We start from the raw sequence: 72,089 nt of genomic DNA, 5'->3' as shown, positions 1-72,089 counted from the left end.
GAGGTGGGTGGGTGTGCGAGAGTCCCCCAGCTGCCCAGTACACACAGCTCAGACTCTTAAATAATGAAGTGAGTGCCCGGCAAGCCCAGGTTCAGAGTGAGCTCTGTTTGAAAGGGAAGCAGCTGTGTAATCATTTATCTAGTCTGGGTAGGAAATGGCTTATTTTACAAGGTTTTTTTTCCAAAAGAAAATTTGAAGTTCTGGTTGTAATCTGACACCCTCTCCATCCATAAAGTGGAGTGAGGAAAGGAAAATTTAATATAGGAGTCAGCTTTCCTCCTCCTGCCTAACAGTATGCTGAAATTTGGGAAGAGCTAAAGTCACCCTTTGTGGGTCTTTTCATTTTGCAGTTGGCTGTGAGTGCTTAACTGGATTACCTGAAATCCTCCACTTTAAGGAAGGTAAGAACTTGTGCTAACTGCAGAATAAACCCACCAACCATTGGAGCTACCAACTGGCTGCTTACAGTGAAATAGGCCCGCGATGATTAATTTTTTTGACCCTTGATTTTTATAACCTCCCAAATCCCCACTTTGCTCAATTATAAATTTTAAAGCAATTTCAAAATTGGAAGGACTACAATCAATTCATGAATTTAATAAGAGAATCATTTCTGTATATGCTTACTCTGCGTTCCTAACCTTCCAGAAAGGAAACTCTGGTGCATCTGAAGACATCCAGAGAGTGATGCAAACATATGTAATGCATCTCCGATTTCTCTTCGGCATCTCCGCCATTTATTCAGAAGCTGCACACAAACAGGATTCGTCCTGTCCCGTGCAGCCCTTGCATCACACTAGGAATACATCACTGCGCTTCTGTTTAACATGCAGGCTTAGTGGAGGCACAAATCTGATACAGTTACACTTTCATAGCCTCCAGTTTGCAGTCAAGCACTGTGCCTTTTTAGTGCTGCCGAGGGAATCAGATTGGATGAAGCTGGGAAGACAGGCTCACATTGTGCAGAATCCTGGCTCTGCAACTGAGGAAAATCAATGAGGGGAAGCATTGATCTCCTTGCAGAGTGCAAATGCAGTTAGCTCAGAAACACTCTGCCCGGGATTTTGTTATTCAAGTCATTGCGTTGCACATGTTTTCAAACCAAGCTCTTATCACACAGCGGCTCTCTGGATTCAGTTTCACTCTAGTTACACATTCATAAAAACCATGTCTTCCAGAAGGAAAAAGAAGTCTGCATATGCACAGTTCAGCTTCCATGTTTGCTCAAGGCTAAACGAAATAGCCTTCACTTCAGTGACATTTCACTGTGTCACTATGTCACTGGGTAGAGAAAACTCCTGCAGGAAGGTGAAACTATGAATCACCAGGAAAATAGTAGCTTTAGCTATGATGAATTTGATGTTCGTCTGGGCTGCTTGGCCAATTTGTTTTCTTTTCTTTTTTTCTTTTTTTTTTGAAAGAAGTAAGTGTGACCAAGAAATTACTTTGTGAGCCCACTGTAGACATGCATGTGTGTGTAGATATATACAAAATTGAAACGTATTACATAGCCACATGCAGTACGTATAAAAATATACATTGCAATATTTCATACTTGTTAGTGAAAATATTTTTACAACATAGAGCCTCCCAAGTGCATGAAATAAATCAAGCCTTTTAAAAGCGATTGCAGATGATTCATTTAGTGCTGTCATAATATAGTGTTTTCCTTAATGAAAATTTATATCGTTTTTCCTGGACTCAGTGGGATAAATTTATACTGAAAGATGGAGGGGGCTGATATATCCTGTATTAAACACACCCAATACTTGGCAATAAACAGGAGCGTGGCCAAGTGAGGCACAGACTGATATCATTTGAACACACCTTCCTGATCTAAGATTTTCCATGTTAACATGACCGGATAAATATAGCAGAAACTGGTGGCATCTGGCAGTGAGACATAGCACTTCCAGTTCAACTTTGTGCTGATATCACAGTAAACTACTGGCAGACTGATTCAGAATCAGATAATGGACTTGTGCTTAAAGCAACTTGCAACGGTGAACATCTACAGTAAGAGAGAAATCAAGCTAGCAGCTCTAGCTTCTTGGAGCATTAAAAAATGCAGAGATATAAGAAATATTGCTAGAAAAGGATGACCAATATAAAATCATCCAGCAAGGAGAGCAACTGACAGATTCATTCATATATATCCTATATAATAAAAGGCTAATATGAAAATTGACCAAACAGTGGAACAACCAGTCACTATGATGTGCACTGACCACCAGGGGGCAGATGCTCAATGCAGGAGCTGCCCACTGGTGGTCAGTGTGCTCCCACATGGGGAATGCCGCTCAGCCAGAAGCCCTGAGCCGGGTTCACGGCTGGCAAGCACAGCGGTGGTGGCGGGAGCAGACCTAAGCCATCAGCCAGACATCCCCCGAGGGCTCCTGGACTGCGAGAGGGCTCAGGCCGGGCTGAGGGACCCCCCGAGTGCACAAATTTCATGCACTGGGCCTCTAGTATACATATATGTACACATATCAATACAATCTGTATGTATTGATATGTGTACATATGGATATGAGCAATGTATATAAATTATATAATGTTATAGTCCTGGAATATAGTCCTAGAAACAAGAACTCCTGATAAACAAAGCATAGGTGACACAAATGAGGAGTGAAGAGAGAGAAAATAATCATTTCTGGTCTAGTCAAGATAATCACTGGACTAACAGTTCAGGAGACAACAATCTTTTAAAATTTTAGATTCTTCTAGCTGGCATTGGGGATGGGGCAGTCTGAAGTGGGGTGAGTAGGTAGAGAAGAAGTGGGATAAACCATCAGGACTAGGTTCTCACCTCAGGGTTTTGGAGCATCAACTTCATACACACTGTGAACTGAGGTCCACTGTGAACTGTCCAGCATGTGCCACAGAGCACAAGAAGAAGCCAGCCACAGAACCATGCCCTGGACTAATATTCTCCAGGATCACACACATGAAGGGAGGGTAACTTTTTTTTTTTTTTTGCTCTTTAAGTAAAAAGTAATATTATAATATGGTTCTCTTATAATAATCTAACTTGGAACATCAAAGAAAACCTTAAGTACTATATCAGTCAGGGTCTAATCAGGAGAGAGAAATCACATAGTAAACAGGGAAAGTTTACTATAAAAATATTAATTTAAAAGGGGATTGGAGTAACAAAGTATTAGCTTTTAAAAATAAAGAGACCTCTAAAGAAGGTAGGAAGAGCAGATATAATAGCATGATAATATAATCTATAATAATCCTATCTAATAAAAGATAAACATGGTAATTAGCCATACCTCTGCTACCCTTCCCATTGGCTAATCAGGGCAATATGCAAATTAACTGCCAGCCAAGATGGCAGCCAGCAGCCAGGCAGATTGAAGCGAACATGAGGCTTGCTTGCTTCAGTGACAGAGGACTCCAACGTTCCCCTCCTGCCACTGCCGGCCTCTGAGCTTGCAGTTTGAAACATTCTTACAAATATAGAAGCTAAACAAAACCCCAGAAACCTGCTTTCAGCCAGCTGGGATCTCAGAGCTGGAGTTGAAACAGTGTTTCGATTTAGAACCCAAACAAACCAGATACCTGCTTTCAGCAGCCGAGGCCTAAGAGCTGGAGCCAAGCCTCAGAGCTAAAGCTGGCCCAGAATAAAAAAAAGAAAAAAGAAAAAAAAGGAGCGGTTGGGAGCTTCAGTCACCCGCCAGCCTGAAAACAGCCCTCAGCCCCTCACCCAGACTGGCCAGGCACCTCAGTGGGGACCCCCACCCTGAAGGGTGTGTGACCAGCTGCAAACAGCCATCATCCCCTCATCCAGGCTGGCCAGGCACCCCAGTGGGGACCCCCACCCTGATCCAGGACACCCTTCAGGGCAAACCAGCTGGCCCCCACCCATGCACCAGGCCTCTACCCTATATAGTAAAAGGGTAATATGCCTCCCAGCACCAGGATCAGTGGAGCCGCGAGGCCTCCCGGCACCGGGATCAGTGTGACAGGGGGCAGTGCCCCAACCCCCTGATCGGCCCTGCTCTGTGGGTGATAGAGGGCGGCTCTGTGTGACAGGGTATGGAGCCCCAACCCCCCTGATGGTCCCTGCTCTGTGAGTGACAGGGGGCAGTGCCCCAACCCCCTGATTGGCCCTGCTCTGTGCGTGACAGGGGGTGGCGCCGCAACCTCCCCATCTACCCTGCCTTGAGTGTGACAGGGGGCGGTGCCCCAACCCCCCAATCAGCCCTACCCTGAGCGTGACTGAGAGTGGCATCACAACCTCCCGATCCGCCCTGCTCTGTGCATGACAGGGGGAGGCACCCCAACTCCCCAATCGGCCCTGCTCTGAGCCAGACCAGGGGCTGCACCTAGGGATTGGGCCTGCCCTCTGCCACCCGGGAGCAGGCCTAAGCCAGCAGGTCGTTATCTCCCGAGGGGTCCCAGACTGCGAGAGGGCACAGGCTGGGCTGAAGGAACCCCCCGCCCCGAGTGCACAAATTTTTGTGCACCGGGCCTCTAGTAAAAGTATTTTATGCAAATTGACCAGACAACAAAACAGCAGAATGACCATCCAGACGGCCTTCCAGACGGCCTTCCGGACGGCCTTCCGGATATCCACACTGTGACACCCACTGGTGGCAGACCAGCCAAGGTGGGTGTGATGCAATTTGTCAGGGGCCTGGCCATCACCCCATGATCGCCCTACAGAGGGAGGCCCAGGTCACCAGCTGGCAGGGCGATTGATCAATCGGGGGCCTCCACGATCGTCCCAAAGAGGGAGGCCCAGCCACTGACTGTCGAGCTGTGGTGGATGGGTGGGGCCTCCCTCTTTGGGGCAATTGATAGCAGGGTTCCCCAACTGTGAGAGGGCACAGGCCAGGCTGAGAAACACTGCCCTCCCCCTGCCCTGTACATGAATTTCATGCACTGGGCCTCTAGAATAATTAATAATATAATATAATATAATACAATATAATGTAATACTAATAAAGGTTAATATGCTAATTGGACTGGGAGACCTTCTGGACAAAGCCATGGTGGTGGGGCCGAGGCAGAGGTGGTTAGGGGCGATCAGGCCAGGAGGGGAGGGCAGTTGGGGGCAATCAGGCTGGCAGGTGGGGAGGGCAGTTGGGGGCAAGCAGGCTGGCAGGCAGAGTGTTTAGGGGTGATCAGGCAGGCAGTCAGGTGAGTGGTTAGGAGCCAGCGGTCCCAGATTGCAAGAGGAATGTCCGACTGATGGTTTAGCAGGCCTAAACCAGCAGTTGGACATCTCCTGGTGAGTCTCAGATTGGAGAGGGTGAAGGCCAGGATGAGGGACACCACCCCCCCATACACAAATTTCATGCACCGGGCCACTAATATAACATAATATAATATAATATAATATAATATAATATAATATAATATAATATAATATAATAAATATAATATAATAATATCACTACCCCTACAGCTGAAATAGAAAAACCAAGGAAGATCCCCCAAGACTGGATCTGGATCTTGTTGGAAAGGGCATGGCCATGGCTTACTAAAGGACATTGCTAGTGGAATTTGCTGGAAATCCTCCTAGGGTGCCAAGGAAAGCTGTTTATGGGAAGGTGTATCACTGGAAGTACATTGGTGCAAACCACCTGAAGTGGGCGCCAGGAGAGGTTGCAAGGGCAGTACATTGGAGAATTGGTGAGCATGCCAGGAGTCAGGTGCTAGCAAAACTGCCTGAGGGAGCAGTGTGCACTGCAGGAGCTGGGCCTGGAGAAGCCACTCACGCTGCTTGGCCAGTTGCTGGAGGAAGCACGTGGAGAAAACGCCCATGCTCAGGAGCTTGAGGAGCAAAGGTTTCCGAACAGGGACGCAACCCCCTCCTTCCTGCAATGCTTACAAACTTACCATGCCCATCAGCAGAGAAAATATTTAACGGGCCCAGATCTATTTTTAAAGAGCAGGCAAAAGGGTTCAATTTGGAGTGGGGAAGCAATAAATCAATAAGTGGCACAGCATACATTAAGAGTTATCATAATCATTTGAGTTGAAAATTGGATAGGATTTTCTAAGAAAAAGTCACCTTGGTTGAATGTTTCTCACTCATTAAACTTTGCAGAAGTGATTCATAGAGTTAATAATTAAAAAAGAAAAGAAAAGAAAGTTTGAACATATTGAGAGGCTTTATATAGTGAGATGGTTCTGATACTATGAGTTGGTTTTTGTTCTCTGTTGTATTTTCATGAGAGGATGACTCAGAGGAACAGTACAGACGTAGCTCTGTGGTGGGACAAATCCCCTGACTTACAAAAATCTAAACCATCCTCTTGCATCAGTTACATCATGTTCTAACCACAGACAAGGAAGAAATAGAGTATTAGCAAGGCTTCCTTTTAAAATTATATATGGCAAAGTTAAATACACTGAGTTAAATGATGGGGGCTCAAACCAAATTTGTTTTTCTTTTCTAAAATTGCTGTCAAACAAATGTTCTTCATGTCTTCATCTGTTAGCCTAGGAAGATGGTCTGTTAGTTTGCTAGGGTTACCCTAACAAAGTGCCACCGATTTCTGTCCTCACGGTTCTCAAGTCTAGAAGCCAAGATCCAGGTGTCAGCAGGACTAGCTTCTTCTGAGGCCTCTCTCCTTGGCTTGGGATGACTGTCACCTCCCCGTGTCTTCACATGCTCTTTCCTTTGTGTGTTTCTTTGTCCACATTCCTCTTCTTGTAAGGACACCGGTCATATGGGGTTAGGGCCCTCTCTAATGTTCTCGTTTTAACTTAATCACATCTTTAAAGAACCTACCTCCCAATACAGTCAGTCACATTCTGAAGTACTGGGGGTTCGTGTGTCAACATAGGAATTTTGGTTGAAACACAATTCCATCCATCACAGGTGGTTGTCCGTGGAGCAGTTAACTTCAATGCTCAGATGGAGCAATTTTATACATCAGCTGTGTAATATTGGGCAAGTTACTATCACCTTCCACTTCAGTTTCCACGTTATTTTGCAAGGCTGTTGTGAGAATGAAATAAGGTAATAGAGGCAAAGCATTTAGTTGCTGAAGCATACGAAGAATTATAGATGTTAATAATGATGCTATTAGTTTGATCATCGTTTATTTATTTATTTTTAAATACAACATGGCTACTTCCCTGGTGACATGACCTCTTTGGTCATCATATATTAGGAAGGACACACAGTCAATCATCACAAAGGGTGCTTTTCTCAGGACCTTTGCACTTGCTATTCTCTATGCCTGGGCCTCTTCATTGCTGGCTTCTTTCAGGCTCTGCCCAGATGGCACCATAAATGCTCACTCTTGTTCTGTCTGTCCTCCCTTTTTTTCATAGTTTTGAGCACAATCTGAAATTATCCTTTATTTTCCAATGTGTTCTCTGTCTCTTCTGCTGCAATGTAAACTATCTTACTCATTGTGACACCTCAGGTTCCATGTTCTGTTGCCACATCTCAAGTCGTATTCGTGTTTAAATGAAAAGATGCAAAGAAACTACGCAACCTGCTATGTTGAGGCTGAATAAAAATAGACAGCCATATACTCGAGAACAAATATAGATGATGTCAAAAAGGAGAAAGGGATGCAGTAAACGATTTTGGAATACTTATATTTTTATAATTCAGTTATATGATATTAATTGTTTGTGTCCCAGGAAAACCTTTTTTTTTTCCTTCCCAGGACTCTGGCACCCAAGTTACTACAAAAATAAGTTGATGTCTTAAAATGCTAACTTTTAAATCTATGAATGGAGAGCTAGAACTACTTTCAACAATCATTACAACCCACTGAAAATGGTATAAAAATGTGAGCACTTAATGAGCTCTCTTTTCCTTTCCTGCCCAACCCACTCCAGTGCATCTGATCTGATCAGAGGGTTACCACAGACTTCAAAGGGAGTTAGGGTCAACTCGGCAGGACCCAGAGAAAGGAGAAGAAAAGACCCAGTAAACACAAAGGCCATCAAGTCTGAATACACATTTCTCTGACTCAGTCCACAATGCATGAGTATTGCGACAATGATTAGTTTTGGCTTAGGATTGTTATTTCAGGCCCATGTGGTCAGGCAGGCCGCTTTAAATGGTCCTATTTTACTCTGCTGGCACCAAACACCTATTTATGAACAAGGGAAATACATTTTGTAGATGCACAAATGAGCACCTGTATGCCTTTTGTGCATGAACATTTGAATGCTATTCTTGCTTAAAATTCTAGCTAACTGATCAGATGATTTGGATTAGGGAATGTTAAATTTATGCAACTTTGTCTGCCATCAGCCTCTTGTCTATTGTGGCTTTATTGTCCCTATTTTAATCCAATGGACATTCAAGCCTGTCCAAATTTGAGACCACATTTTGCAGTACTTTTGAAATAGAAACAGATTATCTGAGGAAAGTTAATATAGTCTGTGGTTCTTAAAAAGTAACTTTAAATTGAAGAAAGAAAATGAGAGTTCTCTGCAATCAGCATGCCAATCCTGATACAATAGAGTCCACACTGAGCACGGATCCATGTGGGGCAGGGGTCAGAATGGGACCCAGAAGGATTAGTGGGCAACTAACAAACAGGATTATTTTCCCCTTAAACAATAGTTGACTGAGGGTTTCACCATTTCACAAGTGAAATACTGAACCTAACACTAAAACTACATAGTGTGGATTAAGATGAAAGTTGAGTCAACTATGTTCAATTTATTTCACCTTATGGATTTAATTCTATTTTAATTATTATTTTTTTAAAAATTAACCTTTACTGCTGAAAGTGTTACAGCGCCCCCCCCCCCCCCTTATTGGCTCCATCCACACCCCTCCCATCATGGATTAATTCTTTTCAACTTTTCAGTTTTGCTGCCCTTTAAAAGATGTTTAAAGGAACCACTTTAAAAGTGTGTTAAGGGGATTTTCCTTGAGTGACTTGGACTCAGATGATTACTGCAATCGTGATTTTGGCATCTAGAAAAAATAAGTTCAATTCATTAGTTGCTGAATAATGAGCTTGGTACAAAGTAGTCTGTGGTTACTCAGAAAGAGCAGAGATTATGAATGTGGGTAGGGGATAGCAAAGCTGGAACAGGCCAGTTTGCTGTGCTGTCTTACAGAATGCCTGTGAGGTGCCTATACAAGCATTTCTGCTGCCATGCAATACATGAGCTCCTGAGAAACCGCCTGTGCGGCACCACTGTGCGCTGAAAGGAGTATGGCCCGTGGACTAAATAGAGCTGGGTCAGATCATTCAAACAAATGCAACATTATCACCAGAACATTGCGAACATAATAATTAATAAGATACTAACACAGTTTAAGGACATTCTAAATTCTGAATAAATAAATATCTCAGTAAATGCAGGGTTTTATCTTTTTTTTTTTAAGTGAAGGGTGCAGGATGGAAGAACAGAAGGAAGAGCAAAGGCTGCTAAGTTACAGAGATAAGGACAAAACACACAAGATTGGGGAAGAACCAAGCCCCAAACACCAACATGGTCAGACTACACGGAGCCAAGAGGAAGAGGGAGCAGGCCTCATGTGGGGCGCTCTGTTCTCAGAGGTTCACTGCATTCAGCTCCTGCTTCTTGATGACTAAACCATTAATGTAAGGGATGGTTAGTCTTATGTGTCCACTTGACGGGGCTAAAGGAAGAATGCCCAGATAGCTGGTAAAACATTATTTCTGGGTGTTTCCGGAAGAGTACTATTTCAGGGCACGTTGATTAGATGCGCAAGTTCACTAGGGTAAAGTGATTCAAAAGGCCCACGGGTGTTCATTTTGGCTCCTTCTCACAGGCAATGTAACTCTAAACAAGTCAACTTCTTTACAGTAACCAGAGTGTGAGACCAGTCATAGATTACACAAATTCTCATACTGGGAAAATAAAACTTAACCGGTGGAGCAAAATACAAATGTACTTTTTTTCTATTCTACAGTCTAATTCTATTTATAGTATGAGAGAATGATTGCCCCCATCTGCTACCCCTACTAAATCACACCAACACACACACACACACTCACTCGCTACTTTGACTAAATACCCAAAGTGGTTTCAAGCAACTCACAATGTGTGGATTCGGTAAACAGTAATTAAGAGCAACAAATTTATTTCTTTTATGTCTTCCTTTTAGGACAGCCCAGACTCTGTTTTTGACCTTTCATTATTGCTCACTTAATGAAGAAAAATGACCCCACATTTTCCTTGTATAATACACCATTCCTCAGCACATGTAAGGGGGACTTGGCATAAAGGCTATTGTTTTTCTTCTCACTGCTCTTTCTTTCCAGAATCATGCAACATGTACGCCAATTATTTTATCCACTGAGAAAAAGGAAGTTTATGCAAAGGGCTACATGAGGCTTTTAGATCGTTACGTGAAACTAAATGCATTACTTAAATAACTGAGCTGACAAATATTGGCAGAATTTTACTATCATTTCTGTTAGCATCTGCAGTTTTTAAAAAATAATACCAGGGCTTCTGGTGAAGGGTAGGTGACCCTTCATAGGCCTGAGTCAGTGTCAAGTATCTAGTTTTTTCTGGAACTCCCTGTGTGGTCAACTGTAATCGCTATTCCGAGGCCCACAGGGCAGCCTTCCAGGTCCAGAATGCACACATGCCACAGTGTGACCCTTCAAGGTTCTATATAAACATAAATACATTTCTTTGGAGAAAGCTCTCTGCTTCAGCATGATCCCTTGAAACCATCCAATTTGATCTGTGATTCCTGCTGAGATATGCATTACCTCATGGTCTATTTTCAGCTTTTTACATTAATCAAAACCTATCCCATTTATTAAACAGCTTCCTGCAGCTCAGGCATTTGAAATGCAGAGTGCCAGCCAGCAGCTGCCAAACACCATGAAGAAAGAGGTGGGCTGGATTGGAGTAATGTACAAATTGAATTTCAAGTGACTGAGCAGCCCCTTTATCTCTTGGTGACACAACCAGGGACTGTGGCAGGGCTCTTAAGGAACTAAGCCCAGAGCCATGGTTCAGTCATGGGGTGGTTACCATGGCCCTGCCCAGCAGTCTTTCCGGAACTGCTGATGAGTGTGACCTTTGCAAAAATGCACAAAGCCTTGATTTCTGCACGGTTAACCTTTACAAGCCGGAACCCCTCTGTGAAACCTACCCACAACAGAGGGCAGCTGCGGAATCAAAACAGGCACATATGCATTTTATGAAAGAGCAACAACACACACGCATATGCATGTACATATTCCATATTCTCAGAGGATGAAGACATTGGACCCATTTTCAATTATTCTCTCGGCCTTGTGTTTTCAAGCATTTACATCCCTCTCCCTCTGGAGCAGTAAAGAAGCAGTGCTCAGTCAACCCCGAACTTAAATTGACTCACTCCACTTCAGAGCTGCCTTGACCAAAATTGGTGGTGAGAATGGCTTATTAGGTTCAGAAGGGGGACATGACTTGCTCAGAGTCACATAGCTAAGTTAGTGTGTCACCTGTGTACTTTCTTTCTTCTCATAGCTATTGGGTACTTTCCCTCGAAGTGAGACCCAGACTCTGGTTGGAACAAGAATTCCTGTCCTATGCTCTTCTGAGATATAGCACCCTAGGGAATTAAAATAGGGAATTAAAATGTTCAGCTGTTGCCATTGTCTGGTGTAAATCTCTCTATATTCACCTATTTCCCTTGGGAGAGAGTGACTCACTGGACCATGGCTGAAAACCCCACATAGTCCAAACCTTGGTGATCTGTTTGGTTTATTCTCTCAACGGACCTCTTCTCTGTAGCCACACACACCCTCTGTCCATTCCTTGTACTGTTTATTATAGTACTTCCCATCACAGGGTCTGTGCATTTATGTATTTCCCACATTCAATCATCCTAGCCCACCCTACCAGCCACCACTGTTCACTCACCTAATCCTCTCCCATTCTTTAGGTCTTACTTTAAATGTCCCGAAGGCAACCACCACCAACCATCGACTTCTCAGACTATCAGAAATATAGCTACCTATACCATTTATTCATCACACTGATCACATTTGTGATTATTTAATTGAGAGTCTCTCCCACTTCTCCATAAATGTCATGAAAATGGGAACAGAGCTAGTCATTGTCTTCATCGCCATAGAAGTAGTCATGTGTTGATGAACTAGCCAATGTGGCCTTCAGGCTCTGAGGTGGAGGAGAAAAAGCAGGTGCTTTCATTATGAAGGACAATGGGACTGGCAGGAACTTGTTTGTTCACTCTCCTTTGTGATGGGCCTTTCAAAAGGCTTGTTTAATCCCACAGGGTCCCACAGGACCCCACAGGACCCCATTAAGCTCCTGGATTTTGTAGCTGGCATCAAAGAAAGCAGGTCTCTAATACCCTCACTTCACTTACAAGCTAATCTTCAAAACCTTTCTCCTTAGGCCTCCTCATGTTCCAGAACAGCTTCTCACCTCTGAGAGTCTCCTTCTCTGATTTCATTTCTCCTGCATATAACACTGCCTCCAAATAGTTTTGCCTTTCTCCATCCCCAAACCATGGTGGGAGCTCCATCCTTCTTAGCTGAAGATGTGCCTTGTCCATGTTCTGGTTCCCCCCAAATGCAGCGCTATGGATACTCCAGCCTGATTCATAGCCTTTCAGTTTCTCAAGTCCTTTGCTCCCTCAACCCCCAGAGTTCTGCATATGCTTTTTCACTGCCAGGAGAATTCTTCTCCCTACTCTGCGCATTTGGTTAACTCAGACTCATACTTAAGACAACAACGCAAATAAGAACCCTTCCCTGACTCTTAGCTTCTGTTAACACCATAAACAGGGCATTTATAAAAAAATATTTGGAGCAGTTTATAAGGTTGTATTTGTGACATTATTAATGTCTATCTGTTCTAGACTTTAAACTCCAGAAAGGCTGTCCTTTGGTTTTGTTTTTGGTCATTAGTACAACCTCCATGCCGGGCATGGAGTGTGTGCTTAAAATATTGGTTGAATGAATAAGGGTAGAAATTCTTCAAATCGGATACGTCCACCTTTAGCCTCTGCCCTTTTCTACTCTAAGAAAATGCATTGAAGAGCATGGACAGTCTCTTATATAACCTTCTCTAAATGTCTCCTACAGTAGGGAGGGCAGATACAAATGCCCTCTATTACTAACAGTGAGAGATGAACAAGTACTCACTTGCTCTGCTCCTCAGTCTCTCAGTCTCTACCTTTCCAAATGATTCCTAGAATAACTGTCTCAAAGGGTATGTTTATTTATTCATCCAGCCATCCATTCATTCATTTATTCAGTAAATGGCATTTCTTAAGGTGAGGTCCTAGGACCAACTGTATGGAAACCACCTGGCTACTTATTAATGATGTAGCTTCCTAGCTCCTATGAGAAGATTATAAAACTAAAATCTCTTTACACTATGATGTAGGTACTTTTATATTTAATTACAACAGATTGCTGGATCATTAGAACTGATTTAGATACTGTGGACATCACCATGAACTACACAAGCTACTTTTTAATCCATGAAATTACATTCTGGCAAGAGAGAGAGACAACAGAGAATAAATAAATAAAATAAAAATACAAGGCTATGAACAGATCTCTGAAGATCACTAAAATGTGTGATAAAGATAGACCATGTTGCTTTAGATCAGGTTATTGTGGAAGGTGTCTCTGATGTGCCATTCAGGGCAAAATCTGAATGACTAGAGACAACCATGTGAAAATCAGGACATTCCAGTCAGAGGTCACGGATAGGACAAAGGTCTTAAGTTGAGTATAAGCATGGTGGGTTCAAAGAATGGGAAAAAAAAGCCAGTGTGGAGAATGAGAGGAGACAAGGCTGAAGGTATTAGTAGGAGCTGAGTCATGATATAATAAGCCAAGGTCAGGAATTTTTATTCCATTCCAAGTTCAATGCTAGATCATTAGAGGGTTGTAAGCAAGGTAGTGCTATAATTTGATTTATATTTTACAGAATCAATCTTGCTGCTCTTCAGTGAATAGATATAAGAAGCAAGAATGGAAGTAAGAAAATGAATTAGGAAGCTCCGCAGCTGTCCAGAGGATGAAAAGACTCAGCTGGGATATGATGATAGTGAAGATGGAGGGATGGAGATGAAATTGGAATATGTTTTGGAGCTGGGATTTTTAGAGCTTGTTCATGGGTTGACTATGAGCTATGAGAGAGGAGAATCAAGAATTGCTCTTCGGAATTTGACTAAGGAATTATCACCCCATTTTATACATGAAAAGACAGAGACAGACTATCTATGAGAGAGATGCACACTTTGCCAAAGGTTATAAAATGAACTTATAATGTATTTATTTATTCTTTCAACCAATATGTGTGAGATACAACAGAATTCACAGTTGTAGAGGAGAAAGAGTATATAAATAATCACACACACATGTACAGACACACAGAGAATATTTTACTTCCTTATTAAAGTGCTTAAAAGAATCTGAAATTTAAACTCAGTCTTTACAACCCAAAGCTCATACTATACCTCATGTTACAGTTGAGTGAATTTACTAGGGTTTGAAAGAAGAAACCCAGGAGTCAGGACTGTGTAGACCCTCCTTGCCACCCCACTTAGCCCACCCTGTTCTGTGCTTGGGTTCTTGTCATCAGATGCAAGTAACTCAATATTTTTCTTTTAATCTTTCTCCTCACATGCTCCATTGGTGATTATTGAAAGCATCTTGGCAGGAGACACCAAGATGGCAGCATAGGTAAACACTGGAGTTTGCTGCCTCACACAACCACTTCAAAAATACAACTGAAAGACAGAAAGGACATCATCCAGAACCACAGGAAGGCTGGCTGAGTGGAAATTCTACAACTAGAAGGAAAGAGAAAAGCATACCGAGACTCAGAGGAGGTGCGGTGTGGAAGTAAAATACTAAGGTATAGAGGTGCACGCAGAGTGGGCTGGCGGCTGAGGGCGAAGTTGTCTTTTTCAATCGGGAGGGAGTCTCAGGCTCTGAGCTCCAGTTCTGGGCGAGTCTCTGGGGACCCAGACTCATACAGGAGAAGCGGGACTGTCTGGCATCGGTCGGAACTAAAGGGCAGCTTTCTCTTGGAGGTGCTTGCAGCAATTGCCTGGACACTGAGAAAGTGGAGCCTCTGAGGGCAGCCATAACTGCTAGCCCCGCCCTGTTGATCCCATGGGACCCGTCCCGCCCTGCCCAAGCCCTGCATGGAGGCTTTTGCTGGATAGCCTCAGGCAGAGGCTAGATTAGCACCTCCTTAGAGATCCAGGAGCCATTGTGCCCAGTGGTCAGAGTGGGACCATCCAGTTTGCAGCTCCTCAGATCCATAAAGGACACACTCAGGGGGCAGACTCAGTGAGCACCAAAGCCCCATTGAAGCAAGTCTTGCCCCAGAGGGGTGTCTCCAGCACAGAAGTTCTCCCACTGCAGACACAGCTGATTCTCACAGCCAATTGGCCTGGAGGTCAATCCCTCCCAGTGAGAGCTACAACAATCAAGGCTTAACTACAACAAGACTGTGCACAAAGACCACAAGGGGGTGCACCAAAAGTGTCCTCCTCAGGTAATTGGGGAGGCTGGACCACTGGGCCCTAGAGGACACTTAGTACAGAAAACCACTTTATCAACACAGGAAAGCATAAAAAATGCAGAGACAAAGAAACAGGACACAAATGACAGAAATGGAGGAAAGCAAACTACTGGATATAGAGTTCAAAACCACACTTTTAAGGTTTTTCAAGAACTTTCTAGAAGCCGCTGATAAATTTAGTAACACCCTCCAAAAGACTGGTGAGACTGCCGATAAATGTAGTGAGATCCTCAAGAAATCTAGTCAGACCCTCGAGGTTATGATAAAGGACCAACTGGAAATTAAGCATACACTGACTGAAATGGAGAATATTATACAGACTCCCAACAGCAGACTAGAGGATCACAAGAATCAAGTCAAAGATTTGAAATACGAAGAAGCAAAAAACACCCAACCGGAAAAGCAAAATGAAAAAAGAATCCAAAAATACGAAGATAGTGTAAGGAGCCTCTGGGACAGCTTCACGCATACCAACATCCGAATTATAGGGGTGCCAGAAGAAGAGAGAGAGCAAGATATTGAAAACCTATTTGAAGAAATAATGACAGGAAACTTCCCCTACCTGCTGAAAGAAATAGACTTACAAGTCCAGGAAGCACAGAGAACCCCCAAAAAAAGGAATCCAAAGAGGACCACACCAAGACACATCATAATTAAAATGCCAAGAGCAAAAGACAAAGAGAGAATCTTAAAAGCAGCAAGAGAAAGAAACCCAGTTACCTACAAGGGAATACCCATACGTCTGTCAGCTGATTTCTCAACAGAAACTTTGCAGGCCAGAAGGGAGTGGCAAGAAATATTCAAAGTGATGAATGCCAAGAACCTACAACCAAGATTACTTTATCCAGCAAAGCTATCATTCAGAATTGAAGGTCAGATAAAGAGCTTCACAGATAAGAAAAAGCTAAAGGATTTCATCACCACCAAACCAGTATTATATGAAATGCTGAAAGGTAACCTTTAAGAAGAGGAAGAAGAAGAAAAAGGTAAAGATACAAATTATGAACAACAAATACACATCTATCAACAAGTGAATCTAAAAATCAAGTGAATAAATAATCTGATGAACAGAATGAACTGGTGATTATAATAGAATCAGGGGCATAGAAAGGGAATGGACTGACTATTCTTGAGGGGGAAAGGGGTGTGGGGGATGCAGGAAGAGACTGGACAAAAATCGTACACCTGTGGATGAGGACAGTGGGTGGGGAGTGAGGGCGGAGGGTGGGGTGGGAAGTGGGTGGAGGGTAGTTATGGGGTGAAAAAAGAGGAACAAATGTAATAATCTGAACAATAAAGATTTAATTTAAAATAAATAAATAAATGAAAGAAAGCATCTTGGCAAACACTTACTGAATACCTACTAAGTGTCAGGCACTGGGATGGTCACTAGAAAATAAAAAAATGAGTAAGAGCCCGGCCAATGTTGATCAGTGGTTGAACGTTGACCTATGAACCAGGAGGTCATGGTTCAATTCCAGTCAAGGGCACATGCCCGGGTTGTGGGCTTGATCCCCAGTAGGGGGTTTACAGGAGGCAGCCAATCAATGATTCTCTCTCATCATTGATGTTTCTATCTCTCTCTTCCTCTCCCTCCCTCTCTGAAACCAATAAAACTATAATTAAAAAAATAAGTTCTGAGTTATAGAACTTAAAATTATAAATTTAATGGCTAATAGTAAAATTCTCTATGATAAATGGTGACTTTTTTTTTTTTTTTCCCGAGAGCAAATGGTGACTTTTTAGAACAGGGCTTCCATTATTCTTTACAACAAAATCTTTCATTTCCCTAGATCCCTAAGTATGAACATTAGAAGGGCACTCTCCACCTGTTGGAGGGTTTATGAAAGTCTTTACATAGATGTAGGACTTGATGAATTTCTTGGATCTTTATTTTTCTTAGCTATAAAATGGAGAAAGGAATAGAACCTACTTTAGAACTTTATGAGGACTAAAGGACATTATACACTATATAAACCCCTTAGCAGATGCCCAGGACATAGTCAGCACTCAATCTGAGTCACATTGTTTTATTATTATTACTCTTATTAATCATCATCATTATTATTTACTGTGAAAAACTTCCAGCTATTCCATTCAGGAAATGGATCAGTGGTTTTGGGAATGAAAGGCGATTTCAGTTTGAGCCTAACAAGGAGTCTGTAGCTTAAGAAAAGAGAGTCTAGTTCAGACTTCAGTTATAAGACTGGACTTTATATCTACAGCATCAGGACAATTAGGTTGAGATGGAAAGATCAGAGTGGGGAAAATACAGACTTCACTGGGGTTGCAAAGTGGTGAATTTTGGACTAATCTTGGACTAAGCTTAGCAGCCATCCGTGAGAAAGTCATGGTGAGATAGACCAATGCAGAAATGATGAAATCTACCTAGTGCAATTCTAGAACTTTGAGTTCCTGTAATAGATCAGGGTGTGTGTGTATGTGTGTGTGTGTTTGATGGTGGTAGGGGGGGGGGACTTTAGTAACATCTTTCTAAAAACGAATAGAATAACAATAATAATAATATAGCTACCAATTTTTAAACCCCCACTAAGTGCCAGGCAGTACACTCAGCTAGAAAGTTTCCCGTATTCCTCACAATTACTCTATATCTATAAAGGGAATAATAGAGTTCATAGAATTATGCCCACTTTACAGCTAAGGTAACTAAGGCACATAAAATTTGAGTGATGATTGCCGAAACTGGTTTGGCTCAGTGGATAGAGCGTTGGCCTGCGGACTGAAAGGTCCCAGGTTCGATCCCTGTCAAGGGCATGTACCTGCGTTGCGGGCACATCCCCAGTAGGAGATGTACAGGAGGCGGCTGATTGATGTTTCTCTCTCATCCATGTTTCTAACTCTCTCTCCCTTCCTCTCTGTAAAAAATCAATAAAATATGTTTTTTAAAAAATTGAGTGATCTATCTGCTGTGCAATTCTCACAACACACATGGAGGGGGTGAGGAGAAAGAATGTAACCTTGAATCTGGGAAAGCCTGGACTTTTCTATTAATTAGCATTCCCTTAGGGCAGTGGTCGGCAAACTGTGACTCTCGAGCCACATGCGGCTCTTTGGCCCCTTGAGTGTGGCTCTTCCACAAAATACCACGTGTGGGCGCGCATGTACAGTATGATTGAAACATCGTGGCCCATGCGCAGAAGTTGGTATTTTGCGGAAGAGCCACACTCAAGGGGCCAAAGAGCCACATGTGGCTCGTGAGCCGCAGTTTGCTGACCACTGCCTTAGGGCATAAGGTAAGTAGGAAAACTAAAAACATAAAAAGAACAACTCTGCCAACTAAATACTGAAGTAATTAGATGGAAGTCAATATTAACCAGCTTCTGTGATTGCAGGGACCCAAAGGCAAGGATTCAGAAAACTCTGCCACTTAGCAATTTTGTAGACTTGTGGCCTAGAGGCAAGGATGTGACATAGGAATTAATTCTTTGCCAGCTGACTAGTTGCTCGATATTTCTCCAACAGCTAAATGTCCCATCCCAGCCAAAACCACGTGGATGTTGCAGACAATCACTAGTTAAATGCTCAGTCTTCCGAGGAAGCTCATTCTTTCAGGAAACAGAGCCCCCTGCCCTGCACACATACACAATCAGTAAAGGGTGTTTTTCCTACTTTTGACCTTGGCTACCCAATGCACCAAGCCAAGAACTGATCACCACTCCCAATGTAGCTGTGACATTAAATTCTCTCATTTCTGCAACTGGATAGAGTAATGGAGCTCAAGGGCAGTTCTTCAGGGAGTAGGTGGAGCCCTCCAGCCAGAACAGGCCCATGAATCTTCCTTAGACTCTTCTTCCTGTTCCACAACCTTAAGCAGTCCCTCACCCAGTAATGTTGGCTCTACCTCTGTGCCCCAACCCTTGCCCACCCACCAGTGTTCATTTCCATCTTCAACTTCCTGAGCTGCAACAGCTTCGTAACTGCTCACCCAGCTTCATGCCCCCTTTTCCCCAATGTGTGCACCCATTACACCAAAGCCACAGTGAACTCTCCGAGGTGCAGTTTTGATTGTGTCATCATCCTGATTAGAAGGGCCAATACAATAGGGTGAAACGTGACATAATATCCTCTGAAATCTAGACCTTACCTATCTCTTCAGCTCATCTCTCACCCCTACTTCCTCCAGACCCCCATTGTATTGAGTGATTTTCAGTTCTCCAAACTTCTTTACCTTTATGCATGTTATTTCTTTCTTCCTTCTCCAACCTTATTAGGATTAAACAAGTGGTGGTTCAAACCTATGTGCACAAATTCTTCAACACATCTTCCCTTCAAAATGTGGAGACTAAATCCCTACCCTTTGAATGCAGACCAAATTTAGTGAATTGCTTCTAATAAATACCATGTGGCAGAATCGATGGTGTGTGACTTCTGAAGCTAGGTCATAAAAGTCATTACTGTATCCATCCCTTGCTCCTTCTTAGATCACCCATTCTGGAGGAGGCCAGCCGCCATGTTGTGAGGACACGCAAGCAGCCTGTGTAGAGGCCCCATTCCATCCAGCAACAGCAACATGTGAGTGGGCCACCTTAGAAGTGGGTTTTCCAATGCCAGCCACACCTACAGATGATTGCAACCCCAGCCAACATCTTGACTATATATTCATCGGAGACCCCGAGGTAAGCCACTCCTGAATTCCTGACTCAGAAATTGCAAGCTTAATACATTGTGGTTTTACGTCACTAACTTTTGGGGTCATTTGTCAGGCAGCAATAGATAACTGACAACACATCTGGAGCCAGATTGTGTCATTATAAATACAGCCAACCTAGAGCAGATCATACCAAACATAAGAAGACAGTGTATGCCCAGTTAAGGAGGGTTGATGGACCTCACTACCTCAGGCCTTGTCAGTATTAGACCTATTAGGCCTCATGGGCTTCCCTTGTCCTTAGACACCTTCCTGATAAGCTCTGCCACATTCTTTAATGTATCCAACGTGTATGTGTGCGGGGGGGGGGGGGGGGGGGCAATGGTCGGCAAACCATGGCTCTCGAGCCACATGTGGCTCTTTGGCCCCTTGAGTGTGGCTCTTCCATAAAATGCCACGTGCGGGCGCGCACATACAGTGCGATTGAAACTTCGTGGCCCATGCGCAGAAGTCGGTTTTCGGCCTGGGCGAGTCTATTTTGAAGAAGTGGCGTTAGAAGAAGTGGGGGGGTATGTTCGCTGAGGTCGACCCCTCAGATTGAGGATGTTTTTAGCAAAGGCCAGCTTAGGAGTACCCTAATTAAGTTAATAACAATGTACCTACCTATATAGTTTAAGTTTAAAAAATTTGTCTCGCAAAAGAAATTTCCATAGTTGTAGTGTTGATATTTGGCTCTGTTGACTAATGAGCTTGCCGACCACTGGGGTAGGGAATGGAGATGACCTGGAAGTCTAGGGTGTGTCTGTGAATAAGTTAAAGACAGGATTTACCTTATGTTAAAATTAAAAAAATAAAAAGAGGGGAAAGGGTGTATGTAAATGTGAAGGCGGGTCCTGCTTGAATGAGAGGTGGTTGTCCTAGGGGCATAGTATGCTTTGCCCCTAGGACAAATTTTATTTTAAGTTGTCAACTCTGGCCTATGTCTTCAGAGCCCCACCTAAGGCCTCAGTGTATTAACCTCTGACTGTTGACTCCAAAAGATTCCTTCTTAAAGCCTGACCCATTTGCTTTGGCTGTGCTGCTTTAAATTTGGGTCTCTGAAAAAACCAGTCTGGGCAACTTCCTTTGAGCCTTCTAAGTACAACCAAAGGCTTGGTCCTCAGCGGGGAAAGCGACTGTAATGAATTCTGGAAGACCTTTCCAGTGAAAGCAAAACATGCCCCAGGCTTTTTAGAAAGGTTAGGTTGTACCTTCTCCCTCCTAGGAGGCGGGTGTCAGTGCTTCTCACACAAGTTTCTGCCTCCTGCATTCTTCTGGATGAATGCTTTCTTTAATAATAAAGGAAAAACAAAATAAAACGAACAAGCAAGCAAAAAAGCCCTGTTTGTAGCTAGTTAACGTCATGATTCCAGCAAGAACTAAACCGGAGCATAGAAATCTTCCATCACAATAAAATATGACTAAAGCCCTCATCAATACTCATTTAGCAAACGCTTCGCACTGGACCATCTTTTCCTAACACTTAGGAATTCCATTATTTCTGGTTTCAGTGAACATGTTAGAAAAAAAAAAAATTAAGTGAAATGGGATTAGGTTTGCCATTTGTCATTTACTCTGAGTAGAATTCGGGGCTGACGTGTGGGCACTCATACCCAGCGCTTAATGCTTTTAGTAATTATAAGGATCATGTAGAGTATGTTGATTGGTGAGGGGAAAAAATCTTTATTAACTGCTCAGAAATAGTTAATTCTTCATTAGTCAGAGCACCGCACTAGAGGCTGCTGCCTGTGAACCATGGATTAGAGTTTATGATAGTAATAACCTCCCTGAAAAAACATTTGTTGCTATACTTAATGACCAGATTTTAGTGCATTAACCTTCCTGGGGAGGTCAACTAACAAAATGGATGTTAACTGCTTGTAACAACCAATTCCTCTGAAATTAATATTTAGATGCCTTTGGTGTCAAAAAACCTTCCTTCCATATCAGGGCATTAAAAACACTTTTGAATTATTAATAGCAGGCAGAATTCAATGCCTGAAAGATTTCCATTCCAATTCTCTTTATCTCAGCCTCTTCCTATGTCCTCAAACAGAGTTCTCTTCTGCAGGAACAAGGAAGGCATTCAGGGAAATGAGGTCTCAGAAATGCATGTGGGTCAACAATGCACTGCAGCTTTGAAAAGGTCACTCTGCAAGTTCAACAGAAATAAACATGATGGGAGTGTGAAAGGCAAGGCTGAGAGCGCACTGGGAACCTGACAGGGACAGACTCCCCGCCAGGCTTCAGCCAGGAGCCACCGTCCTCTCACCACCTGTCAGGAACTCCTTCAGGACACTTTTGCATCCCTTTTGCAACTGACCTCCTGGCTCTCTCTCTGCCCCCCGCCCCCACCTTCAAATTGGAAACAAACCACACTTCTGTCAAAAGAACTTCTGAACGATTTCCTTCCTGAGCAATCCCAGAATATAAAACAGGTTCTGAAAAGCTGCACCAGTCCCTGGAGAAATTTTTTAATTTGGTTACTGCAGCGTGTGCTGCTCCTTGGCTGGGGTAGCCTTGAGTCCCTGCCAAACAATGAGGCTACGCTATTATTAGCCTTCTCATTCAATGGTGACAAAACAGTCTATGTTTCTATTTTCAGACGCTGCTCTTCTGGAGCAATAGATATGCAGAAATTTAAACCTCAGGGCCAACACTGCACCAGGAGGGCAAAGGAGGCACTGGCTGCCAGAACACGCACAGTGGCCTGCACATAAAAACGTTCTAATGGTGCTTATTTGTAGGCAGAGGTAAAACACAGATAGATAGCCAAAGCCCTGCCTGCCAAAACCTCTCCTGGTTTCAATAGAGGCTCAGCTATTGCAGTTGAGAAAGCGCCTCTGGGATCTCAATGATGAAGCTGCCATGTTTAATAATTTTTCCCAAACTACAAGGATGCAGTAACATTCATGATTCAGTTATTTACATTAGCCCAGGCGCAGGCACAAAATGAGAAACCAGTATTGCACAGAGTTGTGACTTGGATGATGAGGGTGATAAGGTAAAACGCATGTACAGGCTTACCGACTTTTCTTATACTTCGCTTTATTGTGCTTTGCAGACATTGTGTTTTTTACAAACTGAAGATTTGTGAGGACCCTGCTTTGAGCCAGTCTATAGGTGTCATTTTCCCAATAGCATTTGCTCTTTTCGTGTCTCTGTGTCACATGCTGATAATTCGATCAATATTTCGAACATATTTATTGTTATTCTGTTACAATGATTTGGGATCAGTGATATATTTTAAAATTAATTAATTTGTTTTTTATAACTCTTTATTGTTGAAAGCATTACATAGGTCCTTTTCCAGCCCGCTACTGTCGCCTACCAGGACCCTCCTGCCAGGCCCTCACCACCCCATTGTCTGTGTCCTGGGTTATGCATATATGCATACAAGTTCACTGGTTGATCTCTTCCCACTCACCCTTTCCTACCTTCCCTCTGAGGTTCAACAGTCTGTTCATACTTCTATGACTCAGGGTCTATTTTTGATCATTAGTTTATTTGGTTCATTAGATTCCACAAATGAGTGAGAGGTGATCAGTGATCTTTGATGTTACTATTGCAATTGTTTTGGGATGCCACAAATGGCGCCCATGTAAGAGAGTGAAATTAATTGATAAAGGGTGTGTGTGTTCTGACTGTTCCATCAACCAGTCATTCCCCCATCTCTTTCCAATTCCTTGGGCCTCAATGCCTTGAGACACAACAATATTGAAATTAGGCCAATTAATGACCCCTACAATGGCCTCTAAGTGTTGAAGCAAAAGGAAGACTCACATGTGTCTCATCTGAAATAAAAAAAAAAAACTATAAATGAGTAAGCTTAGTGAGGAAGGCATGTCAAAGCTGAAATAGGTTGAAAGCTAGGCCTCTTGCACCAAACAGTTGTGAATACAAAGGAAAAGTTCTTGAAGGAATGAAAAGTGCTATTCCTGTGAACACATGAATGATAAGAAAGCAAAACAACCTTATTGCTGATGTGGCATTCCCTTAAGCCAAACCTTAATCCAGAGTAAGACCCTGACTCCCTTCAATTCTATGTAGGCTGAGAGAGGCGACGAAGCTGCAGAAGATAAATTTGAAGCTAGCAGAGATTGGTTCATAAGGTTTAAGAAAAGCAGCTGTCTCCGTAACATAAAAGTGGAAAGTGTAGCAGCCAGTGCTGATGCAGAATTTGCAGCAAGTTATCCAGAAGATCTAGCTAAGATAGTAAAGGTTGCTACAATGAACAACAGATTTTAATGCAGATGAAACAGCTTATATTGAAAGAAGATGCCACCTAGGACTTTCATACCTAGAGAGGAGAAGTCAATGATTGTCTTCAAAGCTTCAAAGGACAGGTCAGCTCTCTTATTAGGGGCTAATGCAGCTGGTGACTTTAAGTTGAAGCCAATGCTCACTTATTCTGAAAATCCTAGGGCCCTTAAGAATCATGCCAACTCTACTCTGCCTAATGAAACAACAAATCCTGGATGACATATGTCTGTTTTCAACATGGTTTACTAAATATTTTATGCTAACTGTTGAAAACCACTGCTCAGAAAAGAATTCCTTTCAAAAACCTACTGCTCATTAATAATGTACCTGGTTACTTGAAAGGTGTAATGCAGTTGTAAAATGAGATTAATATTTTTGTTCCTGCTAACACAACATCCATTGTGCAGCCCACGGGTCAAAGATTTTAACTTGCAAATTGTATTGTGGAAAAAATACATTCCATGAAGCTATAGCTGCCATTGATAGTGATTCTTCAGATGGATCTGGGCAAAGTAAATAGAAAGCTTTTTGGAAAGAATTCATCATTCTAGATGCCTTTAAGGATATTTGTGATTCATGGGAAAAGGTCTATCAAACTGGCATGAGTTTGGAAGAAGTTAATTGCAACCCTTCTGGTTGACTTTGAGGGGTTCAACACTTCACTGGAGGAAGAACAGTGGGGCCTTGACTTACGAGTGTCCCGAATAACGAGTTTTTCGAGATATGAGCCATCTCTCGGCCGATTTTTTGCTTTGAGCTGCGAGCTAAAATTCGGGTTATGAGCCAGCTTCAGATAACCCACCGCTAGTTGGCGCAGCGAACGTCACAGTGAACGCCACAACATCAGCCCAGCATCACGTGTCTCACTCGTTCACTTTAAGATTTGACATACGAGTAATTTGAGTTATGAGCTCTGTCACGGAACGAATTAAACTCATAAGTCAAGGCCCCACTGTAACTACAGATGCAGTGGAAATAGCAAGATAACCCAAATTAGAAATGGAGCCTGAAGATTTGATTGAATTGCTGAAATTTCATGATAAATCTTTAATGGGTAAGGAGTTGCTTCTTAAGGATGAGCAAAGAAAGTGCTTTCTGGAAATGGAATCTACTCTTGGTAAAGATGCTGGGGAGATTGTTGAAGTAACAACAAAGGATTTAGAATATTATATAAACATAGGGTGCATATAACTTTTTAAGTTAGTGTTTTTATTGTCTTCAAATAAATACCCAACAGAGCAATTGCTGGATCATATGGTAGTTCTATTTTTAGTTTCATGTAGAAACTCCATACTGTTTTCCAGAGTGGCTACACCAATTTACATTCTCCCAGTGCACGAGGGTTCCCTTTTCTCCACATCCTTGCTGACACTTGTTATTTCTTATTTTCTTGATAATAGCCAGTCTAGCAGGTGTGAGGTGATATTTTATTGTGGTTTTGATTTATATTTCCCTGATGATTAGTGACACTAAGCATCTTTACGCATACCACTTGGCCATCTGTATGTCTTTTTTGGAAAAATATCTACTCAGGCCCTCTGCCCATTTTAAGAATTGTTTGTTTGTTAATTAATTGTATGAGTTCTTTATATACATTGGATCTTAGTCTCTGATCAGGTATATGATTTGCAAATATTTTCTCCCATTAAGTAGTTTGCCTTTTCATTTTGTTGATGGTTTCCCTTTGCTGTGCAGAAGCTTTTTAGTTGGACGTAGTCCCACTGTTTAATTTTACTTTTGTTGCCTTTGCTTTTGGTGTCAAATCCAAAAAATCATTGCCACGACTGATGTCAAGAAACTTACCACCTATGTTTTCTTCTAGGAGTTTTATGGTTTCAGGTCTTATATTCAAGTCTTTAATCCATTTTTGAGTTAATTTTTGTGTGCGGTGTAAGATGGTTGTTCTTTTGCATATAGTGGTTGTTTTCCCAAGATCATTTATTGAAGAGACTTTCCTGACAGTATATTCTTTGCTTTTTTTTTTTGTCCTAAATTAAATAACCATATATATGTGGGTTTATTTTTGGGCTTTCTATTATATTTCATTGCTTGATATGTCTATTTTTATGCCCATATCATACTGTCTTGATTATTATAGCCTTGTAATATATAGGGTGGCCTCCCAAAATGTATATACACATTTTGAATAATTATAAAAGCAGCTGTTAAAGTGTGTTTATGTTTTTTGGGGACACCCTGTATATTTTCAAATCAGGAAGTGTGATGCATTCAGCTTTGTTCTTCTTTCTCAAGATTGTTTTAGCTATTTAGGGTCTTTGTGGTTCCATACAAATTTAAGATATTTTTTCTATTTTTGTGAAAAATGCCATTAGAAATTTGATTGGGATTTCATTGAATCTATAGATTGCTTTGGGTAGTATAAACTGGGCATTCTTTATTATTATTATTACTAGAGGCCCGATGCATGAAAATTCGTGCAAGAGTAGACCTTCTTTCTCCGGCTGCAGGCCCCAGCTTCCCTCCAGCACCCGGGACCTGGCTTCCCTCAAGCCACCCACAGGCACCCAGGGCCTGGGCTGGCTTCCCTCTGGCCCCGGCTTCATCAGGAAGGACATCCGGAATGACATCCGGCCTAATTAGCATATTACCCTTTTATTATTATACATTTTAGCCTCGCCCAAAGATATGTTTATATTGACTTTTTTTTTTTTTTTGAGAGAGAGAGAAACATTGATGTGAGAGAGAAACATCAATAGGTTGTCTCCAGGATGTGCCCCAATGGGGATTGAACCCATAACCTTTTGGTGTATGGGACAGTGCTTCACCTGAGACACCTGGCCAGGGCCAAATGAACTGGGCATTCCTGACAATTTCTTTCTGATGGATATTGTTTAATATTGGCAGTTTAGTATAGACAGGGGTCCATGAACATTTTAGCTTGTTTCCATTTGTAAATAGATTTGTTATCTGACCATTCAGCTAGGAAATGTCATGTATAAGAACAATTTTAATTTGCTAGCCAGATTCTTCATTGTTTCGGGAATAATTGCTAATTGAAAGGTTGCTATGCCATTGTGTATGTATTATTCCTCTTTCCTACTGTAGCTGCTTTTTACTTTGTTTATATTATCTTAGGAAAGACATATTCATAAACAGGAAATAAGCACTTTTTTTCTTTTAAACTGGGACAGATTTTGCAGAATTAATTTGTAAAATTTCAGATGACAGTATCTTTGTTAAGGTTTGGTGTTTTATCTTTGCATTAAAAATAAAACAATTAGGTTTCGTTCATAAATTCAAGGAAAAAGACAGGATGATGCCTTGGTTTTTCAAATCTCTTTTGTTACAATTTTTTTTTTAATGGAAGCAATTAGAAAAAGATCTCTTTCCAAATATAAAACTGAAATATGAACTGTTGACATTTTCCCCACCCCGCACCCCCATTTTCCATGGAAATATCAATTATAGGCTGCTGGGAGACGGCCTTTAGACCCAGTGTTTCAATAATAGAAATGATTAAAATACAGTTATTGCCTTGGTCTGCTCTATCTCTAAACTGATAAGATTGCCTGAAAGCTATTTAATTGTCACATGAATCATTAACTTCATTATGTTTACAGAGAATATGTTATCTCCCCTGCTTCTTGGGAACCGGGCATCCTTCACCAGTGACCTGGAATGGTTGCTGAGTACGATGCAGGTAATGTACCTGTGCAATTTATTAGTACCAGGTCGTTTTAAATCAGCATGTTGATCATGGAGTTGTTCATTTAATGAACTTCTATGCACTGCTTCCTGAAAACCCTTTTACGGTTTCTGTTGGCTCCATATGGCATTCTGATGAGCTTACACTTCTCCTTAAGTGCTTCTATATCAGAAAACAAGAGCAAAGCTACAACAAAGTGAGTCATCTGGTTTTGTCTTTGCTTTCACTGCATGAGATAATGTGGAGGTGTTAATTACAAGACTTCACTGAGTCTTGACTAATAACAGTGTGCAAACAAATGTATGTCAGGCTCAGCCACAGAAAAGCTTCTACTAATAAAGGTAAAACTAGCAATTAGAGCTGACAATGAAGTAATACTTTCCCTTGAATATTCATTAATGCAGTTCTTGTTTGGGAGAAGGGAGGCTTCTGATTGTCCAGAGGGAAACCTAGAATAAGAACCCTGGTCATTCCTTTTAAATGAATCAACCAGCCTTGGTGGGCCAGCACACTGGATTAATTGTCTTTTGTACTAATGCACTGACCCTTAGCTTCAAAGGCACAGCCTTGATGGCCACTCAGATTCCTCAATCCGTGACCTTGGCATAACAGGGACAAACTGAATTCCCAGAAGGAGAAGAATGATAGTGACCACGGAACCTCATGGGCAGCACAGGCAGCAGTTTTATTTAAATTCTTCACTATAGCTCCCAAGGTTTCAGGGAGAAAGAGGGTGATTACCTCACCTAACTCAGTTGTGTCACTTAGTCAGATGTTTTCCTTTCATTTTCCCCTCTCTTTCTCTTCCTTTTCTTATTTCTCTTTTCAGAAAGTTCTGACATATTTCTTTAAGCACATGAGATCCTGCTTCATGCCAAAAGGAAGCCTTCCAGAAAAGAGAGCATTGAGCAGAGATGGCTGTTTCACGCATTACACTGTTGTTTCTGAAACATGATCACAAGGCATACTACCTGGGTAATAAGTTCTCAGCATTTCTTGATAAAGATGCCTGAATGATGGACTCGATGAAAGCATTTCATTTAAGTGACCTTTAAAAACTCAACATCTACTTAGAGAAATACAAAAGGAATGAATTCTTGTTTGGATTGGGAGAATACAAAAACTCCCATTGGAATAAACTGCCAAAATATAAACATTTTAGAATGGGTCATGACCTATTTAAAATAAAACAATCTTGTGTTTTTTACTTTTTTGGCAGCCAAAATCCTGATTTGGAGAAAGTGGCTCTGTGACCAGATGAAAAAGCCACAGTCCTAGCCTTCTCTGCAATTAGAGATGGCTTCATAACACACATGTAGCCCATGGTATAGAAGAGGAAGTTCCTTAAAGCTATTTAAAATAGGATGAAAGCAGCATCAAGGCACACCCTTGGCTCTTGTGTGTTCTCCTGTCATAGCTGGAACCAACTAGCCATCTTGCAGTAAACCACGGGGACAGTGAAGAGACCAGCAGGGGTGGTCCTCTGACCTCTCTGTGAGGCACGCCTCCCTGTTGCCACATTTAACTTTAAGCCACTCTTTCCAGCTCTTTGATTTGCACAGCTAAATGTATTCCTAACTGCAATGGAATCAGGCCGCAGAACTGGTGAGGGACATGGGGAGGAAGCTGCAAGCAGTAGAACCTAAAATGTCTAATTTGCTTAATGGAAGAGGTGGGATAGGGAGGGCAGTATCGCAGGTGGGTAAAGCTAGTTGATCCATATTAAATGGGGCAAATATATATTTTTTTCAGACTCTAGGAAAGCAGTCTGATGACTCCTTAGTAAAAGGTGGGCATGTGCTGGACACTTCTTGTTGCTTTTAGCAAAGCCCCAAGGGAGAGATGAACTAATTCAGGAGACACACAGTCTACAAGCAGATGCAGAAAGAAATACATAGTACAGAGGGAGGTGCTTTTTGCCTAAGATCTGCAATCTAAGTTGTTTGAGAAGTCCAACATTTGGAGCCTTTTATTCATTAGGATGCATGTTGGACTGCTGGAACAGAAACCCCAAATACAGTGTAAGAGAGAAACAGAAGCTTAGTTCTCTCTGCTGCGATAGTCTGAGGTGAGCAGGACAAGCCATAAGAGACGTGGCTCCATGCTGTCTTTCTGTTTCTGAATCTCCAAGGTATTGTCTTTGTCACAGTGATCCTGGAGGACTCTCAACCACGTCTGTATTTTAGCTTTTATTTATAGAAGCCCCCCATTAAGTACATGGCATAAGGAATTATTAAAGACATGTCTAAACTGAATCCTACTTCCCTTTGCTTTAAATGGAGTAAGAGCCTACTGGCAGGAAGGGGGAAAGAGAAAGGAGAGGGCACTCTCTTCCTTTGAAAGGCATAATCTTGATGTTTGTTCCACACGTGATTTCTGCACATGATTGACTAGAATTCAGTTGTACGCCACCTCTAACAACAAAGTCTTTCATCTGGGCTGCCATGTGCTCAGCTAAAAGCCCCAGGTTCTATTACTCCCCTGTAGGGTTGCACATCCAGCTGCTCCTTTACCCAGTGAAAACATGACACGCCGCGGAGCGAACTTTGCTTTCCTCTCGTTCTCCTTCTGAAAACCCAGCCTTGGCAAGCTCTATGCACCAATCACAAATTCCTCATGGTGTTTCAGTTAAAAAAAAAGTTCTTTTAAAAAGATGGCAATACATTGTACTTGTATTTTGCTTTTTCAGGGCAAAGGGTAATGGTGTTGGAATGTTCTTTAGCAACTTTAATCAGGAAAAACAAGCCTGAAACAAATCTTTTGAAGACATCTAGGAGGTGGGAATGATTCAAGGTTTAGTTCTAATTAGCATCTGGAATTCTGTTCTTGGAGACCCTATCGCATGGACTAAGTAGTCCCATCCTGGGACATTTCATTCCGCCTGAGTGAGGTACATTGCTAATTCTCTAACCAATGAGTGAACACAGCATTTATCAAACAGCATAACAGCCATTAAATGAATATAAGTCATAGCTGATTGTTAAAAAAGGAATAATTTACTGTGATTTGAGTAGATTTTAATTGTACTTTCTATTTATAGAAGCCCCCCATTAAATAGTGCAAAAATCTTTTAAAAGTCATTTTGGAGAATATATAGCAATATCTGTTTTAAAAATCTCACACTGTATGAGTCAATTGACTCAAAAATTATGTGATGTTCATTAAAGCATTATTAACAATGTCAAAAATTTGTAAGCAACATATTCATCAACAGGTGAATAGTTAAATAAAATATAGTATATCTATGCTAAAAACAAAGAAAACCTATGCAACACAGGAAACATCCTATCTAATAAAAGAGAAACATGGTAATTGGCGTACGACCGCTACCCTTCCCATTGGCTAATCAGGGTGATATGCAAATTGGCTTCCAGCCAAGATGGCAGCCGGCAGCCAGGCAGCTGGAAGCAAACATGAGGCTTGCTTGCTTCAGTGACGGAGGACTCCAATGTTCCCCGCCTGCGCTGCCGCCCTCTGAGCCTGCAGTTTAAGAAACATTGTAACAAATATAGAAGCTAAACAAAACCCCAGAAACCTGCTTTCAGCTAGCCTGGATCTCAGAGCTGGAGTTATACATTGTTTCAATTATAGAACCAAAACAAACCAGATACCTCCTTTCAGGAGCGGAGGCCTAAGAGCTGGAGCCTCAGAGCTAAAGCTGGCCCAGAAAAAAAAGAAAAAAAGGAGCGGTTGGGAGCTTCTGTCACCCGCCAGCCTGAAAACAGCCCTCAGCCCCTCACCCAGACTGGCCAGGCACCCCAGTGGGGACCCCCACCCTGAAGGGTGTGTGACCAGCTGCAAACAGCCATCATCCCCTCATCCAGGCTGGCCAGGCACCCCAGTGGGGCCCCCCACCCTGATCCAGGACACCCTTCAGGGCAAACCAGCCAGCCCCACCCATGCACCCGGTCCTCTATCCTATATAGTAAAAGGGTAATATGCCTCCAAGCACCGGAATCAGCGGAGCCGTGAGGCCTCCCGGCACTGGGATCAGTGTGACAGGGGGCAGCACACAAACCCCCTGATCGCCATGCGGCTCTGTGTGTGACAGGCTGTGGCGCCCCAACCCCCTGATCGGCCCTGCTCTGTGTGTGACAGGGTAGAACCATAACCTCCCCATCGGCCCTGCCCTGAGTGTGAGAGTGGTGGCACCCCAACCCCCTGATCAGCCCTGCTCTGTGGGTGATAGAGGGCGGTGCCCCAACCCCCCCCGCCCCCACGGGCCCTGCTCTGTGTGTGATGGGGTAGAGCCATAACCTCCCCATCGGCCCTGCCCTGAGTGTGACAGTGGCGGCGCCCCAACCCCCTGATAGGCCCTGCTCTGTGGGTGATAGAGGGCGGCGCCCCAACTCCCAATCGGCCCTGCTCTGAGCCGGACCAGGGGCTGCACCTAGGGATTAGGCCTGCCCTCTGCCACCCGGGAGCAGGCCTAAGCCAGCAGGGTGTTATCTCCCGAGGGGTCCCAGACTGCGAGAGGGCACAGGCTGGGCTGAGGGACCCCTCCTTCCCCCCCGAGTGCACAAATTTTTGTGCACCGGGCCTCTAGTATACATATAATATATATGCATGAACATTTCTGGAAGCATATAAAAGCAGCTAATAACAATGCTTACAATTAGATAGTAGGTTGGTTGTACTGGTGTAAGACATGAAGGACTCTTACCTTTTACTTTAAGTCCAATTGGACTTTTTTTAAAAACCTTAATTTGCATTAGTTTTAAGTAGGAAAAAAGTTACTAAATCCTATAAAAATAACTATTCCAATGTATAGTATCTTTGAACATTACATGAAGTACATGGCATAAGGAATTATTAAAGACATGTCTAAACTGAATCCTACTTCCCTTTGCTTTAAATAGAGTAAGAGCCCATTGCAGGATAATACACCATATTTGCTTAGATAATATAAAACTTTATACTGATTTGTTTAATTTATACTCTTGTCCTGGAAGCTCCATTTCAAAGGAGCCATAAGATCGCTTAGTAATATATTGAATACCCTACAAATTATTCCCATTTTTCCTAAATTTTACTTTCAGAAAGGGTTTCTGAACCTAACAGTTAAGTTTCTCCTACTCAGCAATTTCGGAATACACTGGAGGAAAAGAGAAGCGCTTTTGCCCTCACACTAAGTGTCATACTATTCCTCACAATGGTGCAGCCTTGGCCACAACTTGCCAGGGGAAAAAATCATCAGCCATGCCCTACATTACCTGCATGGTAAAGAAGAGAATAGGGACTTGATGCTTGTTTGGCAACCCCGAAATTTATTTTTAAAAAAAACCCAAAACTCTCCATTTCATCAAATAAAATGCTCAACCAACTGGACTTCAAATTTAAAATGAGGGTGTGGTCATTACAAGTTCTGCTGATTTTAAGAAAGAAAGAGTATATTCCTCTTACAGGAACATGTGGCTGCAGTCAGAGCAGCATGCATTTGATTTTGACTGCTGTATCACATCAAGAAGAGGGCCAGCTTCTCTACCCACATGTCAGAGGTCTCAACAGAGAACTGTCCATTTTTAGCAGCTTACATAATAACCACACTTATTTTGGTAAAAAACAAACAAACCCCAAACCCACAACAATAATTATACTGAGCATCTACTATGTCCTAGTCCCTTTTCCAGGAAAGGAAGACAACATAAACTTTGTCCTGAGATTTTATAGTCTAGTTAGGGGAGACAGCACTTTTGCTATGGAAACCATTTGTAATGAAATTGTTTTATGTCTATGAGATACCCCAATCCCCATTTTTGTTCTTTAGAAACTGAGAGCTATGTTATACGAAGACCCTTGCATGTCAATGTGATACAATGATTTTAAAACCTAACTTGCAAACAGAGAAGGGCAAGAATTACTGAATAGCAAGAGCACTTATCACTGATTAGGTATCTACTATGGACTCTATGCTTTACTATTCTCTCTAAACTTCATATGGATCCTGCAAAAATGGGCACTATCCATTTTATTTTTCGGAGGAAGAAACTGAGGCTATACACAAATTAATGAGGGTGTCAGGAATCAAACTCCAAGAACCGTTTCTTTGAGTCTCTGAGCTTTGAAATGGAGATGGGAGAGGACAGGGGAAATGTTTAAATTTTTCTTCATTTTTTTTGTTCTCTCTTGCAACACTTTATAAAGAGAGACAGGACAAAAGAAGAATGCACATTCTATACGCACAATTCTTTGCAGTCCTCTGACGAACTCCTGCAAAAGCTAAACTCCCATCAATCCTGGAGAGATAGGATCTGTGGAGCATAGTGGTGGAATGAGGATTAAAAGAACAGCAGCAACTAAAGAACTTCCTGTGCACAGAAGCTCCAAATCTGGGGCAAAGCCCTCCTGCTCATTTTATCTCACTAAAGGTAGGTAGTGCTGTCTGTTGGGGTAATGCATGGCTACACTATTTGGAAAAACTACAGTTCTAATTAGAAAAGCAAATAAATGTTCATTTCAATTTATTAATATAGCTGTAGGCCTTGTTACAATTTATCTCTTGGTTCTGAGATCAATCCATCTCGAGCTGGGAATCATTGTGGTGAAGTACCAGGTTTTAATAATGGATACAGGCGGTGAATTATTCAGGCAGAAGGGAGCCAGCCTTGATGCCTTCACTCAATTCTTTAATTAACTGTGAGATGCTGAGGAGCCCAGGCTGTCTCCAGGCTTTCTAAGTTTGTCTTTGTCGGAACTGCAAATTTTTCCTGAGCCACGGATATGTTGTATGCAGGCCCATCCTTATCCAGGAGAAAAAGTACCACCAGCTCTCCCAGTAGCATTTTATCTTCTTACAGTCTGGGTTCTATGTCTGTTTAAATATTATTTTCATGCAACTTCTTGAGCAAGGAGCATCTTGCTTGATAAAATCCACTCCTTTGTTCTACTGCACCTCCGGATAAGATTAACACAAGAAAATCTAAACTATTTCAATCCTTATTCAAGTTTGGGAACTCCCTAATCAACAAAACAAAATCCAGTTCTGGTCACTTCAGCCCATTTTGCTTAGTTTAAAGCCATTGATTTTTGGTAGCTTAGCAATAAATGAACTGTTAGAAAAAATTTTAGAGTCTCCAGTGGACGCAGCATCAAACAAACAAAACTAACTCTTACCAAATGCAGGTTGCATTATGTGTGTGGAATGCAGTATGTTATTTACGGAGCTTTGCAATGTGTCTGAATGGTTCCTGTAAATAAAACTTCTCAGGGTGTGGCACTAAGCCAATGATGGAACATGGCAGTAAAGGGGGGTGGGGAGGGGAGGTTCCCCTTTGCCTAACAGGTTTTCTGAGTGGGAAATGTGTCTATCGTGGAGACTTTGCCCCAGTGCAAATCAATGATTTTTCTGTGAACATATTAATAACATGCTTCCATAATTGATTGCCCTTATTTGGATAACCTATTTTTACCTATTATTACCTATTACTATGAACATTTAAAAAACTGCGCATAAACTGTTACACAGCAATTGATGTATGCTGTGACAAGAGAGTTCCTCTTTCAATTTTGTCACATCAGAGAGAAAGTAAGACTGGGGGAGGTGCGAGCTTACTACTTCTTAGTAGAAACTGAACCATGCTTTCTATAAACCAAAAGTCATGTTTAAAAAAACTCAGTGAAGTAGACAATGATGTATATGAATTAGCAGCACCACTGTAGTCAATACAAATCAAAGTGGCTTTATGAAGGTATTGACGTTTTCAGCTCTTCTAAGGTTGAATACATTTAAGCGTGTATCCCCCAAGGCACTGTTGATCTAAACGAAGCTATTCACTGTGAAACCAGACCATGGTTGTGGCTAGAGACACAGCTACACACACTGACCCAAGTGTGGTTCTTTCCCAAACCAGTGACCCCAGCTGTGTGTGGCTGGATGCTCACAGTCAACGGAAATGAAATGAATGACACCCAGAGCAAAGACACATACAAAAAGGGGCTACCTTTGTCTTTGGTTTCCTTATGTGTTCATTTTTTTCAAAGTCTGGAGTCTCTGGGAATATAATGTATATGTATGTTCTAAGGATTTGGCCTTAGAAATCCTTACTGTATCATGATTTCACTTAAACTATGCTTTTAAATGACTGCTTCTGCAGCTGCTGGTTGCATCAATACACCCTGTTACTGGATATTGACCAATTCAATAGGTACCGTAGGCATATCTTGCTTGTCTGAAGGACATTTTGCTATAAAAAGCTTATTTTTATAGCCAAATGCCATATTCAAAAAAGTCCGATAATGCAGGTATCCTGTTAGAATTTACCAGATTATCTAAAGAAGACAAAATATCAGATTGCAATTAGATGACAACAGAGGAGAAAAAACAGGATGTAATTTTCACAAAATATCTGACATCCTTCAACATAAAGTCTAGGTAAGTCCTCTCTTTTGGCCTCTCTGTTGTTCAGAAAAGGGTTCTTTGCACAATGAATGCACATTGAGATTCCTCTTGCTTTTCTCCGAATATTAGAGAATCTAATGGTCTCCAAAAGGACCAGCCTCAAATGGTCTGGCTGAGGGCACTTACACAGAGACAGCACTGAGAAATGAAATGAACTGATAAGTGGGTGGAAGTCATTCATCCTTTAAAGCCCATAAAAAGAGAGAATTGTAAATGGAAATATCTACAATAGGTTCCACACCTCTCTCTCAGCCCCTCCCCTCCCTTTGTCCTGGAACAGCTTTCAAGTGTGGGAATGTTTCCCTTAAACATGTGTAAATCACACATTTAGTCATGCTGTACCTTACTAAGGGGGCCAGGGGGAGGGAGGCAAAGGATAGGAAATACTGGTCCAGCGGTTTGTTAATGAAACATTTACACAAGCAGTTTATATGGCTGTAATAAAAAAGGGGGGGGGGGCTCTTTCATCACACCCTTTCATTACTTAGCAGTCTTTAAGAGGATTAATGGCAGGGAGGTGGGGGTGGGGGTGGGGGGGAGGGGACAGAATGTGCTTATCAGTTGAGTCTCAGGGTTGGAAATGCTGAGTTCTTAATAGATTGCCACTGGATTTAGGATTACTGCTACGCAAATTCTCCCAGGCTCTCAATAGAATAGAAAACAGTTTGTTTTCTCCCCTTCAACCAGAAGAGCTATTGACTTCCTGGTGAAATGACCTGGGACTCAGAGTTTATTCACACCACTCCCTTCTGCTTCTGTCGCTTTAAAAACAGAGGACTTGATTTTATTTAATTATTTAGGCTGCTGGTGACTAGAGCATCAATACACGCATTAATTCCACTGTTACTATGATTAAGAAGCAGTTAACGTGCAAGTTTAACAGCAACCAACTGATTTTTATGATGTTCCTATGGAGCATCGATTAAGAAAAGGAAGCCACAGAGAAGACAGGTCTAGTTTTTTAGAAGCTGCATGTTCTCTGCTGTTAAGGTTGCCAAACAGCTCACATAAACTACCTATTTTGGAGGACCCTGAAGAGAATAAGTAGCCCTTGTATTTTTGTGGGGAATGAGAGGCAGCTTTTGTTGGCGATCTGGTGAAAGAGGACAGTGCTGATGGACCCTGCTGCTGGCGGACCCGTGACTTCCCACTATTTTTAGCACAAGGAAGATGTTAGCTGCAACAGTGTACAATGGACTAATCAGCCATAATGGGACTCACACTGTCTTTTTCCTTACAGTGCACTTATTATGTGCCTTGAATGTAAACAGCTCTTGTGCTGACAAAGATGGCACTTTGCCATGTGGGACTCAGCCTTCTCTCAGGCTCAGCGAACACTGAATAGAAACAAGCCTGAGGACTCTGAAAAAGCAATTGTTTGAACATGTGTCCCTCCCTGCCTTAGACAAAATTATTTTTGTTGCTTTCATCCTCTCTTCCCTTCCTCCCTCCTCAATTAGCAAGCGTCCACATCTGCCAGTTATCTGTGTGTGAGAAATTATTTCTATTATGTCTCCACCCACATTGATGAGTCCAGAAATCACATTTTATATCAGCCTTGAATGATGGCCTCCCTGTATAGTTTCTACCCACTGTGAAACATGTGGGCCTTAATGTAATAATATAAAGCTTAATCATATAAGTAGATTGAAGTCACTTTAAAGCATGATAAAAGAGATTCTATTTAAAATGACACCCAATACCAAAATGAAGTTTATTGTTTTGTACCATCTGTATGTACCATTAGCAGATTTAATAGTTTGCTCTCAAAACAGATTTTGAGCAATTTACTGTAAAGTAAATGGTTGTTGGCCGGCCTCCCTGAATTGTTATCATTCTAGGACTTTCCAGCCATGTTGGCTTATCTGAAAGTTTTTGAATTTTTATCACAGTCATGCAGGCACATGATACAAACAGTCAAATAGCCAAAGAGGGATTAGGAAGAAAAACACCCCTTCCTCACAGTGGCCTCTTCCTGGCCGGGCCCACATCCAGCAGCAACATCTACCCTGTTTAGTATTTAAGCTCTTCTTGGAATTACCTTCTGAACTCTAAATAAATCAGAGGTTTATAATGTTTTTTCTTGATTCATTCATTCATTGACTCAACAGATGTTTACTGTGAGACTAGTATTGGCCAGACACGGGTCTAAGACTGAGATAAACAGGAAACAAAGCAGACAAAGTTCCTGCCTTCATGGAACTTACATTATACTGGGGCTGTGATCAGGAGACGCAAGCAAGAAGAAATATCAATGAACAATTTGTATAGAATATTAAAAGGGGAAAACTGCTATTGAATAAAGAAAATGGGAAAGGTGAGCAAGGGGAGTACTGAGGATGGGAAGGTGGTTTGCTTTTATTTTATTTTTATTAAAATATGTTTCTATTCATTTCGGAGAGGAAGGCAGAGAAAGAAAATCAATGATGAGAATCAATCATTGATTGGCTGCCTCCTGCACACCTCCCACCGGGGGCTGAGCCCACAATCTGGACATGTTCCCTGACCAGGAATTGAACCATGACCTCCTGGTTCATAGATTGATGCTCAACCAATGAACCACACCAGCCATGCTTGGTTAGCTTTTAAAATAGAGTGGTTTAAAAAGAGGGAAGAAAGATATTCCTGGACTCACTGATGCTATTGTGCCTCATCGCTAGCAGCCCAAATGAGCTTGCACAATTCGTAAACTTTTCAGTCTCTCTAAAGAGGATGATGTCCACCAGTACGTTGTGAGAAAGCCCCTGAACAAAGAAGGTAAGGAACCTCGGTGACCAGGACTCAGTGTTATGCTACTCCGCGCCCTGCAACAACGTTGGCATGTTGCTCTGAAGAAGGGTGCTCTAAGAAAAATAAGGAAGAGGTCGCAGAATGTGCTAAATTTTGATCAGAGGAATGAAGGGGCCCAAGAAGACGCCAGGAACAGATTGCCCAGAGATGGAGGCAGTCCCCTGAGCACTTCTACCTCCAGCCTGAGCCCAGTCATAGAGAAGATTTTCTATGAGTAACAAGTGAATAATGCCAGACTTCAAAAAATTTATCCTAAGAAAATAATGGCAAGTGTGGACAAAGGTTTATACATAAAGCTATTCCTCTTGGCATTATATCAACACCCAGAAGCAACCTGCGCGTCAAAGTTAGGAAAAGCAATACTGCTTATCCAGTTTTGCTTTCCATGGTGTCAGTTACCCATGATCAACCGTAATCCAAAAATATTAAATGGAAAATGTCAGATATAAGAAGGCATAAATTTTAAATTACAAGCCGTTCTGCGTAGCGTGATGAACTCTTGCATCATCCTGCTCCATCCCACCCAGGACTGCGTCATCCCTTTGCCCAGTATCTCTGTACTGCACACGATACCCACCCACCAGACACTGTCTGTGTCGCAGTGCTTGTGTTAAAGAAACTCTTATTTCACTTGATAATGGCCCCAAAGCTCAAGAGTAGTGATGGTGGCATGCCAAAGAGAAGCCATAAAATGCTTCCTTTAAGCAAAGAGGCGAGTACAGTACCAAAGTGAGAGAGAGCACATTCACATAACTTTCATTACAGTATATTGTGACAATTGTTCTGTTTTACTAGTTCTTGGTCTTAATCTATTACTGTGCCAAATTTATAAATTAAACTTTACCATAAGTATGTCTATATAGGAAAAACAACAGATCCACAATTTCAGGTGTTCACTGGGGTCTTGGAATGCATCCCCCCCCAACCCCTGTGGGTAATAGGGGACTACTGTGTATAAACTACATTATATCTGTATGATAGAGTGGTATACAGCCATTAAAATAAAAATGGGTGATAAGCCTTTAATGTCAAGAGACAATGCTTATATTAAATGCAAATACAAACAATTGCATATGTTATATTACCTCAAATATATAAAAATCCATTAAAAATGTGTAGAAGAAAATTTGCCCCAAATATAAACTTTGATTTGGTTATCTTGGGTTGGGTTATTTCGTTTTCTTCTGTTTACTTTCAAATTTTACAAAATAAACATTTTTAGAGTCATCTCAAATGATGATTGCTAAAAGCTTTCTTTGTGCTTAGAGAAGGGGTTGAGTTCCGTGCTTCTGTGTGCCCCCTACACTTCCTCAGAGCATGCCTCTCTCTTAGCATTGGCTGCATGGTGCTAAAGTTTTTCAGTATCTGCCAGGCGGTCCTGGCACTCAGTACCCAGAGTTGGGTCAGACAGCACAGGTTGTGGGCACAGAGCTCCACAACGCTTCCCTCATTTCAGGACCAGTTGTAAACACCAGGGTTCCCAGGCCCTGGTACTTCTGACCAACTGCCACAAATTTGGGGGTTCTCACCACCTCCTTAGGTTCTATAGCTTGCTCGTATGACTCACTGAATTCACAAAGCATATATTTAGGATAATTTTATTATTACTGATACAGATTGGGACTAGAAAAATGAAGACGCACACAGGGTGAGGTCTGAGAGGGTCTCAAACAAAAACGTTCACTATCCTCAGGTTGTATCATTTTCTTGGCATCACAAACGGGGAAGCTCACTTGAGCTTCCCATGTCCAGTTGTTGTTTTATAATGTGAATCCTCATCCAAGGATATGTTTTACTGATTTAAGAGAGAGAGAGAGAGAGACCCCGATTGGTTGCTTCCCATACATATCCCCACCAGGGATCAAACCCACAACCTAGGTATGTGCACTGACAGGGAATTGAACCAACAACCTTTTGGTGCATGGGACGATGCTCCAACCAACTGAGCCACACTGGCCAGGGCTGTCCAGAGTTTTTATTTGGGCTTCGTTACATGGGGTGGATTGATTGAATCATTGGCCATGTGATTAAACCCAGTCTCTAGCCCTGCCTCCCCTTCTCAGAGGTTAGAAAACTGGGCTTATAACTCATGGTTCAAAGCCTCAATCCTCTCATTACATTGTTGGACTTTCCAGCATGACAACCCTGCTCCTGAAATTACCTAGGGCAGGGGTGGGCAACCTTTTTGTGAGTGCGTGCCAAAAACAGCAAAATCTCTGACTCAAAATTCTTCTGCATGCCAACCCTAATTTTTTGAGAACATGTTATGCCTACACATCTCTTAAGGCGTACGTATGTGAAGAAACTTGAAGAAATAATAAAATTCATTCGAGCGACAAAAACACAGTATATGATAATGAAAAATACATTTATTTTTTAATGTATACATGTACACTGATAGTCCGACAGAAAACTTTATGACTCCGTTTGATACTATCAGTGGGACTTTTGCTGCTGCATCACTGATGACAGAGATTTTACATCAGGTTTATATTTCGTGACCTTCAGAGATATGCACGAGCTACTACTTTCATCCCTCAGGCTACTCCTATTACGAGACTTAACAAAATTCATCACTGAGAACAAAGATTCACAAGCGTATGTGGATGAAACCAAAACACTGGTCGGATCTAGGAAGGCAGGGAGAGTTAAGGCAGAGGCATAGAAATTGCTCTTCCCCTCTCTCGTCAATCCATGTCTATGGTCTTTAAGATAACTTGTTATGTAAAATTATTTATTTATCTAAGATGCACCTACACTGAATTTATCTGAAAAATAAAAAGGTCGATATTAAGAAAAAAAAATTGTAAATGGAAGATTATAAGAGAGGGTTTCCAGTGCCAGCAAAAATTATTGGCGTGCCATGTTTGGCACACGTGCCAGAGGTTGCCCACCCCTGACCTAAGGGCTCACCAAGAGTCACCTCATTGGTATAAGTTCAGGCATGGGCCTATGCGCTTACCATAAGTAACAGACACTCCTTTCTCAAGGGATTAAAGGTTTCCTCCCAGGAATCAGGGACAAAAGCCAGCCACATTCTTTATTATACAATAGTATCTGTCTCACCCATTGGCAATAGCCTCTTATAAGGAGGGATGGTGCCTGGCATGCCTATGCCTGGGACTGGCCCCAGCAGATATGTTTATTTCAGTAAATCCAGCAGTTTAGGACATTTGCCCAAGGTGCATTAGTGAGTTAGAGCAGCCTCTCATTGTCTGTGAATTCCAACTTGGCAATTTTTTTGTTACTTTGCCTTTCTACAGCAGTCACTCTTCCAGGAATTAATAATGCACTGACATTTTGTGGCTTTTATAATTTAATCCATCACGGAGAAGAGCAGTAACATGATAGCAACAATCATAACACAGTTGTTGTTTCTAATCATCTTTTTTTTATCTTTTTTTTTTTTTGCTTTGATGATATCTATCTATAGAAACACATTTGAATTAAGTAGGAAATTAATAGAAAATTAGCTTTGTATATGGAAAGACAAATAGAAGTGCCAGGTAGGCAATTTCATGGCTGTGTTTATGAGTGACCACGACTGTCAAAATTAAGTAGGTTACAGAAGTAAGTGCAGGTATTTTTATTTTTGTTCTCAATCTGAGGATGGCCTAGGGATTGGATTTTAAAACATTGATTTGGTAGTTGGTGAATCTGACAAATTAGTTGATTATTTGTATGCGTACTTTTTTATTCCAAAAGCTATTTTCCTCTAGTAGATGATGTAGTCAATGCTGAGGATTGAGTATTTAACCTAGTTCTCCAAGTCTTGGATAATTTATTTTCCATGATATACCAGATTAAAACTAGAACTATTGCCCAGAGATTTTAAAATTAAGCCAACTATTTCTGGAGACAGAATATTTTTATGTATGTACATATATACACCCCCATTTGAAATGTTTGATCCCAAGATTCACTGGGTTTTACTTCTGGACCACAGAGATGCTTCCCTGGCAGTCTCAGGGCAGTTTCCCCGGGCCTCGGCCTCATTTTCTCCAGGTCCTAGCCTGGTCTAAATCCCACTTTTTCTCGTCCTCGCTGTGCAGGCTTGATCCCCGGCTTGATCCCTGGCTTGCAGGACTTTTTGTAATTAGGATGAACAGAGAGCCTCCTGTGTTTATTGCATTTGCGTGGTCTCCTGTTCTTGCCTGAGGCCCAGGGTCTCCTGTGAGTCTATTCACAGTAATTCCTATGTATCATCAAATACCCAGTATGCATTTAAAATTTCTCATTAAAAATAAGGCTTTATTTTTATTTAAAACTGGGGAGAATTCGCATGTTTGTATGTAACGGGTGATGCGGTATTGAGTGGAGACTTTTGCAGGAGCGAGGTCCTCAGCAGGGCCCCGTGCCACACTCACCTCCAAGGGGATCACCTCACGTTGGCTGTGTGAATGGTGCCCTGTGAGTGTGCATTGTGTTAAGGGGAAGGGACTGAAGACATTAGCAGCCCACCAAAGAGGTCTGAAGATTATTTTAAACTGAAAACATCTGAATAGACAACAGCTATGAAAGAAATATTATCTAAACAAGCAGAACCTCCCGAAAATACAGCTGTCATTGACCCCCCACTCTGAGGGAATTTCCTGTTTGAAAGACTGACCCTATTAGCACCAGGAAGAACGTAGCGGCCATACCCCTCCTCCTCCAGAATGGGGAAATAGCCAGGAAGGAGAAAGACTGCCCATTTCCATTAGCAACAAAAAGTCCAACAGATGCTTCTATACCTTCCCATTGATACCCTAACCTGATTTCTGTTATTATGTTGATGTAAACCTTTAGCTCTTCAGTGAGTTACTCATCACTAAGCAACTCCCATCACACGTGTGAAATAAACCTTGTCCTTCCTCCAGTTGCTCTATTATCACTTACTTTTCAAGCCCCTCACTGTTTGGACCTAAGTTGGTAGAGGAAAACCTTTTTCTCTCAACAAGACCCTGGGTACATGTAGAGAGCTGGCCTTAGGAGCATGGACCCTTCATCCATAGTAACAGGAGGGAAGACAGAGGGATGTGTGTATATGCAGCCCCGCTCCTGTTCTCAGACTTACTGGAAGTGTCATCTACTCACAGTGATCGGTCCTCTTTCCCATTCACTATTCTACCTATTCCAGTATATGCCAGACTCCACACACTCATTCAACCACTCCTGCACTGAATGCTTCTCTAGTCCTACTATATGGTCTAGGCCAGCCATGGGCAAACTACGGCCTGCGCGTTTGAAATGAATAAAACTAAAAAAAAAAAAGACCGTACCCTTTTATGTAATGATGTTTACTTTGAATTTATATTAGTTCACACAAACACTCCATCCATGCTTTTGTTCCGGCCCTCCGGTCCAGTTTAAGAACCCATTGTGGCCCTTGAGTCAAAAAGTTTGCCCACCCCTGGTCTAGGCCCTGGGGAAATAACACTGAGCAAAATCTAAAAATTCCTGCCTCCTTGGAGCTAGTTTTCTAGTGGGGAAAACAGATATAAAACAAATAATTAACTGCACAGCACATTTAATACTGATAAGTATGATGGACAAAAAACCAAATACACACTGAACATGCAGGAAAAGCAGTCAGAGAGAGTTGACTACCTCACTGAAAAGGAGACATCTGAATAAAGATATGAGGGAGTAAGAAGCAAACTTTGGGAAGTCTGTTCTAGGAAGTAGAAATAGATATGTAGAGAGAGTTGACTGGTGTCTTCAAGGAGCAGCTAAGAGAGGAGTAGGGAGTGAGCAAAGGGAGAATCATAGTAGAAAATAAAACCAAAGTAGGTTATATGGGGCCATACTGTATGGGAGCTTATAATCATTGCAAGTATTTGGGTTTTACTTAGAGAGAAATGAGAACCCATTGGAGGAATCTGAGCTGTAAGTTAATCACAGAGTTATCACACGGCCTAGCAAATACACTCCTAGTATATAACCAAGAGAAATAAAAACATAACTTCAAATTAAACATGAGTGTCTATAGCATCATTGTTCATAAAATCCAGCAGAGGAAAAAATCCAAATGTCCATCAACTGATAGATAAGTGAACAAATTATGGTATATCTATGCAGTGGAATAGTTTGTTTCTATATATTTTTCCTTATTTTACTATGTATTCTCTCATTAAGAGATCTTATCCATACTCATAATTTCAACTATTTCCTATATATGAACTCACAAGTGAGCTTCAGATCTTTTATGTAACTACTACATACAAAGCATCTCAAATTCAACCTGTAGAACACTGAAATTATGATTCCCTCATCCCAGTCCCCCCAAACTTTCCCCAGGATATCACCAAATTCTGAGGATTTTATCCCCTAAAATGTCCTCTAATTTCTCTACTTCTATTTTAACTGATGAACAATAAAATACATTTCCATTGGTTCTCCTAGAATTGGGTAGGTTTTTGATGTGTAAAATGTAAACACAGTTTTACGTGCTACAATATTCAGTGGACAGAGTTGATAGACAACTCTGCACTTAGCATTGAGCAAGACTATCTCACTGGGCGACATAATTATGAGGATGAAATAGATGTACATAAAAGATTTTTTTTTTTTGCTTTTATTTTAAAAGGCTACCTGCATCATTTACTGTGGAGATGTCACTGTCTGAATAGGCCTATCCCAAGATTAGAAATTATGTGACATACCTCCATGCATGGATTCTTGGGCTACATATGAATTGCTGATAGAAGACAAATGATGCTGCTTGCAGTTGTGACTTGCAAAGCAAGTAAACCATGAATCATCCTCCTGTATAAGCTTGTAATCAGAACAATGGAGAACTGATATGTGAATAGTTGTCATTTACTCTGGCTGTGCAGGTAGCTTAAATGTTGTCACATAAACACAATTCATGTTATCTGAAACAGTGGACACTTCTGTTTCTAATTTAGTTAAAAATTTTTAAACATATGTTTAGAAATAAAGAGATATCCTAAATTAGCTGAAGCAAGAAGAGTAGTGTATTATGCTTCTCTGTAAAAAAACCACACACCGTATTAACAATGATAGGACTAAGTATGTGTAGTATTATACAATACTTTAAAATATACAAAGTACATTCTCAATATTTTAAAAATATTTAAAACACTTGTGTGAGCTAAATATTATCATTGTCCTTGATGAGATGAAAGGATTTGCTTGTGGATGTGTCCAAGTACCATGTGGTAGGAGCCAGGGCACAAACCCAAGTCTTCACCTTCAAACTTTAAACTCTATGTGTTGCCCTACCTGGTTTGGCTCAATGGATAGAGCATTGGCTTACAGACTGAAGGGTCCCAGGTTCGATTCCAGTCAAGGGCACATGCCTGGGTTGTGGGCTTGATCCCCAGTAGGGGGCGTGCAGGAGGCAGCCAATCAATGATCTCTGTCATCATTGATGTTTCTATCTCTCTCCCTCTCCCTTCCTCTCTGAAATCAATAAAAATGTATTTTTTTAAAAAATAAATAAACTCTATCTGTTCACAATTCAAATGGTAAGCATGGCACAAATGAGCAACGTTGCTCTATTTAACAGTGGGAATAATGATGTAATAAAAACAATAACAATAGGAAATCTATTGATTTATTTGTCTCTATTAAAATGGAAGCTCTATGAGGAGAGATACAGGCATACCTTGTTTTATTGCATGTCAGTTTACAGTGCTTCATAGATGTTGCTTTTTTTACAAGTTGAAGGCAAGACTCTCCACCAGCAAAGATTATGGGACTCTTTATTGCGGTCTAGAGTCAAACCTACCATATCTCAGAGGTATGCCTGTATTTTTTTGTTGTTGTTGTTCACTGCTGTGTTCCCAGTGCCTATAACAGTGCCAGGCATAAAGCAGGCCCTCAATGAAAACTTTTTTATAAATCCAAGAATAAAACATCTCATGTTCAAAGACATTTCACAAATATTATTTCATTGATTGTCATGACAAGTTTTCTGACTCTGACTCCAATATTCTTATTACTCCTGGTTGTATATAAATAACGTTAAGAGACTACTTTAAAACAATCAGTGCTAAGAGATTAAAAATAGGATTTAGTAGTTCATCCAAACCAGCCCCATAATAGGATCCCAGCCAATCTTACCTTAAGGATGACAAGAACTGACTTGAATAGATTGGCTTCTCTATGGATGGAAGGTGGTGAAAGTCATGTAGAGAAATTCGCTATTGAGAAATGCACGTGTCTGTCAAGATTGAAAAACAAAAAATAGCGTTCTGAAAGGTGGGAAAAGTTTGGCTCCCCTTCCTAAGGGTATTCAAGGTCACCTCCTGTTAGAGCCGCTAAAATGTTTTTCTTTACTATTATCCTGGTGTTTTGCATTTATTATGGAGGATCAAAAAGTGATTAATTGAGTTTAAAAATTAGCAAGTGTTCTGTTTGGGGACAGAAAGGTAACAAGGCCCTAGGCTCTGAGGAGCCTCCTCTCAAAGGACCCAATGTATAAGGAAAGAAGATGCTGAGTGAGTGGAATAGAGCACTGCTTCAGGGTCATTAACAAGGAACTGGGGGAAGAAATTCTGCTGTCAAAAGAGGTTTGAATACCACTTCTATTTAAAGTGTAATGCCATCAACTTTAGATGGTCCTACTTATTTCTTACTCTCCACCCTGAAGCAATATCCAATCAAAGGTGTGCTAACAGTCTGAATGAGGTTGTCACAGGTGATGTGAAATAAAGGTATTTTTACATTCCTACCAGTACAAGAAATGGTATTGTCTATTATTTTGAAGAGGAATATATTGGAAAAAATGACAGTGCCTCTAAAAACGAAACAAACAGTCCTTAGGCTTTCAGTCACCTATTATATTAAAGTATTTTATTATTATTAATATTACTTGTGATCCCAACTCACTAGAGAAATAATTAATACAAAACCAGAGGGAACAGAATTGATCAGGTGTGTGTGTGTGTGTGTGTGTGTGTGCGCACGCACACACACACACCTTATGACACCACCCAATATCCAGAGCAAGTAAGATGTCAGCCCAGAAATACAGCAGCTATTGAGAAACAAAATTAGAAAAGTGTTGTTTTGAAGAAATATTTCCTTTGGTCCTTTTTATTTTTTTTCTAAATCCCCAATTTCATGTGAAAAATGAAATCTAGTGAGGTATCCTTGAAAAACTGAAGCTTCTGTACTCTACATGTAGGAACTAAATCAGAACACTCAAAAGAGGGTGGATGTGCTGTGACATAGTGCAATTGGGAAAGGAATTACTTTCTTCTTTGCTTTTTTATGGAGAATTCCATGAAAGAGTGTGCTGGCAAGAACAAGTTCCTCTCAGTGACATTTTATTTCTTAGCAGCAAGATAGATTAATGCCTGCTTCTTGCAGCTCATGTATTACCAGCCCTCGTATTCCAGAAATGAAAAATCATGTACTCAATTCATTCTTTATTGCATAAATGTTACACAGAGAGAATGGCAATTTGCATTTGGGGCCTTCATTCCTGTTAAAATATTGTGATCTTGATAACAGGTTAAGAAACACGGTAGTACCACTGCCCTTTCATATTTAGCCTCTACAAAATAGCCTAATGGAGTTTATATATAAGGTGAGGGGAAATGAAAGTAGGGTTATGTTAAATTGTGTAGCCTCTAAATAGAATACAAAAATGTTATCACCTCTATATGGCAGGAATAACGAGACTCATCTGTAAGTCTTAATTGCCAAAGCACAGGGAACTAGAGATGTCTTCAAATGATCAGCAACACAACTCAACCAAAAGGCAGTTAAGCTACAAAATTTAAAAAAAAAAAAAAGGCAAAGTCTAAAGGAACACACAGTGAAGGACTGAGAGACTCTTGAACAAATTGCTTGACAGCAGGTCTGGGAGTCACAACTGATCTCCTTTCTCCTGGAGAAGAGAAAGCAATTTTCAGCCAAGCACTTCCAAGGAGCAAGCTTGACTTTTCATCTGTGGCACCCACAGTATTCTGCCTTTTAAAATGTCCCTGTCCCACCAGGTTTAGTACTTTGGTTAGACTGAAGCTTTTGTTCTTCTGATATATAGATTTTTAAACAATGTTTTTATTGATTTTTAGAGAGAAGGGAAGGGGAAGGGATAGAGAGATAGACACATCAATGGGGAGAAACATCAATGATTGGCTGCCTCCTGCATGCCCCTACTGGGGACTGAGGCCACAACCCAAGCATGTGCCCAACCCAGAATCGCACCGGTGACCTCTTGGTTCATGGGTTGACACTCAACCACTGAGCCACACGGGCTGACCTATATTTTTTATCCTAATCAGAGCCCACATGTTTGAGTCAGGCTGGGCTGTGGGGGGAGGAGGACTGGGCTGGAGAGAAGGTGAGAAAAAGCTGCTGTTTCCCTCTGATTGTGGAGGTTCCTTTTGTGAGATGACCCCGAGTAATCCCCGGTGCTCTGTAGAAACATTGTTTGACAAAATTAAGTAGAATTAGAATAATTATAGCTGGTAGACTGGTATACTTATGCCAGACTATAAAACTGTTCTGTTATAAATATATTTAGAGGGTGAGATAAACTGGAAAAATGCAAATGTTCTGAACTTATTGAACCAGCGTGGTAGTCTTGAATGATGAGTCATTTCATTAGAATATTTGATCTGAGCAAGGTTTTATCCTTAGAAAAAATTTTGGGTAATAATTTTATACACGTGCCTAAAATTCCTGACCAGGCCCATGCCAAACTCTGGAAAACAGGACCTCTTTGTCCCCAGGATCTCCCGGAGGCACCCCCAACCCCTTCTTTCTCCACAAGGCTGTGTCCCCACTCAGCTGAACACGGGGATTCAGGGTGGGACACTGTTCAACATATAAAACGCCAAGTCCCAAGAGCATCTTTCACGGCTGAAAGTGTGAATGTCTTGCCTTTGGTAGCCTTGTGGGCTGCTTCTGGAAACTTGCTGAGTTAAACTGAATATAACACGCAGAGGAAAGAGTTGCTTACGGCCCCAAGAAAGAGAAAGGGAAACACTTGAGGGTTTGATTTAAAGTCATTATGGCCTTGGACTCCTGCCAATGGAAATTTTTCAGAAAGCCCATCTTTTGCAAGAAAGTAAACTCCCAAATAGTTTCAGGAGGAAAACCATTTTTTGCGGGGAGGAAAAACACTCAAAACCAAGTAATGGTTTTAAGCAGTTCCCCCCTCCCCCCGCCCCCCATGGGTAAAATCTTTGTGTTCTCCAGAACTTTCCTAAAACAAGATGCAGGTGAATAATAAAATAAAAGAAATTCAATAAAACTAAAATGTAAGTCTTTTTCTTTGAAAAGTCATAGCCATTTCCATAGTTCCATGGGCCTTGGACCTGAAGAAAATCACAGCAATGCGGCAAAACCTGAGGGAAATGAAACACAGTCTGTTTCCCTTCGGTTCAGTTTCTGTTGACTTCCCCAGGAACTCAGGTAGGCAGAGAAACCAAACCTGCTCCTCATAAATATACGTATTCATATGTTCTGAATCAGCCGGGAGCGGTGAAACGCCGTTGGGATGTGTAGAATTACTGTGTTGGTCAAAGGAGTGAGGGGAAGCTTAGAACGAATTTAGAAACTGTTTGTTTTAAATAAGCAAAAGAGTGAAAGGCTCTTTTGCATGTCTGGAATATAAAGTTGCCCAAAGGCAAAATAATTTCTGATCACTCTTCCTAAATACATTAGTAGAAATAATTTTAATGTTTAGAGACCACTGGACAGACAAGGTTGACACAGTGTATTTATTATCATTGAAACTGTTACTTGTGATCCTGATGCTGTTTTTGAATGCCTTTAAGCAGGTTATGTATTTCCCAGTTGATTGCCCCCATTGTCTTATATATAATATTTGTCATCTATTTGTTCTCATAAGCCTTTAAATGAGCAATTTTAGAAGCCTGTTGTTTTTAGATAATAATAATAAAAGCCATCTTTTTTATAAATGCCTACAATATGTTAGGCAGTTAGTATTTACCATTACTAATCTTTATAATAGTCACAAAAGGTAGCTATTATTTTGCCATTTTAAAAGACCTGAAGTCTAGCCCAGCTGGTATGGCTCAGTGGTTGAGTATCGACCTAGGAACCAGGGTTCATGGTTCAATTCCTGGTCAGAGCACATGCCCAGGTTTCAGGCTCAGTCCCTAGTGGGGGGCTTGCAGGAGGCAGCCGATCAATGATTCTCTCTCATCATTGATGTTTATGCCTCTCTCTTCCTCTCCCTTCTTCTCTGAAATCAATAAAAATATTTTTTTAAAATACAAAGAAATTTAAAAATAAAATAAAAGAATAGGAGCCTAATAAGTGGTTATTCTGAAATTTGAACACAGGTGAGTCAGGCTCCTATTTTTTCCTCCTCTTTCCATTAAACCTCAACTTTGCTGTGATTCACAATGTTATGTACTAGGTTTAAGTAAATGCCCCTTCAAATAATACGCAGGACGAAAGACAACTCTACCCTGTTAAGTTCCAATATAAAAGAGTTCAAGAGCCTCGGACCTCAGCTGAGATTCGTAACAGAAAGAGTGATGCATTTGTTCTGCCTAAGATCAGTCACTAGAAAGACCAGATTTTTGTCTTTTTCTTTTCGGTAATACTGCCCCAGGGCCCAATGTGGTCAACCGATGTCATAATTTATTCGGCAGTCCTGTCAAAGACAGCTCAGTCATTTCGTCTAACAAAATATTTTTTAACTGTCAGGGTGCATATTTGATTTGGATCCAGGGACAAATGGCTCTCCAAAGGCTTCCTGCCAGGTTGATGACGGGGTGCATCAACTGGCTAGATTAGGACTTAATAGTACTGAACCATGAAGTACATTTAAAACGCTCACATACATTCTCAAATACTATAATATATAGCAAATTCCATTGCCTTCGACTCCAGGATATTTAGAATATGTGATACATCAGTCTTTCTGCTCTGGGATTGAGTCCTGGTCCAAGGTTGTTGTCTTCTTTTCAAATATAGGAAGCTTAACTTGAAATATAGGTGATTTATCTTGGGCTCAATTGAAATGGTGCATATTCCATCATGTCGGAATACATAATAGCTTATAATTTAACCAAGGAGGAAGTTAGAGTCACACATCATTTAGCCAGGGTCACTAAGAATGAAGATGTTATGCATAAGTACATTTTCCTGAATGCTTTAAGAGCGCTTTCGAAATTATAAAACCTATACTTATTTTTATCCCTTAGACTTGATTTGAACAGGGTCGCCATCACAATTTGACATCTCGTGAGTTAAAGTTTTTGTACTATTAGTTTGTGAAATAAAAAATAAAAAGAGCACTAGAGAAAGTCTCATGGATTTGTGTCTGGTCCCACATTCAGCACTGCAGAAACAGAAGGCTTGTTTTTGCTTTGCCTTCGTGCCAGTTATGTTTTCTTTTTCTTCTTTCTTCAACTTCCTCTCCTCCACCTTGTCCTCTCCTTCAGCCCATTTATTAATCAGGTTGTTTATTTTCTTGTTGAGTTTTAAAAGTTCTTCTTATATTTCGGATACTTCTTTTGCAAATATTTTCTCCCAATCAGTGGCTTGTCTTCTCATTCTAAAGACATCTTCTTTTGTGGAGCAGAAATTTTAAATTGTTATTAGCCTTGATGTCATGTAATGTCAGTCTCCAACTTTGTTCTCCTTCGATTTGTGTTGGATATTATGGGTCTTTTGTCTCTCCATAAAACATTACTTTTACATTTTTATTTATTGATTTTAGAGAGAGAAAGAGAGGAAGGAAGAGAGAGAAAGAAACATGGATTCTTGCTGTTCACTTACTATGCATTCATTGGTTGATTCTTCTATGTGCCCTGACTGAGTATTGAACCTGTAATATAGAGGCAACATTCCAACCAACTGAGCTACCCTGCCACAGCTCCCAATAAAGCTTTAGAATCACTTTGTCGATATTCATAAAATAGTTTCCTAGGATTTTGTTGGGGATTGCACTGAACATGCAGGTCAAATTAGAAATAACTGATATCTTAACAATATTGAGTTTTCCCATCCATGAACATGGAAAATCTCTTCATTTATTTAGTTCCTTCATTTTGTTTATCAGAATTTTGTAGATTTCCCCATAAAGACCATGTACATATTTAGATTATTACTTAATTATTTTATATTGGGGATTACAGTTATCCTATCTAATAATAGACAAACATGGTAATTAACCATACCTCTGCTACACTTCCCATTGGCTAATCAGGGTGATATGCAAATTAACTGCCAACAAAGATGGCGGCCGGCAGCCAGGCAGCTGAAGCAAACAGGAGGCTTGTTTACTCCAGTGATGTTGGAAGCCACGGCTCCCCACCTGCCGTGGCTGTGCTCTGAGCTGCACTCTAAGCAACAATGTTGCAATTATAGAAGCTAAACAAACCCCAGATACCTGCTTTCAGCCAGCTGGCCTCGGAGCTGGAGCAGCAACAAAGTTTCAATTACAGAAGGAAAATAAATCCCAGAATAAAAAAGAAAAAAAGAGAGACTGGGAGCTTCAGTTGTAGGCTTGGCCCACCTGAAAACAGCCCTCAGCCCCTCACCAGGCTGGCCAGGCACCCCAGTGGGGACCCCCACCCTGATCCGGGACAAACCAGCTGGCCCCCACCCGTGCACCAGGCCTCTATCCTACATAGTAAAAGGGTAATATGCAAACTGACCCTAAAAGCAGAAAGACTGGGAATGGCTGGTCACTATGACACACACTGACCACCAGGGGGTAGATGCTCAATGCAGGAGCTGCCCTCTGGTGGTCAGTGAGCTCCCACATGGAGGAGCTCTGCTCAGCCACAAGTCAGGCTGATGGCTGCCAGTACAGCAGTGGTGGTGGGAGCCTCTCCAGCCTCCTCAGCAGCGCTAAGGATGTCTGACTGCAGCTTAGGTCTGCTCCCCGCTGGCAAGTGGACATCCCCTGATGGCTGCCGGGCTGCCAGAGGGATGTCTGATTGCCAGCTTAGGCCCAATCCCCTGGGGAGCAGGCCTCAGCCAGCAGATGGTCATCCCCCGAGGGGTCCCAGACTGAGAGAGGGCACAGGCCAGGCTGAGGGATCCCCCCCAATGAGTGCACAAATTTTTGTGCACCGGGCCTCTAGTACCTAAATATTTTATTTTGCAAGGTGAATGGTATTGCATTTTTTATGTGAAATTTTACTTTTTTATTACTAGTATACAGGAAAGTGACTGATTTTTTATATATTAACCTTGTGCCTACAACTTTGTTATAATTGCTTATTTGTTGCAGGAGTGTTTTGTGAATCCTTCTGGATTTTCTACAAAGATTATGTCTTCCGTGAACATTGAGAATTTTATTCTATATTTTTTTACTTCATGAAAAAGTATTATTTTATTTTAAAATTCTATCCTATATAGCTGTTTATCTGTGAAACTTTTAAAAAATCATTTATTATTTTTCAATTATAGTTGACATTCAATATTATATTAGTTTCAAACATACAACCCACTGATTAGACATTATATAAATTATTAAGTGATCAAGTTAAATCTTGTACCCATCTGATACCATACATAGTTTTTAGAATATTATGACTACATTCCATATGCTTTACTTTACGTCTCCATGACTATTCTGTTACTACCAATTTGTAATTCTTAATCCCTTCACTCTTCTCACTCAACCACTCAATCCCACTCCCATCAAGCAGCCATCAAAATGTTCTTTGTATCTATGAGTGTTTCTATTCTGCTTGTTCACCTACTTTGGTTTTTTAGATAGATTCAATTGTTGATAGATTTATTGCCATTTTATTGTTCATATCTTAGTTTTTTTCTTTTCTTTTTCTTATAAAAGAACACCCTTTAACACTTCATGTAATACTGGTTTGGTGGTGGTGAACTTTAGAATTTTCTTGTCTGGGAAGTTCTTTATATGTCCTTTGATTCTAAATGATAGTTTTGCTGAGTAGAGTAATCTTGGAAGTTGGTCCTTGCTTTTCACCACTTTGAATATTTCTTGCCAATCCCTTTTGGCAAAGTTTCTGTTGAGAAATCACCTGGCAGTCTTATGGGAGGTCCCTTGTAGGTAACTAACTGTTTTTCTCTTGCTGCTTTTAGTATTCTCTCTTTCTCTTTTACCTTTTGTATTTTAATTCTGATGTGTCTTGGTTTGGTCCTCTTTGGGTTCCTCTTGGCTTGGGACGTTCTGTGCTTTCTGGACTTATATGTCTATTTCCTTCACCAGGTTAGAAAAGTTTTCTTTCATTATTTTTTTCAAATAGGTTTTCAATTTCTTGCTCTCTTCTTCCAACACCCCCATGATGTGACTATTTGTACACTTGATATACCAATATATATCTAAGGCCCCTTACACTATCCTCATTTTGGGGGGATTCTTTTTCTTTTTGCTGTTCCAATAGGGTGTTTTTTTTACTTCCTTACATTTCTTTCTTTTTTTTTAAAAAAATATATTTTATTGATTTTTTTACAGAGAGAAAGGGAGAGAGATAGAGAGTAAGAAACATCGATGAGAGAGAAACATCGATCAGCTGCCTCCTGCACATCTCCTACTGGGGATATGCCCGCAACCCAGGTACATGCCCTTGACTGGAATCAAACCTGGGACCTTTCAGTCCGCAGGCCGACGCTCTATCCACTGAGCCAAACCGGTTTCGGCTACTTCCTTATATTTCAAATGGCTGATTTGATTATCAGCTTCCTCTACTCTACTGTTGATTCCATGTAAATTATTCTTTATTTTATTTAGTACATCCTTTATTTCTGACTGGTTCTTTTTTATGATTTAAATGTCCTTTTTCATGATATTGAAGTGCTCTACTCTTCCCCTAAGTTTATTGAGCATCCTTATAATCAGTGTTTTGAACTCTGTGTCTAGTAGATTTCTTGTCTCCATTTTAAGTTTAATTCTTTTTTTGGAATTTTGTTCTGTTCTTTCATTTTGGATATGTTTCTTTGTCTCCTCATTTTGGCCACCTCCCTGTGTTTGTGTCTACTACATCTCCTGGGCTTAGAAGAGTGGCCTAATGAAGTAGATGTCTTGAAGGGTCCAGTGGCACACACTTCCCATTCACCTGAGCTGGGCACTCCAGGTATGGTTTCCCATGTATTGGCTGTGTACACCCTCCAGTTGTAGTTGAGCCTTGATTGCTGTTGGCACATCAGTGGAAGAGATTTACCCTTGGCTGATTGGTTCAAGGACTTGCTTGGACCATGGTGGAGGATCAGCTGTGCAGGATCTCAACCCATGAAGCAGGAATTACTTCATTGTGGCTCTGTTGCCCACTGAGTTCACCACTTGAGTTTGTCATTTGTAGAGGTGGTCGCATGGTGCTTTGACAGGGTCTGAAGTTGTCTACCAGGTGGGTTGGCCCTGGAGCGTCCCTGGAGGTACATTCCAAGGTCAGCGACTGCCTGTGTTCTGCCCAGGGCCACCCAGCATGAACTACAAAGTGATATGCTGATGGCTGCTACTTGTGCTGGGCTTCGAGGTGCCCAGGAGAGGCCAAACTGCAAACCAAGGCTAGTTCCCACTAGTGTCGGGTGTGGGACCACTTAGAAAGAGATACAGGGTTCACTGAGGCCATATTACACTTATTTGAGAGATATTAGGAAAGTCTGAAGCATGAGCTAAGACTAGAATTATCATATCACCATTTGTATGGAAAAGCCACTGGAAAACAGCTTGGATGGGCCTGAAAGTTGGTGAGGCAGAGACTCAGGAAATCATAAGGGTAGGGCTAACAGCCTTAGCAAAGTTGATAGAGCCTTGGCTATGGAGCTCACATGCTGGCACTATGGGAGAAATGCTCAGCAAAGGAACAATAACCTTTGCTACCACTTCTGTCTGGGGCAGGCTGCCCCTCTAGCTCTTGCTACCAATGCCAGATACTTTAGTTCCTTCCTGGATGTCCCCTGGTGCTTTTTGAACTACTTCACCCTCCCCCATGCTGGAACACAGAGGGAGTGAGTCTCAGTAAGTCTGTGCATGGGACTTTTAAGAGGAACTGCCTGGGACTCCAGAAGCCTTCTCTCTCACTCAGCTACAATCCCAGCTGGTTTTAATAGCCACAAGTTATGGGGACTTTCTTCCCAGAACTAGAATCCTGGGCTGGGGGTCCTGATATGGGACTGGGACCCCCTAACTCTTCAGGGGGATCTCTGCAGCCAAGATATCCCTGCTGACTTTTATCTACCACATGTGGTATAGAAGCAGTCAGTTTCACACTTACCCCTTCTACCTATCTCAACGTGATTTCTTTTTTATATTTTTAGTTGTAAGACTTCCATTAAGTTAGATTTCAGGGGGTTTTGAATGATCTGAACATAGATAATTTTATGTGTTCTTCCCTTATTAGACTAAGTGAGGAGGTTCCTACTAGCCAACTTGGGCGTAAATAAGAGTAATAGCTGAAATGCATTAAAACACATCAAATGTTTAAGCCCAGAAGTCTATACTGATCTTAAACAACAAAACAAAATCTCATTGCTCTCCTTTGGAAGATATTAGAAAAATAATAATTTTTTAAAACTTGTAAATACAGGGAAAGCTTCAAACATTCGTCCTGCCTTTTCTGTGTATCTATACTGCAGGTAACTAAATACTTTGCAAGGGAAAGTTACTGTCTGTAGAACTCCAGCTAGTAAATGTAGAAGGCATGCTAAAATTATCATATCACTATTTTATAACCCCTTATGAAATAATGAATCTATTATCAATGGCTGCTCACAATTCAAAAGGATAAACAATTAGACATTATAGGCTTCATAATGGAAGTGGACAATACCACCTAAGAATGCTTCTTACCAAATTCTTACCAAAAATCTGTACCTGAAATTACTGAGTTGAGTAGGAGAGAGAGAGGAAGAGAGAGAGAACAAGGTGGGGGGGGGGCAACTACAGTTTAAGATAAGATTTAATAAAAATTTAAATAATTACATTTTTATGGGCCTCATATAAATCCTGTCTGGATCATATATATAAATATTAAATATAGATATATAGATATAGATATAGATTTCAGAGAGGAAGGAGAGGAAAGAGAGAGATAAAAACATCAATGATGAAAGAGAATCACTGGTCAGCTGCCTCCTGCATGCCCCCTACTGGGGATCGAGCACACAACCTGGGCATGTGTCCTGACTGCTAATCAAACAGTGATCTCCTAGTTCAAAGATCAATGCTCAACCACTGAACCACGCTGGCTGGGGACTGTCTGGATCTCTTAAAATAATTAACATTATTTTTAGTATCTAATATTATTATTACTTTTGCAAAACAAAATATCTCTTATCTTTTAGAGAAACACTCTGATATATTTATCAACATAATGATATGAGTCTGAGATTTGTTTTACAATAATCCAGTAGTTGAGGTAGGGTTTAGATAAATCAAATTGATAATTGTTGTAAGTAGATAATAGGTACATGGGATTCATTATATTATTCTTTCTGATTTTGTATATGTTTGAAATTCTCATAATAAAATGTTAATAACAACAAAGCAACAAAACAAAGCCCAGATACTTTAAATTACTTGCCCAACACCACCTATGTAATTAGGGACAGTTCAAACCTGAAATTGGACTCTTGACTTCCAATCAAATACTCTTTCCCTTATAATAAGCTGTTTTGCTGAGATGCCAAACTTCTTGGGTACCAAATTATCTGCCCAAAGCTTGACAAGCCAATGGGTGAACTAGGAAATACACTATGGGGCTATCAAACACTCGTACAAGCAGCTCATCAGTAAGCAGCCAAGTGGCAAATTGAGATTGACTGGGAGTGCAGAGCAGCTGTTGACTTTTGAAGTATTGCCCAAAGCTCTTGGCTTTTCCCCATTTGGCCTTTAAGGGAGCCATTTCAAAAGCAGACTGGTCTTCAAAGTGCCCAAACAAACATAGTTGAAAGGCTGTTTAGTCTGTGCTTAGATTTTCTTAATGGATGGCATCACACGAATTCATTTTTGCTGAGAGCTATATAATCAGACCAACATGAAGTCTTGTGACAATGGCTAAAGTTAGAGCACCTGGGCACCAAGATTTTAGAAAATGGTTAGATTGGGATGTCATTTCCACATTAATGAAGACTGCTGCTTCACTAGACACTAAAACTCAGTCATCATTGCAGTATTTCTGGCATTGTTGAGACACGGGCTGGGGAATAGATCCGTGGGGGAGATGAAGAATTAATGAAGATCATACTGAAAACCAGAAAGGTGATAAAGTGGCAGTGACAGCAGTACAAAACCAGGAAAAGGCATATACATCCTCCACAGGAAGCACATACTGACCCAATATTTAAATGCAGCCAGCTAGGCAGACATTTCTTGCTATTATTTCTTTTTATTTTTCCCTTTTGTTTTTCCTTTTCTTTTCTCTCTTCCTCCTCCTACTCCTTCCTTTTCTACTATGTATTTGACCTCCAAAGAGAACCTCTTTGGAAGTCATTTATGGGGTGAAAAAGGTAGAGTGAAATTCTTGTATTGTCAATGCTAATATTCATACTCTCACCTTTCCATAGTCAATATTCAACATAGGTATATTGCAGACATTTGCTACTAATGGACATCTGTTGCTTTCTCCTGTCCAGCATTCATTTCCATTTTTCTCACAGTACTCCATACCTTCCTTGAAAACCTATCACTTTCTCATCATGTGTGGTCTTAGTGGAATTGTTAATCAAATGGCACCTGGCCCAAGTTTTGCTGACCTGATTCATTTTAGTTGAAATTTGGATGCTTGGGTTGTGATTTATCCAAATAGTAGCATTTTAAAGAGAGACTACTGGGTAATGCTCCCTAGAACTCTAAAACTTTGCTACTCTGCATCCTGTCCTTTCAAAGGCCAGAAACTTGTCCTCAACTCTGTGACAGTTTTCTTTTCATCAAACATATCCTTTTTGTTTTAGTCAGAATTGGTTTATATCCCCTATAACCCAACATAAATGATATATTATTGTCCACATATGAGAGCTAGTTACTTACTAAAAGAGAACAAATCAAGGATATTGAATATTCATTTAGTATGTGGAAGGTAAGTACTTTGAGCCACATCAACTCAGTTTATTGGCATACACTAAAATCATGCTCCTCAATTTATATATTGGAGAAAAATTGAGTATTTAAATTTTGATGTCTTTTTGTAAAAAATTATGCTACAAATTTTAAGCCCATCATGCAAAACACCAATACCACATTCATATTTTTATTTCTGTGTCTTCTGAATAATTAGATGCAATAGAGAGAAAAGCATGAATCTGAAATAGAGCACAACTTCTCAAAGTCAAAGAAAATTCATTGGTTCATTGATTAGAATTCATATACTGTCTCACATTTTTTTAAAACAATGTAGGTATAGGTGATGAATACTTCTTCTGCTTAAATATCCACTAAACTATAGGGTGAATCAAGACCATTTCTTGGAAACTCAGAGGGGTAACAAGCTTTTTAATTGAGGCAAGAAGCCTTTGTTATTTACAGGTCACACAGAAATCCTTGAAGATGGATGATTATCTTTAGCTGTCAGGTAGGGACAAGATAGAACTCTTTAGCTTTTCCATTTCTTAGGTTCATTCATAAGATCGATCCTGGCTCCTTGTTATGGACTACATTCTTTTTCCCAAGAATTCATATGTTGAAGTCTTAACCCCCTGTGTGACTATATTTGGAGATAGGGTTCTTAAGAAAGTAATTAAGGTTAAATGAGGTCATAAGGGTGGGACTCCCCAGGAAAATTAGTCTTTATCCTAGTGTTGTGGGTTGTGTCTCCAGCCCCTAATTCATATGTTGAAGTCTGAACTCAGTACTTGACTATATTTGGAGGTAGATATTTAAAGGGATAATTAAGTTAAAGTGAAATCACAAGAGAGGGCCTTAATCCAATAAGACTGGTATCCTTGTAAGAAGATGAAGAGATACTAGAGCTCTTGAATGCAGAAGAAAGGCCATGTGAGGACTTTAAGAAGGCAGCCATCTCAAGCCTGGAAGAGACTCCTTATCAGACATCACTGATGGCGCCTTGATCTTGAACTTCTGACCTCCAGAACTGTGAGACAAAAAAATTTCTGTTGTTTAAGCCTCCCTGTGGCATTTTGTTTTGGAAACCTTAGCAGACTAATAAACCCTATTTTCCAATAATACACCATATCTACACTAATAAAAGAGAAACATGAAAATTGGTGTCACTTCACTGCGCCCACCAGCCAATCAGGATGAGCATGCAAATTAACCCAACAAAGATGGAGGTTAATTTGCATATGCAGGCATGGAGCAAAGACTAAAGACGACTGAAGACTGACGACTAAAGAGGCTTGGCTTTTCCACTACAGCCAGAGCGAAAGCCTGGGTCCTGGGTGCCAGATGAAAACCGGTGCTGGCAGCCAGGGGAAGGAAGGCCTATTGCATGAATCTCTTCATGCAACAGGCCTCTAGTGTCATATAAAAGACTACTTTGATTCTTAGATAATGCTAATTTAATGTTTATATCAATCCCTCCAACTTGACTAAATCTCAACACCTTCCCTTTCTTTATAGCACTAGCTGCACCCTGATTCTATGCTCAGTTGCTGCCCTGATTGACACCTGTGGTCTTCTGGCACTGTCCCAGCATGTTACCGCTGCTGTGTTCAGGCCAGCTGAATGGTGGTCCTTACCTGCTTTTAACCTCCAAAACTTTAGAAACTCTAGTCTCGGTGCTTGACCCTGAATTCCCTGACATTCTTGCATACTTTTGGAACTATGGGTCTTTATTTAGTCTGCACATCTTCCACTAGTCATTTTCTTATCCCACAACCACATACCACTTCATTTTTCTTAGCTCAAATAGGATATCTCTTAGGGTTAGATCAGGATGGATTTAAGTCCACTTTCACATTGTACTTGGCCACACTGTGACCCTTTCTTTGGACTTGTTTTTTTTTTCATCTGGTCCACTATGCAGAACTTCTTTCTCATTATGATTTTTTCGAAGGGATTGTTTCTTCCATAATCTGGCCTCTATTGCTCTTACTTATACCCCATCAACATATGTCTGAACCCAGACCACAAACAGTTCAAAATCTTTTTCTTGAGTCTGCTGAAACCCAAGCACATTATAGCTAGACAGGTGGTGAAGGGTTGCCTAACTTTACAAGCTATCATGTGTAAGCCTCATCCAGCCAACTAGTTTGTAGAATTCCTGCGGGAGTTTTACCAGTTGAACTTTTTATGTTTCATTTCATTTTGGCATAGCTCTTAGGATAGAATCTGATATAGAGATGAGTAATATATTCAGACGAGTTAGGAAGACAGCAGTGTCACAGCCTTAAGAATCCTAGACAGGGTCTCCTCTTCCCTCTTGCTTTTTTAGTGCCTGCTATCCAGCCTGCAATGCCTTTTCTTGATACTACCTGAACTTCTTTAGCACCCAATACCACCTGAACTTCCTGCTATTGTTGTACCTTTTGACAATATCAAGTGGATATCTATAAGTGATCTCTTACTCTCATCCCCTATTCCCTCGCTTTAATTTTCATAACATCCTTGAAAGCTGCTGGCAACAGTGACAGCCTATGTCCCTGTCTTCCTTGTTTCCCACCACCTGACCAACATTGCAGAGCAGAATCTCCATCCCTCTTCAGTTTGCCCAGACACCAGATCCAGGCCAGAGGGCACTGCTTCTACTCCACCTTCTTATAAGGAACCCGCTGGTTTTCCAGAGGGAAAAATGTGTGTGCAATTGCCTGCCTTACACAGGTGTCTTGCTTTTCTTAGGTTAAACATAAAGGATATGGTTACTTAACAACCATCATTCATTATCTGACATTTCTTATCTTCTCAGAGAACAGATATAATCACTAAAAAGAGTTGACAGATAAACCAGGAGTTACTTAATGTGACTCCCCCAGTTTATGTTGGCTAAGTCTTTAGAATCAGATACAGAGGTTATCAACCAAGAAAGTGAATAGTCAATCAATAACTTGTTAAGAAGTTTCAACAAGAAAAAAGAACAGTCATAGTGTTCCCTAAATAAACAGGGGACTCCCATTTCATTAATTTGTTACAAATTCCCTAAAGTGAGAAATTTCCATGTACAAAACAAATGTAAGTGTCTTCCCCTCAGCACCTCATTATGCCTGTCACTACAGGCAATGGCACATCTCATTGTTAATTTGTTGATGTTAAATTAGCCCTTATATGTCTTGTTCTTTGTAACTGCAACAGAAATGATTATCACATGGAATTTAGGTCATCGTTATTTGAACTGTATGTTTAAATTCAGGAATATTTTGTCTTGAACTCTGGTCCTACAAGATGTCCTACTCTTGCCCATGGATTTCTCCTAATTTGGTATTGCTTGGCTATTATGCTTTGACCATGTAGGAGAACTTGTATAAATTAAAACATTTGTATAATCAAAAGAGTACTTTCCAAAGTCAATTCTAGATTTTTCCATAATGATATTTATATTATTTTTGAAATTTCACTCTGCAAAGTATTAATTCATAAGAGAATCCCAGGAATTTCTTGTGAGAGATATGCCCCGTTAAAATTTGTCTCCTCATCAAGTTACCCACATACCCATGACCCCACATAGTGTCCACAATAACATGCTGTTTAAAACCATCAGGATTATTTTTACTCCAGGTCTTCAAGATAAATTTATATTTTGTGGATATGGGGAGAGTTAATTCCCTATTTATCTGTTCCCCAAGTTTAACATGCCCCCCACCCCTAGTATATCTATGCTTCATTTTTAAGCATCATTACTACAAATGGTTAACTTTTGTGAGGAAAATTGATTTTCATAGCTATGAATGGCACAAAAAATAATGCATTACCATAAAGCAGTCCTCCTTAATTCTGGTCAGGTTAACAACTGATTAGTCTTGTCAAAGAGGTTAACCCCACTTGCACCTCTCAACCTAGAAGGTGGGCCAAATCAACACAGAGGGGGGGAGGGGGATAACACGTAAGTACTGTACATATCAGCATATTTCAAAATACAATTTTGTCTAGTATGTCTGCAAAGGATATTTCTTTCTCAGAAACTGGAGCAATAATAAAACACACACACACACACACACACACACACACACAATATGAGTGGGTTTTCTCATTTTGATAAGGTGAACACATATTCCTCTCATAATAGTGACCATTAAGAAAAATCTTTAATAATAAAATATATTTATGAACAACAGCAACAACTTCTTGGAACAGCTGTAATTCAGTCCTCAATGCTCCCTCTACTTCCAATTCTCTTTTCTTATGATTTTTGAAAGTTGTTAGGAATAGTATTAAATATGCCTCCCAGAAAATTTGCATTTTATTTTTATTTTTCAAATAAATAAATAGCAAACAAAATCATCATCCAAAAGAAAAGACAACCTATGGATCAGGAGAAGATATTTGCCAGTGATATATCCAACAAGGGGTTAATATTTAAAATTTATAAAGAACTCATACAACTTAACACCAAAACACCACCAAACAGATTAAAAAATGGGCAGAGGACCTGAATAGAAACTTCTTCAAAGAGTACATACAGATGGCCAATAGACATATGAAATGATGCTCAAAGTCACTAATCATCCGAGAAATGCAAATTAAATCTACAATGAGCTATCACCTCAAACCTGTCAGAATGGCTGTCATCAATAAATCAACAAATAACAAGTGTTGCCTAGGATGTGGAGAATAGAAAACTTCATGCATTGGGGATGCAGATTGGTGTAGCCACTATGGAACACAGTATGAAGGTTCCTCAAAATATGAAAAATAGAAGTACCTTATGACCCAGCAATTTAACTTCTGGGTATTTATTTGCAGAAATCCAAAACACTAATTCTAAAAGTTATATCCATCCCTGTGTTTATTGCAGCACCATTGACAATAGCCAAGATATAAAAGCAACCCAAATGCCCATCAACAGGTGGGTAATGAAGTGGTACATATATACAATGGGATATTACTCAACAATAAAAAAGAATGAAATCTTGCCATTTGCGACAACATGAATAAACCAAGAGGGTGTTAAGCTCTGTGAAATAAGTCGGACAAAGAAACACAAATACCAAATGATTTCACCTGTATGTGAAATTTAAAGAACAAAATAAATGAACAAACAAGACAGAAACAGAACCATAGAGGCAGAGAATGAACTGAGAGTTGCCAGATGGGACAAGGTCTGGGAGCTGGTGAAAGGGCAAAGGGATTAAGAAGTGCAAAATATGGGGACATAAAGTGCAGCATAGGAAATATAGTCAATATTATTATCATAACTATGCATGGTACCAGGTGGGTACCAGACTTATTTGGGGATCATTTCATAAATTATATAAATGTTTCACCACGTTGCAGTATACCTAAAACTAACATAAATAATATTGAATGTCAACTGTAATAGAAAAACTAAAACCAAGTAGTATGGGATGGAGAAAGTGATCCCAGAACCACTCTCCTACTGTTGTGCAGGACAGGCTGGGCCAAGTGAATCAGGTGAGAGTGCGGTCCCAAAGCACAGCATCAAGGAGAGATGGGGTGAGGAGAAAGATTGAAGGAGAATTTCCAGAGTGGCTGGAATGTTTGTTTTCAAAAGCAGCAGGGATTATCTGATAAACTGGGTAAACTGCTTGTTATTTTTATAATGTAAATGCAACCAGTATTAAAGTGAAAAGCTGAAATCCTCTCACAGGACAGATAAAGCCAAATGATTATATTTAGATTCATTTACAGAAGAAAGCAAACATTTTCATTCCTAGTCTCCAACACTTACCAACACATCATAGCCTCTTGGAATGTTTATTGGGGTTGAGTGAATGGAAAGTGAAGGGAGGAGGGCTGGGGCAGGAAAGAGTGTATCAATACCTAAGTTTTGCCTTCAGACTTCCCATGAAGTGTACCAAGCATTTGAAATCGGCATACAATGAACATTACACAGATGTAAGAAGTGGTTGGTTCTTTCTTCCTTCTGCACCTCAAAATTATTATTTCAAAATGATTTTGCCTACCATTTACCCATAAGGACCTGACCCAAAAGGTAATTATTTTTAAAATAGGCATACAAATAATTCCAAACAGAACAAGTTCTTAACAAAAAAGCCTCACAACTTACTTGAAATCCCTGGAAAGCTTCTAGTGGGAGCGGCATGTGACTGACGTGGTAAATTAGGCCTGTTGGAGAAAAATCAAGACAAAATATGGATTCATTGTTTTTTTGAAAGGCAGCCATATTTCCAAGAAAATGTGCACACCACGTTTTATTAAGAAATTATATCTTTCCCCATGCTTTCCATCTCTTTCACGCGCTGGCAGTGGCAAGCAGGTTAAACAGATGTGTTGAGAGAATTAATACCAGTCTTGGGAACATGTAAACAAAATATTTCTTTAGAAACACCTACCTTGAAATTTCATTAGTTCTATCAGATACTGGAAGGACCTGGATTAGGGAAATGATTTAAACAGTACAGGCTGTTCATACAGACTTAGAACCCTTTTGTGAGATGAAAAATGAGAAGATGAATTTAATATTTCTCCAATGAATTGGCATGGGGTTTAAAATCTTGCTTTGACTGAGATAACTGTGTTTGTTTTAGTGCTAATAAATTCGGCTTGGTAAGAATTTTTCTTTTTCTTTTTTAAGATTCATTAGTAGGGGTGGAAAAAATTCCCTTCTAGGTTTCTTGGCTGATCTAGTAATGAAACTAAGATAAGACAGTCTAACAGGAGAAAACCACGTTTAATTACCTACATATGGGAGCTTCATAAAGATATGAAGATAGAAACCGCAGCCAGGTAATTGAGGCTCATATAACTTCTTGAGCTAATGAAAGACATAGGGGTTTGAGGAACCCATGGGAGGAAGCCATTCACAGGAAGGCAGAGGAGATATTAGGAAAAGAAAGGTTGCCGTGTTATGCAGATAAACTTAGGTTCAAAGGTATCTCTGGTAATAGCTCTCTTCACGGTACAGGCTTCCTTTCCAATGTAAATGTCGGCATTTGAGGATGGAGGCAAAGAGCTTTTCCTGAGTCTGTTGGGTTTTGATTGCCATTAGCTCAAAATAATCCTCCTGCCAAAGTGACATGTTTGGGGGTGTTACATTCTGCTCTCCTTCCCATTCTCAGCGGCTATACATTTGCCTCCGTGTAGAACCAACTCTCCCCTCTGAAAAGGCAGCAATACCCGTCAGAGAACAAGTATATAGGATTAGCACATTAGGAAGAATAAAGAGAAGCTTTCAGCTCTCTGTCACGGGTGATATTTATCACATTTTTCACGACCGGCTCTAATAACAGTGCAGAGATAAAATAGGCTTGATGCATCTCTCCTGTACAGAGCATTTTACAGCAGCAACTATGAGAAATCCAGGAGATGAAACGTGTGCTCCTTGCCTCTTGTGGTTTTTATTAGTCTAAAATGGGAGGTGTGTGTGTGGGGGGAGACTACTTCTACAAAAGTGGGCTTGAATTTTCTGTCTGTTATGCTAATGTATGCATAGGAAAAGCTGGTGCTGAGGGCGGTTCTCCAATTAAGACAAATGAGGCACATTGAATTTCTCCCCCAGGGCACAGCAGGGGTGCTGGCAAAATCTACTTTATTCTTTTTCTGTCAGGGCTGAACTGGAAACAAAAGCATGAAAATTCAACACATCCACTTACAGAATAATAAAGGCTGTTGTTTAAAGCGTGAAGAGTTTTGGCACCCTTCTGGGGCCTTATGCAAATCACTCTTCCTCTCAACTGCTACCACACCATCGGTCTTGGAAATTAAAGATGTACTTGGTAGGTTAACAGTTGAAAGGAGAAGAACAGGCTGAAACTCAATTAGATTTGTATTAAGCAAATAAATCAGGACTGACTGATATTGGCTAAACTAAAATGCATTACGGGCTGACAGTAATTCTAATTTGATTGACAAATATATGTGGTATGTTATTAACCTAAATGAAAGATAAAAATCTTTTTTTTTTTTTAACAAAAAGGATTTTAGTCAGTAAACAATACTCTCCCCCTCTAAAGTTACACAAAACAATAAACAGAGACCACCGACACGGTGCTGTTTACAATCTTTCCTCAACAACACCGGAAATCTATTTCCTGGTACATGGTTAAGAGTTTAAGACCAAATTATTCTGCAGAAAGACATTTGTTTTCATTGATTTATTTGGTGTAATGTAGGAGCAGAGCACATTATTTATTTGGTGGCATGAAGCACACCAAACACACTATATTTATTATGGTGAGTAACACAAAAGCATAGACCTGCACATTCCTGGTTATTTAGGCATGGTGCTTTTTTACACTAGGGGTATATACCAAGGAGCTTCAAATGAGGTTCAAGTTATGAATGACTATTTCAATCAAATGCTGCAAAGTTTTGAGGCGAAACAAAACCCTCTTAAATAGAACAAATTTGTTGTGTGTGGTTAGAGGAACAAAAGATATTTCTCATGTGAGAAGATTTTGGAAGTTTCTTTTTAACTCGTCTCCTTATCTTTGCTGTTTATACTTTTAGAATTTACAGAAATTTAAGCCATTATGAAGGTGAAAATGAGACATTTGGGGGGCTAGCTATCTGAATCTGTGCTAGTAACCTGCCTTCTGATATACACCCTCGCTTGCTGATAAACATACACTCTTGTTTGCCGATAAACTCCATTCTTATCAAACTCCATTCTTATCTGTGATGCGTGTCCTACCCTGCAGAACCTGTTCCCCAGAACACTCCCATCTTACAGAGACCATAAACCATGAACCATATACAACCCCAGAGGGGCTGGTGCCAGTGCTGGCAGGCCTCTGGGTGTGGTCTCACTTCCCCTATCCCAACTCAGGGAGGAAGCCTGATCCATATTTGGGGGGCAAAGGAACTAAGGGGTATAAAGGGAAAGCTTCGTCCATGTTCATCACTCAGGATTTGGAGGCTGACTTCTCTGAGTCACGGCACTAGTGCAATCTGCAATAAAGGCAACTTTTCTGAATTTTCTCTGAGTGCCCGCACCGCCCAGCAGCTTATCTGCAACAATTACATTTAATATGTTGCTAAATTAATAATTCAACACCAATTCAATACTTCTGCTTTTGTTATAGCCATCTTCTATTTTCCCCATCTCTTCTGTTCATCTGCATGATCACCTTTTTCTTCTGGCTACCAGATTAGACTCATTCGTATCTTTCAATGATCTTTCCTTCCATCTTTTCCTACCCAGTTGTTCTTGCCAAATCCTGTTGCGTTTTGCTCTGCATCAGTGCCAGCCATGGTCTCTTTCTCCCCTTCAAAGCCTGTCCAAACCTTTGCCTTATGTGGGCTGCTTCCTGCCGCGGCTCTTGCCAGCCCCTGTTCTTACTCTACCTGTTCTCATCTCTCCTCCGCTGAGCACATTTAAGATCCTCAGCCAAAATACCTTTCTTTGGGATTCAGTCCCACATTTTCTTCCTCATCACCATCAATAATACCCTTCACTGATAGTGAGAGTGAAGTTAGAACATCAGAGAATGAGACATCGACAATCACCGTCAGGTTTCACACACAGTTTCTTTCATCCCAGATTACATTCTCTATTTTTAGCTTTTCAAACCTTTCAACCTCTACTCTCTTCTTATTCCCCTGCATAGCTGGCCATCAGATGGGCTTCTTTCTGTCTCTCTCTCCCTTTTTTTTGTGACTCTTCCCTCTCTTCTGCCACCTCCTGTGAAATTTACCTGAGAAATCAGTTTTCAAAACTTCAATATATCTCAACACTCATATACAATCTGCAAATGACAACCCCTACTACTTATGGTGGGTTTAGAAGAACTTTGAAAATATATATTTTTATTGTTGAAAGTATCATAGAGCTCCTCTTTGTTAGAACTTTGTTCCATCATATTTATTTAATGCTTTTTCAGGTTTTATACTCTTTTAATTATATTCATTATTATGTAATAATTCTTAAAAGTGAGATTAAATATAATTTTCTTGAAGGATTTTGTTTATGCCCATTGAACTAACCATTTTGTGTTGTGTTTTTGTTTTTGGTTTCCATTTAAGAACAATAACAGCCCTAACTGGTTTGACTTGGTGGATAGAGCACTGGCCTGCGGACTGAAGGGTCCCAGGTTCGATTCCAGTCAAGGGCATGTACCTTGATTGTGGGTACATCCTAGTAGGAGGTATGCAGGAGGCAGCTGATGTTTCTAACTCTCTATCCCTCTCCCTGTAAAAAAAAAAAATCAATAAAATATATTTTTTAAAAAAAGAACAAAAACATAAATCTTTGACATGCAGAAGGAATCCATTCTATGGACCTTCATAAATCTGAAGATATTTTGTTTCTATTTTTATTGTGGTAATATGTATATAACATAAAATTTTCTACTTTAACCATCTTTCAGTGTGCAATTCAGTGGCATTAAATATATTAAACTTATTAGGGTAACATATTTTTATTCTTAACTCCTTTCATGTCTTCTTCCTTGCCATAATCCTCACAGCAGTTCATTTGCTATTTGAGGTCATTTTCAGCCAAGAAACACAGCTTTATATCCACTCACAAGGCAAAGCTAAGGTGACTTTGATGTTCCCTTCAAATGTGCAATGAGTCTGGAAATAGAAAAATTGTCTAACTGCCCAGTATAAACTAAGTTATATTCCACTTCAAATTAATATTCAAAGTGTTTTCCTCCTTCTAGTAGTACAAGGGAAGTGGTGATAGCAACACAGAAAGGCAGACTTGAGAGATGAGATTGACACCTGAGAATCAGAAGGCTTTGTACCCTTAAGCCCAGTTAAGTATCATTGAGCTATCATTCAGTACTAAGAGAAACAGTTTCCTCTTGCATTGCTCTAAAACCAACTACTAAATAATGTTAGGATATCTTTGAGGCAATAATGAGTAATCATTCACAGTTCTTTTGAAGGAAATGCTGTTAAGATTAAAAAAAAAAAAAGGCCCAAAGGCAGAGAGCTTTTAACTACTAGCCATTTGGCAATATTACTTTCATTCTCCCTCCTTCTCTCCTCCCCTCCTCCATAACCCTTAGTATAAATCTTCTTTCTGAATTTAGCGTTGGAGAGAGAGATTCTGCAATTGCTTGAAGAAATGTTCTTCTTGTTGTTTTAAGTTTTTTCTGTTGACGTCACTATATTTTAACATGTGTTATTGAGAGCATACTAACTCTGAATTACTAGGTTGCATATTTACTTGCTGTGGAAGAGGATTTCAATCCATCAAAGAGCTCAGTTTTCCTCCACAGCAGGCAGTCTTGACTCCTAAGGCAGGTAAGGATCAGGAGAGAAGAGAAATCGAAATAGAGACAGAGATGAGAGAGAGAGAGAGAGAGAGAGAGAGAGAGAGAGAGAGAGAGAGAGAAGAAAAGAGGGAGAAATGAGAGACAGCTATGTAATATATGGGATTTCTCTGAGGAGTAATGCTATTCATGTCTCTTCTGTTTATCTTGAAAAGTTTCCAAAGGACATATGGGGAGCAGCAGTGTTGCCTCACTGAACTTGGTGAAGTATAGCCCTGATTTGAGATATATTCATAGCCAGGAAATTGATCTAAAGGTCAAGGTGTAGGTACTAAGTCTTCTTCTCAGTTCGGGTCCTGTCTGGTCCACACAGCTTTTATGGCAGCTCTCCCAGCTTTTCTGTGCTCCAAGGTCCTTGAATTGTTCTTTCTTTGTTCTCAGCATCATTCTCCTTTATTTTACTTCTCAAGCTATGACTCAAATATAGACATTTTAAATAGCTTATGCCCTATCTGTGCATCTTTAAAGGCTGACTCAGTGAGCACCAGAGATCTGATGAAGTAAGGACTGCTCTGTGGTGTGGGCCCCTGCACAGATTATCCTCCATGATGGTCCCAGTCAGTCTTTGTAGTTGACTGACCTGGAGGTATATCCTTCCCATTGGCATGCCAATAGCAATCAAAGCTCAACTACAACTGGAGGGTGGACAT

Source organism: Myotis daubentonii, chromosome 4 (genome assembly GCF_963259705.1).
Source record: "Myotis daubentonii chromosome 4, mMyoDau2.1, whole genome shotgun sequence".
Classification (NCBI taxonomy): Eukaryota; Metazoa; Chordata; class Mammalia; order Chiroptera; family Vespertilionidae; genus Myotis; species Myotis daubentonii.
This window is presented reverse-complemented; position numbering follows the sequence as displayed.